General features: G+C 37.9%; 1 protein-coding gene across 1 annotated transcript; it reads right to left on the reverse strand.

Annotated features, from left to right (window-relative positions):
- Positions 1–7,052: 7,052 nt before the first annotated feature.
- On the reverse strand, positions 7,053–51,256 carry RET (ret proto-oncogene). Its single transcript, XM_009809770.2, has 21 exons — positions 51,199–51,256; positions 48,596–48,718; positions 45,194–45,445; positions 43,248–43,541; positions 42,516–42,757; positions 40,571–40,772; positions 39,916–40,115; positions 35,307–35,565; positions 34,046–34,171; positions 33,036–33,146; positions 29,110–29,229; positions 27,276–27,532; positions 25,980–26,127; positions 22,112–22,219; positions 20,330–20,544; positions 20,099–20,221; positions 17,145–17,215; positions 12,935–13,072; positions 10,879–10,978; positions 9,160–9,247; positions 7,053–7,210 (listed from the first exon to the last, which is right to left on the reverse strand). Exons 1-21 carry the CDS (start codon positions 51,254–51,256, stop codon positions 7,053–7,055), a joined length of 3,393 nt encoding a protein of 1,130 aa, XP_009808072.2.
- Positions 51,257–72,089: the final 20,833 nt, after the last annotated feature.

Consider the following 72,089-nt stretch of genomic DNA (forward strand, 5'->3'; position numbering starts at 1 on the left):
ACAATGCTCTTCCAAACTTTTCAATAATCTTAAGATGAACCTGTTACCAGCTTTCTCAAGGAACGAGAGCAGCCCTGTCAAGCAGCCTCCTCGTCTGTCATATCAGCCACCACTTACTTGGGATTCCACCCTTTTGACATTTTTCTTCCCAACAGATGTAAGGTTGTAATGAAGTTATTCCAAATCTCTTCCTTTTTTGTGAAATACTCTTCAATAAATGGATACTATTCTTGTTATTGGTAGGAATTTGGTAAACAAGTAGGATCAGTGTATCCTACTGTTTTATCAATTTGCATCAGGCTGTATCTTACTTCCTCACAAAATCTGAAAGAGGAAGTGGAATTGTTATTTTTTTCCCCAAATAACCTTAAAATTTCCCTAAATATAGGCAAGCAAGATTCTTAGCAAACTGAATGCTTACAATACAGGTTCATTTGATTTAATTTTATTAAAAAATTTAAAATACTTCCATCACATAGTAAATTCAGACAGGAATTTGCATTGGCAGCTAGCTATGAAAATGCCACATTACAAATGAGGATCAGTGCTCGCATCAAACTATTTCAACTATAATCATGTCAGGCGGAAAGGCCTTGAACAGCTGAAAAATTGTATAAGGGCTTTAACAAGTACTTACATGACCTGCGAAATGCAGAAAAATCAGACTGGAAACTACAATGTTTGACTGATATCCAGATCTAGGCTGAGTTTCTACAGGAATTCAAATCTGTGGCTCTATCATGGCCTAAAAAATTCACGTTTGGCAGTCCAAAGTTTCTTGAGTTGTTCTAAATGAGCTGTCTACCAGCATAAGGCAAAAACTTAGGGAAACATATATGTGCTCCAACCAAACTTGCTCCGTTTGTGTCTGAACACAGACTGGATCTCTTTCACATCTCTGAAGCCCCTAAAGATGCAGAAGGTTTATTCTGGCATTTCTAAACCTTCCTTTTGTTGCTGGGAATTTGTCGAAATTAAAAATCCAAACATTTTTGCCTGGTGATAATTGCATGTTTAGAGAAAATCGTATAAACAGATTGGTTAACAGTGAGAACCCAGTGTTAGAAGTGCCAAGGGGTTTTAACAGCTATAGCTTTCTGTGGGAGGAGATGTGTTAGCTCCAATCCCACAGCGTATGCAATCATAACCCATGCTCTCTTTATTAGGTTCCAACCCTTTCAATGTCAGGGGTATGTGTACATTAACTTCTCAGTTCAGATCAGGACTATACTTTTAAAGTGTATAGGACTATACTTTTAAAGAACCTCCGTTCTTTAACAGCAGATTGCTTTTGTTACATTGCAGGGTGTATGAACGTGAGTGCAAGACTAGACCTGCGCTTCCCGGCGAGCCTCCCTGCGAGCCCTCACGTGATACCTTCTGCATGGCCTGTGCCTGGGAGACAGGACATTTGTCTTCTGCCAATTCTGTCCGGTCAGTAGCTTATCCGTTCACAAGCTTCAAGAATAGAAGAAGGGGTCCCCATCTCCTCACCATCTCAAATCCTTCTGTCCCTGCAGACTTCAGCATATGGAAAAGTCTCCCGTAGGCAAATCCTTGTTCCTACCCAGATCAGATCAAATGGGGAGTAAGGGAATAGTGGGGTAATTGCAGAGAAGAAAGAGACCATGCATACCTGCTCTTTGCAGTCATCTGTTGACTCCTTGTCCAACAGATGTAGTGCTAGTGTGGTATGTAGTAACTCCACAACTACTTTTGGCACCAGTGTTGTGAAAGGTTAAAATCATATATCCCTGCAGTATTCAATAATAAATTATTTTGCAAACATAATTCTAAAACTAAGGCCCTAGATGTGCTGGCTTACATTCTCTTCTGTCCTCCACTTAGAGGAGATGATGAAATACATAAAAACCTAGTCCCATTACAATGGACATGCTTTCCAGCAGGGGACCTCTATTTTCCTTTTGGGACATGCCAACACATTTCTGAAGTTAAGAAATAATCATAATTTCTGGTTCTGTTAATGAAAATTTCTTGCAGAGAGGGTGAGAAAATGAAGCTGATGTATCTGGGGTTTTTTTTTTTTTTCTTCCCAAGTCTCTAACTTTATGCTTTATTTGTATGTCAGCTTGTAAATCCAAGAGGAAATTTACACAAAATGCTGGGCTAACCTAACTTCCCATGGGGACTTCTGCGGGTACCAGGCTGATTGGACCTGCCCCTTAACTACAGACTAGGTGGGAACAGTGACTGCTTTTACTTTCATACCCTACTCACATTTTAAAACACTGTATCTATGCAGACTCAGTAATTTAGACCATGCAACTAGTGGTTCTTTCCACTACATCAATATTGTGAAAAAATAAGCATCTTTTTATATTGATATTTTGGGTCAAGATTTGCCCATTGGCTATACTTTCTCTCCATTAAAATCAGCAGAGGTTTGTCAGGGAGGTGACCTACGTCAAAGCTGAGTGCTTTGTGAAAACCCAATCCATTTTTGTATTTGGGAGCCAATAAAAAAACCCAAAACAAACAGAAACACCTACTGTAAACATCACTATTTATTCAAAATATGCACATTACTTGCTATCAGTGTAATAGCTTGAACCTCTACAAACTTCTGTGCTTAGCTGATTAAATGGAAAGCTTTTTCTTGTGGCAAGGTAAAAATGCACTTAAACCAGTTATCTTATATGTTAATACACATTTGCTTATATCAGCAAGAACAGAATCACACTCTTGGTCTGATACCTAAATGACAACAATCATTACATTGTCATTGATTTCAAAAGTTACTTATTTTTTTTAACTACCTTGGAGATGAACACACTTTTCTTTCGTTCTCCTTTCTAATAGAGAAACTTGGAAAGTTATTTCTTGACATGTAAAATACAACTGCAGTGCTCTTAAATTGTTTGTACCATTTCAGATTGGCCTGTAATCCATATGAAACAGCTTCCAGATGAGATGACGTTGGGTTATTATGAAATGTACCTTATTAGCCCAAAGTAAGGAGCTAATTATTTCAGATGAGCTTAATGGGAGGTGTACTTGTCTGTACTCGGGTGGGCAAAACCTTTTTACTTGATTTCAGAACATTATCAACAAAACGAACTTTCATAACAGCCCAAAGAAATACACTTTTAGCAAGAAATCTGTTGTGTTGAGATACCACGCAACCCTTTCTAAAACCAGGTAAAACCAAAAAACACACCACGAAAAGAGAGGAACTATTCTGCTTCTCAAAATGCATTACAAGTATATATATATCTCTATTGTAACTGGAAGATGCAGGTTGCTGTCCCAAAGAATTAGAAATGAGAAACAAGTATGAAACGCGGCTTACATGAACAACTCGTCTTTACTGAAGAACTTGATAAATACTGAAAAATACTTCATTCACTGTCTCTTCTAGATATATGTTATCTTCTAGTGTCTAGTACCTGCTTCTAAATATTGCTTCTAGTTAGACAAATTACAATATTGTGCTAGGGATGGGTAGACCTGGGCTATTGCTACTTTGTCCATATTTTGATAATATCCTTTATACTTTTGCTAGCAGACTATTGGGATATTTGATTTTAGACCAGCAAAAGTTTATGAATAATTTATTCATGAATGATGCCACTAACTTCAGACGGGCTACTTAAATTAAATGAAGTTAGATTCAGTGGACCTGAACAGCTTAGGTTTTCTTACTAAGATTTTACATACTTTTATACATCTTTAGGGAATCATGGGGTTCCTTTTTCAGAAAGATAGGTTAGGCTGAAAAAGTCAAACCATTCATCTCACTATGGACAATCTGCACCTTGTTTATGGGGAACATTGCCTGGTGCTACCTAGGAACTGGTGCTGCTGAAAGTAATTTCTAATATTCTGTTATAAATTTACCATTGTAGCTGCAGTGAGAGACACAGGGCTTTTAGGTCGGCTGGGTTGTGAAACAAAGTGTTTCAAAATTTTAAGTAATTTATTTTTTTACTTTCAAAAGTTACAGTAGGAATATCCTTTTTAGATATATTTTGAGGCTTGTATTATTCATATAAGATTGATTATAAAACATCAAGGAATTGAAACTTGCTTTTAATGTACAATTTTGGGAATTACTTAGAACAGGTCCAGTTGAGTGTACTGTAGAGATTCATGCACATGCTGCATGACAAATTGTAGATAAAACCATGTGATTTAAATATTATTTATCTTATATTCACGGAACAAGGTATTTTTACATTTTTATTATATGAAACAGGCTAATGTCTGCAGATTAAAATCTGCAACCTCACAGTAGATTTTCTGAGTATCATACCTCTGGAAAAGTTTGTAGAAACTAATATTACAATAACTTCCTTGTGCTGCTGTAATGACTAGAAGGACACATGAGATTCACCCTGTCCCTCATCTGTCACAACTCAAAGCACAGACCAGGTAAACCATGTCATCTCTGCGGATATTTAGAAAAGGCTAGCAGAAATTTTTAGACAGTTATTCCCTCCAACCTGTACATTTAGGTGAGTCATTTGTTCCCTTCAAATTCACTTTCCTCAGGGCAGCCAAGTGCGTTAAGTATTTCTGGCACCAAAGGAAATAATAATCTGCAGTATCACTTTTTTCCCACATGGGATGTACATTTACTCTCTAATGGGGAACTCAAACAATAATGTTACCATTTTGACTGGCGACAACACAGAACAAGTAGGAAACATTCAAGGGAAATATTTACAAAAATAGCTTACACAGAGGATATAAGAAGCTTTCATAGTATGAATGAATACTTGAAAGTGATAATCTATCTCTTACCAACAATTCATGAGCAGGAAGGGAGTCAAAATTAGTTGGATTAGGAAACACTTGTTAAGAATTATTCATTAAGCTGCACTTAATGCGGGTAATTGTGTAGGGCGACTATAATTATGAAATGTGTATGCGTTTTATATGCAGAATCTATGTCCGGTAACATAGGTGACAATAACTATCAGTGAGATTTTTCACAGGAATTAATAGTTGAAACAACATTGACTCACACTGGAAATCTAAAATACACAACGCTTTCTGCGTCCACTGGTTATTTCAGCATCACTTACTATCCCACTCACCTACTGTACAGCAATGTTGTCGCAGGGCTTTTCAGGTTAGAAACTGGGCGCTTCACATCTCCCAGTTGAATACCGTTGCTGAAGATAGCTGATAAAAAGAAAATCTTAATTTAAGGAAGAATAAAAAAAAATAAAATCTTGATGCCTTGATTTCTCATGGCAAATAAAGGATTCCCATTTACAGACATAAAATATAGGAAAAGGACTGGACAAAGCAAAAAGTTACCACCAGTGCTATTTTTCCTCTCCTTTTTTCATAGATCTCGCAGTAGGAAAAAAAAAGCCCATATAATGGGCTTAATTTTCAGTGCCATTTATTTTAAAAGTATGCATTCTGACAGTTGTGTCATGTCAGTGAAGCTCACCGTTACATCACAACTGAACCCCTTCTGTATACATAGCTGTATCTGTTTACTGTACACAAGCATTACACAACACAGCAAATGTTTGTACAAAGAAAAAGTCACTCTGCTTTGTGCTTGTCCGAAACCAGGACAGGATCAAGTATGATATCCAACAGCGAAGGTGTTTAAATTCCAACACAGCACTTTATATCCCAGTTTTTGTAAAATGAAAATCTGTGTTCGGGTTTTGGCAGTCCGACTCTCTTGTTTCTGAAATCACAGACTTTAATGGAAACATAAAGCTGATACACAAAACAACATCTGAAAACAGCTAAATTGGATTGTAAGTGACAGGAGCAAGCTTTGGTAGGATTGGATTATTTAGAATAACCGTCACAACGCTAACAACGAGTCACTTGGGATTTACATCCCAACATTTGTAGCAAAAAAAAGTTATCATTAACCATATTAGATTACAAATAAAGGCAAAAGTAGTGCTGATCATTTACTCTTCCACACAGAACAGGTGACCCACAGTCAGATCCTTCTCCCAAATATCAAGTCAGTGTTGTAAGCACAACATTTTTATATTTCACCTTAACAAATTCCGATGACATTTTCCTGGTATAGTTTTATTAACAGTAGAGTTTTAGACAAATTTTGCTGTGCAAGTGTTGTTTACTCATGACTTTCAAGGTAATAGGTTTATTTGGAGCTATGTCATGGCAGTGTCCTGTGCATGGCAGTGTATCCAATTTGGAGCTGAGAGGAGGACTCCAACTCACTGAACATGACTGCAAACAAAATCTCTTTACTTGAATTCATTCTAAAAATCCTGTACAGTGTATTTTGAACTCATAAGAGGAATTATGATCATACAAGATTGTACGTTGTAACATCAGTAAGGTGTAGGCGATGGAAAGTAAATTGTGTCAGGTGAACACTCTTGATTGCCATCAGTCTAAACAGCTTATCTTGTATCAAATTTATCTCCATTGTGCTAAAGGTAAGAGAAGTTAAGACTAATAAAACAAACTCTCTTCTCATTAAGACAAGACAATACATTTTACAAGACTTCAAATGTTGAATCTCAAGTCCTCTATTGAGTTACTTAATGTTTGCTTCCAAACCAAGATACAGGCTTCGTTAGTGCCAACATCATTGTAACACTTCTAACTGATTGCAAGCTCACTAATTTGGGAGCATATTTCTCCCCTCCCTTCCATATATTGTTTGTGCTTCCTGGTTAGATCAAGTGGTCATATGCTAACAGCCACTATAAAAGTAGCAGTTCAAGTACGTTTTCCCATCCAAGAAAGCTGTAATACGGGATGGTTAGTCTAAAAAACAGCGAGAATGAAGTGCAGGGCCATTTGCAGTAAGAAGTTGCCAAATGGAACCATACGCAAAATGGCAATCTAGAAAGAGGTACTGGAACTACAACTCTTATCCGTGTTGATATGTTTTCTGAAAGGGGAAGTCACCAATTATAATCTTCAGCAAGAATAACACACTTTAGAAACTACCAATAAAAGGGTTTGCCAATTTAAAAGTTAGTTGTTGATTGTACAAAGAACGAGCCAATGGACTTTCCATTCTTTGCATCTTTGTTCCCCTCAGGAGTCCATTACCTTTCACAAAGAAAATTTTAGCTATCAAACTTGTCCATAAATTTTGCCGCTGAGTGTGAAACCATCCAGTTAGCATATACACTATCATTTGCATATCTTGAAAACACAGAGTTAGTGCCATCGAATCTTGTGAGTGGAACGGGGCTCTCCTCAGGCCAGTTCGGGTATGACATGCCTAAAAATGAAAACAGATAATTTTTTCTGCACTGAAGAACCATAACTTCATGTGCAGACAGTAAGGCCCTTGGCAAAACTCCCTTCAATATTTTAAGCCAGTCCACTGGATTTTGTCCCAAATCAATTCATATGAATGATGTTTCGAAAGCCCTGAAGCACAAATTCAGATATAGGCAAAAACCCTGAAAAAATAAAGTGCTCACTTGATAAAAAATTGTGTGCGCACATGCACGTGTGCATGATAAAAAGCTAATAATTTTTCTTCTGATGAGCCTCCAACTTTCCATAATTTTCTTTTTTAACAATCATGTAGCAATATATTGCTTTGCAAGAGGAAGTTCTTGCTGTACAGGAAGTGCTCCCAAGAATTAATAAACCTATTTGGGACAGGATCCAAAGTCCATTCTAATGACTGAGAGTATTTTCATTTACTTAAATGGGTGCCTTTCCTTTGGCTTCTGAGGTTTTGGGGACACCCTCACACCCTTGCCAGGGATCCCCTGCTTAATTTTAGGAAATCCTAGGAGCACAACTGAGTAAAGTCCAACAAAGTCCTCAGCACTCTTGTCTTGATTCAGCATTTAAATGTGTATTTCAGGCATGTAATTATTTGCATTGAGTCCAGTAATTGCTTCTCAGTTTAGGCAGAAGTGATCACCAAAATGGAAGCAGAGTGCTTAGCACCATGTTGATCCAGCTGTACAAGCAGAGAACCATAGCAGGGTGAAGATTTTCAAAAACAGAAATCTGATTTTGTTGCTTATTAAGCATTCAGCATCTGCCATCAACCTCGATGGCAACTATTTCTTTTACCGCATTCTTTTAACAATCCGGCCCCAAAGTGAACATGAGTTGGGGGAACCTACTAAAGAAAATTATAGCTAGGGTATAGATCAAAAATAAACCCAAAGCCATGTATTAATAGGAACTTTTAAGCTAAAAGATCCAACTTTTCAAAAGTCGTACTGCTTGAAGAATGAAAAAAAAATATCTGTGATGTTAGTAAATATCTAAAAACATGTAGAATATTTAATCAGGAGACAAAATGTAGGAGTTTTGGCAAGAACCATTTTTACTGTCCATCTCACCATCACAATATGAAAGCATATGTTCTTTTTAAAAACACTTGCTACATCATTCAATCAAGGTTTAGTACTGACATTTTCATAGTAAATCAAAGGACGTGAAAACAGCTGAGTACTTTCAAAATGCCCATTGTTATTTCACAATTTTCAAAGGACTTTACACGTTGATTTAATCTGTATATAATACTTATATACAGTATTTCTACCTTCTGTATATAATACTCTGGTTTCATTCTATGATACATTAAATAGACATTTTAGCTTATGGATCGAGAATGCATTAACAGCAGCTGAAATTTAGAAATTCATCTTGATAAATGAAAAATGTTGCAGATGGGTCCAATCATTGAACTATGGCAAAACCGAGTATTTTAAAAAAAAAAAGTCTATTGCTTAAATTAGAGCTGCAGAATCTAACGTACTTTAAATGTTCCTAGCCCCTCCCAACAGGATAGTTGAATTAGATACTCATTTTATATTTCCCCTGAGAATACTTCCCTGATCTTTTTTTCTCTTACTGTATGATATCTAGTCATTTTACTTATTTTCACATCCTTTTAAAAACGTTTATTTTAAACACAGCTGCAAAATGACTAAAGGATGATCCTGATGCAAACTTTGACATTTACCAAAAGAAAAAACAAACAAACAAAAAAACCCAAAAGAAGCTTCCAAGCAAATTTTGATTGGCTTCATTCAGACAAGAAACACTGTAATGGGGTTACAGAGTCTGAGAACAGTGCAGAAGAAAAATCATTTTTTTTGTGTTGCTAGAATCTAGTAAATGCATGTGAAATTCTACCATAGAGTTTGTTTTCAATCCATGTGGAAGGGAGGGTTCGAGGGAGGGGAGCATTATTACAGTCCACGAGTGGTGTCTCCTCTTCTGAGAGCCCATCATCATAAAGTAAGGAATCAGAAGGTGTGGAAGCTGCAAGATCTAAGTAGTCCTAAGAAGTGAACACAGAAAAAGCTGGGTTAACGTATGTGGCAGTGTTGCTGGTTGGGTATAAAAGCTGAATGTGCACCTGGTTTCTTTAAAACAGGTAACTGCAGACCTCACTGCTTTTGTCTTTTGACAGTACCTCTAGCACCTGAGTAGGCTCTCCCTTTCTGCAACCATAGCATCTTTGGAAGTATCTGATTTGTCAGAACACTAGACATGCTAGAGACATATTAATACTTCCCTTACTTAATTCTGTACATCAGTAAAATAACCAAGAAGTTAAAGGGCTTTGCTGATTTGTTTGACATTCAGTTTCTGTTATGCCTGATATATACGTATGCCTGGAATTTATATATAGATACATGTGTGCACTTAAAGGAGAAGGTACTCAGATCTCATCATTGTACAAAAACTATTACATAATCATGTATAAAATTAGCTGTGTAAATATTGTCAAATAAAGCTTTTGCTGCTCTTGTTCTAAAACTAAATATTTAGGTCAACCATAGAATTCATACATTTTAATCTATGCTGCTGAAGTGCTTTGATGCAAAAACCAAATGTGAAGCATTTTTAACTGATCTAAAAATGTATTTTTTCCTTTCAAAATGGCTTTGCCTTTGGAAATTTACTGAAATTAAAAAGGTAAAGTTACCCAATTTTATAAATTGAAAAATCTTCAGAATTTTTCATTCAGAAAAGCAAGAAGAAAAATGACTAATTTGTCGAGCTCTATTTTGGATTGGCTTTGGTTTTAACGATGATGAAAATTTCAGAAAACTTGCCAGCCTCTGTATTACAAGTCTGTCACTGGACATGCAGATCATTTGCGTACTGGTTCTCAGCAGCTATAAGTTAGTGGTTGACAAGTCAGAGTGATTTAATGTACAGTCCAGAACTTTCACTTTGCCATTTTTAATTTAGAACTTATTTTTACATTCACATTCTGAACAAAATTGTTCCCATTTGTTTATTAGTCCTTTTTGCACCCAATGTAAATGCCATCACATTCTCAAATCTGATAACGGTTGCTGTATTTCCTGATTTTCATTTGTAACTGCCCCCCTTCCCATAACTAGTAGGATTTTTTTTTTTAAAAAAATATGTGTTTATGTGCAAGGAGGTATGTCTACATTTTATAAATATATGCAATTTGGACTTATTTTTAGACCTCAGCATCCATTCATTCAAAGAAAGTCTATACAGGATTACAATAGTTTTGAAGTAACTCAGAATGGTGGAATCATAACAGATTTCTTATCTCTGTTGCTATTATCGTATAACTAGATCAGATTCAAGGAAATACTGCAGTCTTCTAGTTCTGTGCTTCCTAGGGTTATTTATTGAGGACTGCAATTTAGAAGTAACTTTTCACAGTAATTTTTTTATTTAAGGAAGCTAGACAGATTAAGGATAACTCATCTGCATTTAGGGTTGAAGTCACCAAAGCCACTCTATGAAACAGTACTGCTTTCAAAAAAGCTGGATGCACTTGGAAGAAACTAGATATTTAAATGCTTCAAAATTTGATGAGAAGTAAATTACTTTTTTTAAAAAACCAAAATCATTATTTTTGTATATTTAAACTCAGATGATCACAAAAACTTTCAAAAACTCATACATTCCCACACTTACCCTACTCTTCACCATCATTTTCTCTAGTTCCTTGCTGATCTCAGCAAATGTTGGTCTTTTATCGGGTTCTTGCTTCCAACAGCGCAACATCAGGTTGTACCTGTGACCCACCGCAAGGTGAAAAAAAAAAATAAATTGTTAGAAGTGGATCATGCTTCTGCTCAAATCATTTACAGTGCTGAAGTTGAACTGTGGCATGGAGGCCATCCACAAGTACATCGATCTTTTTTTCGTGTGTTCTGTTAAACATTTCCTTGAATCAACAACTGACATTCACAAGAATGGGCTTTTATTTTCTTGAGTCTTTATGGATTTAAATGATGATGCACTTGGCTGTCCTTGAACGACTGTGGTCTTGGGTTTCTTTCAGTATTTTCACTTTCTCAAATGACCACCTCATGTATAGGCAGCATGCCAGATTTCTAATTGATTTTGTGTGCATATGACTTTGAAGAAATTTGTATATCATCACTGATGTGCATCACAACATGGAAAACTCTGCTGTTACATCAGAAAGTAGAATTTTGTTCTTCATTTGTTTAAATTCTGAAAAGTTTCTGTAAACTTTTCTTCAAAGTGAAGCCTAACTTAAGACTATTTGCACAAACTAACATTCTTTTGATTACTTCTGTTGTTGTTATTTTGATTACTCTTATTCTGTCTTTAACTGCCTTCTAGAGCATACAGTATGGAAACAAAAGGGAGCAGAATTGAAGTTTTATAGTTGAGTGACTATCAGACATTGTCCAAGTTCTGGATGTGTAACTCTCCAACTTGTGCCATTCATGCTATTTTTCTAGCTCAAGTGTTTTCAGGACTAAGTGATCTATTCACAGAAGTGCTCTAATTGTGGAAATACTTGGCTACAAGAACTACAGCAAGCTACTGAAAAGCATTGCAATTTTTGCCCTCATCCATGATCTCTCTCTTACTTGACTGGATAAAGCGGAGAATACAATTTAAGCAAAATGGTCCTTAAAGTGAGCTCTCAAAGGCTGTCAGAAAAATTTCTGAGTAAAACAGAAAAAATCTAAACCAGTCAGAAAACCATGATGTGGCTTGAATAAAAAAAGAAACTCAGACATAGTCAGCTTGCCTAACCTAATAATTATCAATGATATAACATATGTTTGAGGAATGAAGTCTTATTCCCTGTTGAGATGAAACAAACAAAAAAATTAAATATTAAGTATTTGCTAGAGGATATTTGCCAGTGACATTTGTAAACTTCTACCCTGCCCTAAATTCAGAAACCCTTAATGTTTTTTCTCTGTATATGGTATTAAAAAAAAAATATATCTATATATTATTTATACTGTATTTTCTCAGCCTGGATCTGGCCAAAGCATCCTTCATACTGAAAATCAGTCAAAAGAGATGTCATAATGATTATAGCCTGGTAACTTTCTAAAAAAACCTATGACCAGATTTGCAGGCTGAACATAGAATCATGCCTCATCTCCAAATGCCGTGGAAGAACCACAGAGAGAAGATATTTCACCTTGAGAGTGTTTTAATAAATCAGCCAATAAAATATGAACTGTATCCAATTAGAAAAGAAATTGCTATGGGCTTATCAAGTCACAGAAAATTTGTGTCTTCTAGGGTATAGATTTCTGGGTCAAGGTATCCTTTCTGCTATGTAATGCCAAGACAACTAATAGACAACGACTGTGGATGGAACATCTCTCTCATTTGCAGAGAAGTACTGGAACATTTTCTTGAATATTTCAGCTAGCACTGTGTTTTATGAAATTCTCTCCTCAGCCCACCCTCAAAAGTTTTGAATATTCAAACTCTTTCAATTGTTTGGCAAGTGTGTTATTTGATATCCTACAAATATTTTGGATGTAGCTGCAAACACTCAGTTGGCAATTCTTTTCTTGCACTTTACTGTTCACTGATTTCATTACATTCTTTTGAGCGCTGCATATTTTGATTATAGCTCTGAGATACACGGAATAGTATTTATGTGGTATTTATTTAAACCTTTTTTTAAAAAATGTATTTACTCAAGAGATGTTTTATGAATCTACTCAGATCAAGAGCTACTTACATTTCTTCACTGCAGTTTTCTGGTCTCTCCATTCTATAGCCTGTTTTTAGGAGGTTAAAGAGTCTTTCAGGAGCAATACCTGGGTAGGGATTGCCTCCCAAAGTTACAATCTCCCATAGCAGAACTCCAAATGACCATCTGAAAAAGAGAAAATGAGCTTTTATTTAGAGTGCTGGGTTTCAAGAACTTAGTGTGGCTTTCACCCAACAAATCTCTTTCTAGTGTTTTGAGAACCCAACCAAATTCAAGACATTGCTGAGCCTAAGGGACCATACAGATGCATATAGGGCCATCCTTATTCCCAAATACTGTTCATTAGAAAGATTAGCAATCAAGACAGTAGAGATAAGGGATACACCTCTTTTGTCCATTGACAAAAGCTAACTGCATCCTGGGAAGGCCCATCTTCTCTAGACAGCAGAAAGAGAAAGTTCTTCCCATGGTGGCCCAGCCCAAAGGCTTGTTCCTCTTCTGTACAGTGCTCCTGGAGGTACCTTTCTTTTTCCTTTGGCTACAGAGGGAGTCTAACCTCCCTAATTAGCCCTTATAGTCCTATTCAGAAATTATTGTCTAAATTTACACAGGCTGGCTCAACCAGTTACCAAGGGACTGGTTTGGTGTCTTGACTATGAGGTTGGGTTTCTTTATATGCACAACATGTTTATTTCAATCATAAGCAACACCTTTGATTTCAGCTGGTCTGCTGCACCGTTTCAGTGATTCAGGGCTCAATTTTCTTCTTAGAGTTGATGAAAGAGGAAAGAATTTATTCTGGAAATACCAAATGCCTAAAATATAGTTTAACATAGAACAGAAGACAGAAGAAACTGTTTTCTGAAATTAACAGAAGAAATGGTGACTTTTTAACCTACTTTATTGACAAGCTCAAACAAAAAGACCTTGCTCAATGGGTTGGAAATATTTAGAGAGACTAAATTAGTCTATTTGTGGAGGGCAGGCCAGGAGAAGAGAAGCAAAAATGTTTTTCTTTCCTTAGTGGAAGGCTTTTTCAAGACACAAAGCGGCTACAAATTACTCTGAATCTGCTCAACTGACAGAACTGCCAAAATTTGGATGTTCAAAATGAAGGAAACCAGCCAACACTGTTTCACTCAAAGGGGATACTCAATGGGATGCACCTGGAAGAAAAATTACATAGAATTTATGACAAATGTTAGCTTTTGTGCTCTCATTATTGGGTAATTTCTGTGAAAACTCCACTTTTAAGATGATTTTAGGAAGTGTTACACACCTAATGCCAAACCAGAGAGCAGTGTCTAATTCCCTTTGAAAATTCCATCTCAAAATGTCAGCCACAAACCTCACCTCCTGTCTGACTACATTCCACCTGTGCTTCTCACATTTTAAAGAACAATGGTAATGCCAAAAGTACAGCAATAAAACTTCTAAAATGGGCAGAGAAGCCAAACTGAGACTCACGCAGTCCTAAGTGGTATGCTGCAGTTTTTCTCCCTGATGCCATTCATTGAATTAATTTTTAATCACTCTGCACATTCTTGAAAGCTAATGAATATTTATAGCATTTTCATATACTTTATTAATATACCTCCTCGTACCCTTTTTGAAGCCAATTATGCTCTGCCATCAGGTTATAATTCTGTCCCTGATTAATTCAAATAAACTTTGTAGTGTGGCAGGTTTTATATTTAAAATCCACCTCTTCTGCTTAAGAGGAATTTTACAGAATATGGAAGGAGGGATCAGACGAATAATTTCTTAATTAAAGTTATTTAGTAAATGGGCATATTAGAACAGAATGCTGCAATGCTTTCAAATCATTATACAAATTAAGTACTATAGGAGGAGAAATGGGAGATGAAAAAATTCCCATTGTGCTGTGTTTATTGCTGAATAAAAATTGGATCAGAAAAAGCCAGGAAAGAAAAATATAATGTTAAGAGGAAGACAGTAGGCTAGCTTTCCACTGATGTCATCGACCTCTGAAACAGAAAAGGATTTTGTAAATGCTGGCAAGTGGTACTGCTCTTAAGCACTGCTAACCACTAACTATATAGAAAGGCTTTAGAAGGAAATGGCTAGAAAATAGAAATACAGAGTATCAGAAAAAAGAGCATATTGGAATAGTTGTGTTGACTGTATTAATATATATGTTCACCTAAAATATAATTGCATCACCACAAATAACAAAGAATATTAATAAAATAGTATTTTCAGTGATCTAAAATAACAATCAGTGCTGGAGAAAAAGTACTTCATTTATGAGTTTCCTGCTGTTGGAATGGTATTCATGGAACATAGCACTGGAGAGGATTTACTTTGCAACTTTATGTGTGTCTCAGTACTGTTCTGTAGGGACTTGGCTAAACTGGGAGCTGCTATATAACACTCCTAGATTACTTCACGTATAGTGACACAAATACTGAAGGTGACCTCACCAGTGAGTCAAAGGCACCATGTGTGCCTTTGTGGCATGTCTGCCTAAGTGTGGCAGATATTTAGACCTTTTATGCCATTGTATTGAAGTGGACCTGCAAAACACAATGCAGTGCTCTGTTGAGACTACCTGATGTATCTGCAAGAAAGCTGGTAAATCAGCATGGCTTTACATGGAGATACTAATCCAGATCTGGGAATCAATAAAGCTACACAGCACCAGCGTGCTGCCCAGGGCTCTGAACTAGCTTGTTTGACACCAGCTGGGCAACCTCTGCGTGGTGTTGTATCACATGTACAAGAGATGTGGTCTTGGGCTTAACAGCAGCCCACTAGGAAAACAAACAGGGATGAATGGTATTGGATCCAGAAGATCAATCAACAATCAAAGAAGAGGCAGTTACATGATAACACAATCTGTTCTGGCCCCAAACCATAGTGACAAATCTGTTTTGCAGAAAACGAAGAAATTAAAAATATGCTAAGAAGTTTTTAAAATAATTTTAACAATTCTCTGGGAAAAGTCATTGTAGAGAAGCAGGTCAGCACAATGGATTCTCTGAGGAAGATAAAAAGAGACCCAAAAAAACCTGTAAGCAGACCTAAGTAAAAGTGACATTCTCACAAGAATGACACCAATCTTTTTTTCTTTTCTTACTCCAAGTGAAACAAAGTAAATGAAAATATTTTGGAAATTCATTTTGTAAGGAATTTCCAAGGCAAGCAAAATCTCTTATTTCACTAAAACTGCTCTGACCTGCAGAGAGAAGAGTAAAAAGTGGATGCAAATAATTTTAGAAGTACAAATCAAAAGGCTCCTATTTGCACGTAATGCTATTATCGAAGTGTTTTCCCCCAAAGTGAAATGTCATTGAGATTGGTATGTTTTACTCCATTTGAGTTTAAGGAAAACATTACTTTAGTCAGATTCTTTTTCAAGGGAAACTTGGAAGGTATCAAAATGCTACCCAAAATGCTACCTAGCAGAAAATCAGGCATAAGTACCACTGCTTTTGCAGTCCCTTAGAGGTTTTTCTCCTAAATAAATAATACTTAGTTTTACAGTGTCTGCCTGGTGACAAGTCACAAGCATCATTCATCCCAGAGAGAAAGAAATGAAAGTATCTGATCTGGAGTGAAATGTATACAAACACTCCTCTGCCTGGCTCCTTGCTTATCAGATATGAAAACAGCTTAGCTGTGGTTGCTTTGCCACCTAATCGTCACAGGTGGAGATAGGAGCATATCCATCTTCAGGATCTCTGTTTCCCTAATCATGCAAATGAACTTGCATCTTGGCACTGGAACTGGACTATTCCCCTAAGATCTGAGCTGGCTGTCATTAAAATTAATTGGAATTTTCTCATTGATTTCAATAGGTGTGAGGCCAGGCATTAAATTCTTCTTCCCTTCTTCTTCCCTCGTCTGCCAGCAAGTGTTACAGACAAGTGATGAACACGAGCTGGGAAGTTTGGGTATGGCCATTATCTTTAGCAAAGACTAATTTGTGTCTATATATTCAAAGGCAACCATGGCACATGAACAGATCCAACCCTTGTTGATCTGTAGCATCAGAAATTGTGTACCTAAATACCTCTGATAATCTTTTCTTCAGATTTAATTCAACAGCAAAAATCTTACGTATCATTGCCAGCTGATGGTGCCATTCAGGCTGTGTTCTTCATGTCTCTTTGTATAAGTAACAGCTTTGGCTACTATGTACCTTCTTGTGCTTCCTCTCTCATCTCCTTAAATAAGTACATAAACCACAAAGAATGCAAGAATTCACACTTACACATCGCTTTGTGTTGTATAGATATGATCAAACAGGGACTCTATGGCCATCCATTTAACAGGTATCCGACCCTAGGAGGAAAAAAGCAACAATGCAATTAACTCATCAGAAAATTAAGTTTCCAAGTGGAAAACCAAGATCTTCAAAACTGTAACAGATACTTTATCCATACTCTAATTAATTTTCCAATGGACTGAATGATTTGGCATTTCATAAGAAAAAAAGTGAGAACAACAATTGTAAGAGTTTTTACAGTCACTCATTCATTCCATTCCACACGCTTCAGTAATCTAATTATGTACAATAAGATACTGTGGGGGTTTTTCCAGATGGTCACCAGTTTAAGTCAGATAAACTCAATTCTCCTCCTAACAAAGAGCTTCATCCAAAGAGTTATATTCTTCAAACATGAATGTCTGTCTTCTAAAAGGATACACATCATTGCTTTTGGGAAATGTGCAAATGCAAAAATGGTGGGGAATGATGGAAGAGCTATCTCATCTATATCAGGGATGATGCATAAATGGAAGCAGCACCTAGATGTTAAGATACCTTAGGTTTCAGAACTGTACCTGGACAGTCATATTTGGTTATTGGTTACTAAATTGAATCTACAAGTTGCTACTTTCCCTGGCAGAAATTCACTGATAAAATCTGAGAAATCTGCCCCAGATATTGATGAAAATCTAGCTTTGCAAGATTTCCAAGATGTTTCATAACCTTCACAATATCACCAGCATTCATATGCCTTATTTCTTCTTCTCATGAAATTCATATGTATATACAACAACTGTTTCAGTAGGATTGGAAACTTCTCCTTCTTCCTTCCTCTCAATTTTTTCTTTTCCCTATTTCACTATGCAAGCAGACAGGTGCTTGTTAGGCTCTGAAGAATACTACAGTGATGAGTGACTCAGAAGTAAAGAGAAAATCCATTCAGTACATCAACACCCTGCCAAATAAAATGAAACTGCCTTTATGTAAATGCATCATTCTTAAAATACAGAACAACTGGTATAGATCAATGTAAAACACATACATCAGAAGATAGCTAAGTGAACGTGGTAAAGCCCTTTTACATATGATCATGCCTTCCAAAAGGTTTTTTTTCTTCAGAACTTATTTTGACTTACAAAACATTCACACAAACTGGCCTGAAAAAACAGGGAAAGCTAAACTAAAAATTCACGGTATTTATGGAAATCTTTTCATAAAATTCTGAAATTTTCACATGCAAAAAAATCTGTTGGCATCTCTTTCATATTAAGTCACAGAAAAAACTGAACCAACATTACTTATCTTAGAATCAATAGAAAGTAGGTGTTAGTGAATGTCACAGTCTGGCCTCGGATTGACTTGTTAAAGTCCTGCTGATGTCAGTGACAGGTGGATGCAAACAGGGAGAAGGTAGGATTTGGCTTGCTGTATGTAACAGTAATTTTTACAAGAATAAGTAAATCACAAGCCTTAACTTATCTTTGTTTCAAAGTTATTATGCTCAACCGTTTATTTTCAGGGAAGCAGCGATGTGACTGAACAACTCATCTTTCTATCAAATTTCCTTTGCACAGTCCTACAGGTGAAATATTACTGTAAGCTGAACCCTGCCATGAGCACTGCGAGCAGAAAGAACTGTATCGAGGCACCTGATAATAATTTACTCTGGCAGGCAAAATAGAATTGCTTTAAATAACTTCTGGCAAGTAGCATTAGCTCCTAATCTACCCTGACCTGTGATGTGCCATTTTGATTAAGATTTCGTATCTTTCATACATTTGGAAGTATTTGTAGGAGGGCTTTGCTTCACATCTTCTACATAGATGTGGTAATTCCTGAAATTAGGATCTTTATAGAAATTGCCTGCATTTTTTTCAACTCCTTGGGATTTTTTTGTTTATATTTTTATTTATTAATAGGAAAAGAGGCAGAGGAAAATTACGGGGTTTTTTGTTTGTGTTTTCAAGCAGTGTGATGAGGAACTGGATAAATGAGAGGACCCACCTCATTTAAAAATGGGTTGCCCTCTACCTGTAATAAGATTAATAATTAAAAGCTCCTGCAATGGAAAAAGGTGTCATTCTTCTGTATTTACATTAACAAAACACATGCTGTTTTTAAGCATCCTGTGTGAACTCTCTAGCCTTAAGAAAAAGAAATAATTTATTACAGACTATTTGGCACATTGCTTTTAAAAAACAGCAGATCTCATCCTACTCTTTACATATTGTCTTGCAACTTTTCACAGGATCACAGAACCGCTGAGGTGGGCAGGGACCTCACCCCTCTGCTCAGAGCAGGGTCAGCCACAGCAGGTTTCTTGAGACCATTTCCAGCCACGTTTTGAATATCTCCAGGGAGAGAGATTCTCAGGGCAGCCTGTTCCAGTGTTCGAGCACTGTTACAGTAAAAATTTTTTTCTTTTCTTGAAATGGAATTTCTCATATTTAAAACAGCACCCATTGCCTCTTGTCTTGTCACTCGGCCATGCTGGGAAGAGTCTGGCTCTGTTGGCATTATTTCCTCCTGTTGGGTATTTATACACATCAATAAGATCCCCCTGAACCCTCTTTTCTCCAGGCTAAACAAACCCAGCTCTATCAGCCTCTCCTTGCATGTCAGATGCTCCAAGGCCTTAATCATCACAGTGACCCTTCTTTTATTAACTTTCATATATTAGAAATAAATTGGTTTTGTTGATGAATCAACAAAAAAAGGTCGAGGAGGTAATGGTGACTTAAATATGACACATTTTTTACACATTTATTTATTACTGTCCCACTGATTAAGCTCATAATTTTGCTTCATCTTCATTTTTATTTCTTTAAAATAGAGAATTATTCTAAGTTAATAAAAAATAGCTATTATCTTTTTCTTTTGTGCTCAAGTCCTGCAGTATAAATTCATTCTTTTGATTAGGTAATAATTCCCACTACTGTGTTTAATATGCACTGTACCTTGCTCCTCTTGACGTATGAATCTTCTTCATAAACATCACGGGAGAGGCCAAAATCAGAAATCTTCATTTTGCGCCCTTCTGCCACCAATACATTTCTGGCTGCTAAATCACGATGGACAAGCTTTAGGAAGAAACCAACAATAGTGTTTATGCTTCTTGTGGAAGAACGAACTGCTGACATGTCCATCTATCACAAGGACATGCTCAGGTCACTATCACACTGCCCTACCTTCATTTCTGCAAGGTACTGCATTCCTCGTGATATCTGCCATGCAAATGAGATCAGATCTCCCATTGTTAAGGCTCTCTCATCAGGATTATCCAAATAACTTGAATTTCTGTTGCCATCACTACCCACATAGCTTGGTCCTACTTTTCGACTTTCTCTCAGAAAACTGCGCAAGGAGCCGTATTTAGCGTATTCCACAATTAAATACAGTGGGCCTGAAATAAACAAACACAGAGAGGTAAACAATTAATAGATAACCTTTTTTTTTTTTTCCAAAAAAGTCTCTTCTAATCAACACATTGTTTTGAACAGTCAGAGGCTCTAGACACCTCCGACCTTTAGCTAAAAGGCACTGAATCAGCCATGGAATCATAGAATATTTTTAGCTTACATCCTCAAGTGAGTGAGTTTCAGCCTAAATCAAAGCAGAATTCAGGCTCTTGCCTATATTCCCTCATCTAGATAATTTGAGACTAAAAAAGAAACAACCTTCTTACAAATCAGACCTGTGAAACAGCCCACCTTAGAGAAACTTTAAAAAAAAAATTAAAATCAAAATACTTTTCTGGCATGCGTGATACTGAGCTCACAAATCATCTGCTCATTCCAATGTTGCATTTAAGGTGCCTTTACAGAGCACTTAGAAACATTCTGACGTTGCAATCCATTAGTTTCTCTCCCCCATTACCCACATGAATAATATCCACTCAGTGCTTTAATGCTAAATACATTTGTCTGCTCTATCAAAGCCCTCCCACCCCATACGCTAATGAATTAACTTGATATTTATTAAAAGCCTGTGATGCAGAAACAATTCACTTCCTTTGGGATGAAAAAATACATTGTACTGAAAAAAAAAAAAAAATATATATATATATCCTGCCCTGCTGGTTCATTACCTTGCTAAGACTCAGAGGTGACTCAGTCCTGAATTATATTCTCTGTCTACAACTATAAGTGCCACTTGCAACAGAACTGGGTGGGCAAAGGCGGCAGGCCTTTGCCCAAGGTTGCAACATGCATACTGTGATTTTAGGCTGCATAATTACAGATGGAAAAGGAAGAGGATGTTGCGATGCAACTTCATTTAACACGAACAGAAAGTATTCAGATCAATTCCTATGCACAACAATGAAAATTTGCTTCATTGGCAGTTTATAACACATATTTTGAAAATTTCCCCCCTTGAAATATACCTTTCAGTGACTGTGGCTTTTAGCAAATATTTCATTTGTTTTGTTGCAGAGGAGGAGAACTGAGTCTCAATCTAAGTAGCCAGCTATATTTTAACAAAAGGATCTGTAGTTGTCTTTTTTTTGTTGTTTGTTTTGGTTTTGGGTTTGTTTGTTTGTTTCAAAGGGAGATCTCACTCCCTGGCTCAGGCCTCAAATCATTGTTTTAGTATGAATAATAACAACAATAATGAAAACTTCATTAAACTTTAAATATAACCCATATTTGAAAACACTTACTGAGCATCAACATAATACAAAAATTTATACTGATTGGAAGAGAATTGGTAGTAGATTGGCTAAATTTAAAACAGCTTCAGAATCAAAATGCGTATTGAAGAACACCACAGGAAGAATGCTTACTTACACTGAATTAGCGTTTCCCCTTCCCTTCAAACATTGCTTTTCTTATATGTCCCTCATTTTTCAGCTAGCAGCAAATTTAAAAGGTGCTTAGCAGTTATTAAGCAGTGGTCCAAACCCATCAACAAACTGCTCTTTATTCCCTTGCTTGACACTTTCATCTTAATAACGAGCTTCTAGTATTTACCATCTTGACTGCAGGCTCCATAAAGTTTGATGACATGAGGATGGTTCACCTGTTTCAAAAGGTTGAACTCCGAAAGTAGATCTCGCAGCTCACTCTGGGAAGCATTTTCTGCAGAAAGTGTCCAAACACACAGTTGTGGTTAGGAAAGCATTACTGAAGAGTTCTCTACATACCGTCTGAAGTATGAGATCAACCCTTTCTCCTGGAATTAGCAAAAGGTTCGAAAACTCCGTACTTCCCCACAGGAGAGAATTTTCCCCATCTCCACTTACCTGCAGTCATTCATATCAGAACCAAGTGAATGGGACTGCTGCTGTTCTGGTTTGGTAACCTGCTGTAATCACTCCGCCCTGATACAAATGACTACAGAAAGAGCAGGTCAGCCAAGAATCAGGACCAGAGTCTATAATGTCTTGCAGATGCCATGAAATTATTACAGACCTTTTCTAGTGTTCTAAGATGACTTTTTAGAGTGAATCAGTGCAATCAAAACTTCAGAAGCATATAAAAGCCAAGATTTTATGTTGATCAAACAAAAAAGGCTCACTCAGTTAACTCCCATGATATAGCCCTCCTCCTCCTAAATACATTTTCTGACAGAATAAAAATCCACTAATCTACTAGCTTACGCTTGTAGCAGACATCCAGATTTAGAGTTCAGAAGCTAAACATACAGTTCAGATTGATTTTACTGGAAGACATGTATGCAGACTTTGCTGATGTCAGTGGGAATCATATGACAATATTATAGCCCCTAGAGGCTTTCTTAGCCTTTCAAGCATTTTGTTTTTGCAGAATTCTTCTAACAAACTTCCTCTTTGAATGCACTGGGGCTTGAAGGAGATCTTTAGTCACAAAGACACCATAGGTCAGAGATAACCCTTTTTCTACCTCATCCTTAATCTTTCTGACACACAGAACCTCCCTGGATAGTTCCTAGCATGTTATTATTGGGCAGTTGACAAGTATGTGATCACCTTAATAAAAAACAAGTTCAGCTTCTGATCTTTGGTCCCGTACTGTGTATTTTTCCATAAAGGCTGTAAGCACCAAAGGATTTATTTACATATCCATTAAAAATACGTGTGCTAATAGTTTGCCCTGGTCATGATAATTTTTTATTCTGTTCTACTATATATTTGTATTGGTACTATATGTTTGTATCTGCCATATATTATCTTATAGTCTGAACCTCCACTCAGACTTCAGAGTCTTCTACCCCAGGGAGTACAAGATCGGATGGTCTCTCACTACTGATAGGGACTACAAAAAATATGCATTTATGTAAAACAAAAATGAACAACATCAACTTAACACCTGTGAGAAAGTCTTATTTTTCTAGCTCTGGAACTGTGTAGCATGTGCAAGAACAGAACAAAGTTCCCCATGTACCATGCCTGTTTGTCTGCTGGAAAAATAACCTTTGATAGTGCACAAATGGAGACAATTAGCTCTGAAGCTTTATGCCCCTTGTTTTTACAAATTGTGAATAATGTCTATTTATGTATTATTTGGGATTTTCCCCTTTAATTTTATTGTAATGAGGGCATTTGTATCATGCAGGAGGTCAGATTTAATTCATATGAGAAAAGTGGTAATAATGGCCTGAAAAAATTATCCCTCTGTTCCTTTAAACCTCCATCCATAGCTCCAAGACTATTTTGGCTCAGCTAATTACTTCCTGCTCCTTGTTCCCTCCCCAGTATGTAACACCAAGTTGACAAAGTAGGGAGAGTCATACCCTGGCCTGTTCTTAACCACAGATTGTGCTCATATGCGCAGCTCAGGCGGGAGATACGTTTTATGCAATAAGCAGGAGGCCATTCCCTTTTAAAGATCAGGCAGTGCAGAGTCCCTAATGCTTAGACAAATTACCCCCTTTGCATCTGCTACAGGGAAAGAATGGGTGATCTTGGCCTGATCCAAAAATAACTGTCCTTTATACTTCCTTACAGCATTATAAAGACCACTGTGGAATAATGCAATGTTTCTTATACTTGAGTTGTCATGTGTTAACAGTAAAGTTAAACTGGTAACAACAGGTAACTATTTGCAGAATGACAAATGTTCTCCACAGTCAAGTTGAAAAGCGGAATTTCAGGTGATTATCTGCAGTGTAATTTACATTACAAAGGGATTCATTAGAGCCTGAAGTTTTACTGTAAATGTCAGATCAATTTATTAAAATAAGGTGTTTAAAATAAAGGGATACTCCTTTGCATTAACAATTCTGTCAATTCTTTCCTTCATAATAGCTAGGGAAAGCTGAATGTTAAATTATCTGCAAGTAAAAGCAACATGTTTACCAGTATGTCTTAGAACCTTAACTCAGTTGCAAGTTGTTGATGAAAATGTGCTAGAAAATCAGTGGCATTAAGTGCACAAATAAATATAAAATAAAATTATTACTAAGGCTATTCTGTTGATAACAATATACAGGTCATTACTTGAGTATTACAAGTAATGGTTAACTAGTCTTCACTTCTGAAAAGACTTAGTTCCTAGCTTTCCTCCATATGACCTATTCTCCACTGAACCTCTTGCAATGCAGGCATGCGCTTCATATTGCATTTACTTCTTTGGTAAAATGATGGGATATGCAGCATCTTTGCTCTCAAGCAGCAGATGATGTGCTGTTTTGTGGGGTTTTTTTTTTAAAAAAAAAACAATCTTGCATGTAATAGAAATAGTAGTTAAGTAGTATAACATTTTCCTATAATTATATGTTTTGCTTATAAGCAGCAGTGTATAGTTCAGGTCATTCAGCTAAAGCTAGCAGCTCAGCTAAAGGAATCTTCTTGCATCCATAAACCTTTCTGAAGGTTGTTTCCCCTCTTTGTCTCATATATTCCTAGGTGCCTGATAGGTAAGGACTACATGTACATAGGAACTAGTACATAAGACATTAGACAAGGACACAATTTTCATATCTATTTCATCTTTCAGACTGCGGTGAATAAATGGCCTTCTGAAGGAACTGGTTTGAGTATTTCCACTGACCTCCTTCACTATTATTGCATGTCCAGCGAAGTTCTTATTAGAAAGCAGGCTCAGACATTAGATATGTAAAACCTATACTCACATATAACTGTAAAGGTGGCAAAAGCCATGCGTTACAACAGCTTCCACCTGAAATGTACAGTAATACTGGAGACTTTCTACTTCAGAGACCAAGCAAAAACATTAATTTTTTCATGGTTTTCTTTCAGTACAATTTCTTTTTCTATATGGGAAAGAAGCAGGTATATTTGGGGATGAAAACTACTGAACAGAGACGGGGACAAGAGCTCAAGGTCTCATGTTACCATCTCAACATTATCTAGGCATACTTTTTTTCCCCAGCTTTAATGTCTTAGGGAAAACTAAAGACACCAGGAGACAGCACTAGGCTATTCAGCCCAGCTTGGCAAAGCGCCTAGTAATTGAAAAGCAGATCAGAAAGTATAAACGTAGATGGAATTCTCAATCAGGAAAGTAACTTAATAGGTCTATTATGTCTCTTGACATGATTATAACACGTTTTATTTAAAAAGCTTTGTCAAAGAAAACTGGGTAGCGGGAAGCTTTTTCAAGCCCTTGCAATATTTCCATCAATGCCAAACAAAATTAAACACATTTGCTATCTTAAGTCAGAGGCTCCTTGCACATCATGAGTTAGAATTTGTGGAAATTACTTATTTGGATCAATGTGATGCTAGCTCCTAAAGAAAGAAATCTGTCAGAATATAACAGCATGCTGGAAAAAATGGAGGCTGTGACAATGGTTGGTTTTAGCTGACCTTCTACTTTCATGCTAGCCCCTCTTAAAAACCATTCAGAGGTTACACAAATAGTTTTCAAATCATTTCAGACCCAGACATGAACATACCTTTTAGCATTTTCACTGCCACAGTGGTATAGCCAGCTCTTCCCTTGAGTCGGAATGCTGTTGCCTTGACAACTTTTCCAAACTCTCCTTCTCCAAGAGTCTTGCCCAGAACCAGGTTCTTCCGAGGGAATTCCCACTTTGGATCTTCCTGCAGGAGAGAAAAGGAACCCTATAAGATGAAGCAAGAAAAGGAGTGGCTAGCTGCACCCAAAGCATTAATGTTCAATAGGAGAACATTCTTCAGGAATAGGTACACTTTGGTGTACAATGTTGGGTTGCTCTTTTTATCAATAGCAGTGTATTCCTATAAAAGCTTCTGAATCCCTAGGTATTTGGAAAGTGTTTTTTCATTACCTTGAAATCACCTACTTCACAACAGGCTGTACATGTAGTCTATGGATAATGGATTATATTTACAGGCCTGGGAAATTGGATACAAATGAAACATGAAGTGATACAGGAAAAATGCTTGCTTTCAGAATAACTATGAATATGTGACCTTGGAATTCACAGAGAAGTAAATCAGTTTTACTCACAGAATAAGGCTTTCCCTTAAGAGTTCATCAGAAACAACAAACCTCCTCTTATGAAGTTAGTGTTATTAAGCCTTACGGTTGCAAAATGATGACAGATGTACAAACCAGACAAGAAAATAAAGCAAACAGAGCACAAGGTCTGTGAAGACCTCAATATCTAACATCCAAATAGATTTGATGTTGCCACATATGTTATATAAAGTGGCAATGTTTCTCCACCCTGTCGGCCCATGAAAATGCACCAGCTGGCAGGCATCCTGAATAGTATGTGATTCAACACAGAAAAAAATAGGTTAAAGGTATGATAGTGTGACTGGGCGAAAATCCTTAAAATGAGGGTAAAACTCACACTCCAGCTGACGCCTACAGTCTGTTTTGTTTTAAACTTACCCTTGTTGTGATACTACAGCTCATCACAGAGACTACAAACCTACTGATTACTTGTATTTAATTGGAAAAGTAAAACCACACTACTGTCAAATGTATAGTTACATTTAGGAAAAAATATTGACTCAAATTAGACCTAAGATGTTACATTATATTAAAACAAAACAAAAACGGAATAATATACGGTTTATCCAATTACTCATTAACTGTCTTCAGTTCCCTGCCTGTACACACAACTTCTGTTTTAGTTATTTGAGTTGGCTATTTCTATGAAGAGGTTGCATTTCTGTAACACTTTCTGCATGCATAAACAACATTCTTTAGGAATCAAAAAGACATAGAAAAAGAGCATGCAAAATAATGTCAGGCTTACTGGTATTTTAAAGGTGTCTACAGACACCTGGTTCTCCATGGAATCTAAAGAAGGTCGGCGGACATTAGTGGAAGAATAACTGATGGGGTAGGACTGGGCTGGGCGCCGGAATGTCATTTCTGCAGAGGCAATTGGTGGCTTTGGAGAGTTCTTGTGGTAACGATGGATGAAATAGGAAGAAAGCAGCACAGAGATGATGAAGGACAGCAGTACTGCCCCTGCTATCACAGTCTTGCACACGTCATCACATAGTTGCTCTGTGGACCAAGAAGAGCTTCTTAGAATTTTGCTTGTTGTCTCCTACTTCTGATTTGGCAGTGCACATGGCACGTACAGGTGTGACAGAAGCAGAACTCAAAATCATTTAAAAACCTAGAGGAAAACCTAATAGCTATTTTCTCAATGAAATTTGAGAATTTGCAAATATTCCCATTGTACCTACCAATTCTTTCTTTATTTTGGACACCAGCAGGTAATTGTTTGCCTAACTGCCTGTGTAAATGTAAGGATAGGTAGCTTGACCCTATATTCCTTACCTTATAGATGTAGGCTACTTCTGACACTCTTCTTTAAGACCCAGCCTACCATATATTGATCTTCTGATACCACTTATCGCTCTGGAGACATATAACTGAATTTTGCTTGTGGACAACAGTTTATGTTAGAGCCATTCAACCCATCAAATAAAATAATATTCAAATGTGGATTTAATTCATTATGTCAACTGTGAGACATTAAAGAATATTTCTCTTGAACTTTTTAGATTATAAGGAGACTTAGAATATCTTTGCTTTGTATTTAACAAAATAATTATTTCTGAAAACATTGCCTAATGCTGCAACTGCTTCTAAAGTAATATGCATTTTTTCCTCCCCATTTACTACTTCCCTTTTTGCAGAAGCACTTTTAGTGTCTTACTTTGGAAACTAAGTTTCTTTAAGCCTATGTGCCCCTAGACAGCATTCCTAGGGAGTCACTTCTGGAAGAAACGGAGAGATCCAAAATACAGTCCTTGCACTGTTGTTCATCAGATAATCCTGACTTCAGATACAGTTAACTTAGCTACATCTGCAACCTGTACCCCAGAAATAAGTGGAAACAGCACAATATCTTTCTAGAATTTAAAAAAAAAATAAATAAAGGTAAAACCAAGAAGCTTTACACTTCCTCTTTTTCTTCTTATGTCTATAGAAAATTTACTCAAAAGAGTAAATTGAGATCTATTCCAAACAATTCAGTTTTAAAGATGCAAAATATTTCATATTTATTATTAGCCATAATAAAAATTATTTAAAAAAAAAAAACAAATAGTATTTAATCCTCATCAATCTTTTTCAAACAACTGTGTAGAGCTTTTCTGTTTAAACAAAGGTCAATGAAAAAACTAATCCACTCCTCCTCCTAACACAATGGGTGCTGGCTATCTCTGACATTGTGAAGCCGAGATTTTCAGAAATGATTAGGAGACTGGAATTACTTGAAAGTAATAGAAGTTGTTATTCTAATTCTCCTAGCTGCCTTTGCAAAGATCAGGTGAGTCTCACTGAAATGCAAATGCTGCTGGAAATCCAAGGACGACCAACCTGTTTGTCATGTAGTAATGGATAAAAAAGAATCTTTAGCCAAGGATAAAAATAACCCTTCTCTGGAGATTTTCAGGCTCCACAGTAGATGTCAAGGTGCCAGTTCTCAATTGATTTTGTATTAGCAGTCTATGACCAAAGATATTGGTTATTAACATGCCCACAAGTTTAGATCATTGTATATTTACAGACGGTAGATACAAACAGAGGAAAAGATTAATATGAGAACAGCAGATAATGTTTAGACTTACCCTTGATATCATCTTTCTCACAATAACAGTTCTGTCTTGGGAAGCAGTAACAAATCCCATGTCCTGACTTAATTCCAAGATTTCCAATGCCTTTCCCGTGACCACCAATAATGTTTCCACCTAATCAAATACAGACACAAGCCAAGATTCTCACATGTAGTTAAATGAAAAACAATAAGGCTCAGTTTTCTGTGGGTTTAACCTAGTATGCATCTGAAATTCAACAGGACAGCACAGTGCAGCGATAAAGATAGGGATTCCTGAGAATTAGGGGAGAGTCTAAATTCTGAAATTTCTGAGGACCTTGGACTGCTTGAACATTAGCCCTGATTAGCAGTTATTCCCATTATGGAAGACTCTGGATTAAAATGTATCTATAATAAAAATATAATAGTTCTCTTTGCATTGCATAGTTGGGATACTTTCCCAGTTTCATGTACCCCTTAAAAACTTATATAGATTCCCATTATTTAATGCCAACCATCTACCTCAAATGATCAACTCAAGGCTGTCCTGACTCAATTCCCTCGTAAAGCATTACGGTTCTGTATCAGTGAGGTCATTTTACATTTTAAAATTCTCCCTAAAATATCTTCTCTAGTCTACTTATTTTAGTTTCTCTCCACCATTGTCTTAGGTATTTTTTTTTACACATGAGATGATGTACAGTCCAGTGGTATAGACCAGCAGTCTACAGACTTGAGTTCTGTTCCTGGTTCTGATGCCAATTTCCTCTTAACTTTGAAAAGTGAACATGCTGTTCTATATATCATTTGTTCCACTGTCAAATGGAGATAACGATACTTAATCACATCTGTAAAATGCCACGGGATAGTCTAGTGAAAGCACTAAGAGTAAGTGCGAAGTGTAAGTGGTAAAAAATGAGTCTTTCATTATCTAAAAAGGTGTTGTTTAATATTGGGAAAAAAGTGCTGCAACTCATACAGGAGTTTATACAGAGTAATTGCAACTGTATTTCCAAAGAAATAACCTTTTTTCTGCATATATTATAAAAATGACCATTAGTTGTGACATTTATCATCTAAAAACTGCCTTTAATCCCAAATGGCATTGTACAGACAGAAACCAATCAAGTTTTGCAAGTTAACTGCCTTTCAGAAAAATCGCCTAAACATAAAGGGATTCAAAAGATGAACAAGTTTTTTTTTCAATGTAGTCTTCTTTTTATTTCAACTCATTTTCCTCCACCCCATCTAAGTCGACAGCAGAGTGAATGACTGTTTCTTTTACATTTCTTTGGATGTGTAACACAAGTTGAGGAAGAGGATATTTTTTTGGCAACATAAAGGCAAACATCCTTTTTTAGAAGTGAAACAGGACTTGAATATTTAAGCAAAGTAGACAGATTTTGACCATCTTTCTAGAGAGGCAACACCTACTAAATTACATGCAGCTCAGATGGTTAATTTTGGAAGAGACTGTGCTGAATCATTGCTCTCCGAGCTGACACTTGTTTTTTGGAAACACCTACGCTTCTTCAAACATTATTGATTAGCCTCCCACCAGCCAACTTTCTCTATTGTGAAGAGGTGATGAAATAAAGTTTCCATAAGCATCAGAAAAATCATGTCTATTTATCTGTATCTGCTTATGTTTGAAGACCTGGTAGAAGGAGGAAGCAGGGAATGAGCAGGTCCTACCTAAACTGTTCTTGAGCAAGGGGTTTGAAGACAAAGGCTTTTTACACAGCAGGGAAAGGAGGAGTACATTTTCACTGCAGGTGTGCACTGGAAACATGGAGCTTCCTATATGCATTCCAGAGACTCAAAAATGTATTTTTCACCAAAGCATTGCTGGTAGGGAAATTCCAAGAATTATCAGCATTGTTTTGAATTGTGTGGTGTTTCACATGCTCCTGTTTTAAATCATCAGCTGTTTCCATTGCCCTGTGGTGGGAAAGAGCTTTCCCTGCTTCAAGATCATTTGGAAAAAGGAAAAACCATGGCCTTATCCCACACACCACGTAGAAACTCCAGAAATTCAGAAACTCCAGAAATTCAGAAAGTAAAACCACTGGTTATTGGACAAAATCAAAGACAACATCCAACTACCGCTGAAAAGAAAGACACGCAAAGCAAGGTAGAAGCCTAACCACTGTATTTTTTTTTTTTCATTATCAGAAAGCCAAAGTTCAGAGGAACCTGCAAAGATCAGTCACTTACTAATGTTGAGCCAGCCAGATTCACACACTACAACCAGCCCTGAAACAGTTACTTACTACAAGAAAGTCTCTTACTTAGAATGCAATTAGGTTGCCTCTATGTGATCTGCACAGCCACAGCACCAGTTGTTTCAGCTGAGCGCCCTTGAATGTAATATTCATAGTGTTAATGTGAGAAAGCAATTTTGGGACTGAAGTACATAGCCATTATAATGATAGATGAATTATAAAAATACGTATTTTAGAAACTGTCTTACTTAAAAAATATCCTTGATCTTAACGCATCTGGGGCCTTCTATTTATTGCTTGCCATTCCCAAAGAAATGTCCTCTGACAGTAAAAGCTGATATAATGGTACTGCTGCACCTCTGAGCTCCCAAAACACACTTATTTCTTTGTCTGTAAATATACTGCTTTTGGGCACCAGCCCAGGTTCTGAATTGCATCAAATCATGTATAAAATTATCCAACTCAGGCACTAAAAAGGCATACATAACATCTTGAAAGCTTGTCTTACTTGCATGCTTCTATTTTCTAATAAGACAGTATTTCTTTCAGATTTCTGTTGAGCAAAACATCTGATGCTGCATATGTTGCACGTTACATGTTTTAGCATTGCAGCCTCTGGCACAAATATTTCCACTTTTAGAATGACAACTGATGGTGGTTATTACCAATAAAGAATTCTTTTCAGATGATTAGAGAAGTTACTTGCATTCACTTCAAGCATTTCTGCCACTTTAAGGATTGTTTTTATGCACTCTAATGAAATAATTATCTCTGTGATATAATTCATTTACAATACACAGTCACATTCTTGCATGTAAGAAATACAAAGATGCCTCTTTATTAATTAATTTATTAATTCATTTTATAGAAGAACATAAGTCCTAGCCTGTAAGAAAATGCTAGTTCCTCTAAGATCCCACTTTAAAATGTAAACTTGGAGTATACAATGTCAGAGCCAGAAGAATTATTCAAGAAACTTCTTTATTCCTGAATTAGATACTGATAGATAAAAAGATCCACTTAAAAATTATCATCTCATAGAAGACTGAAATTGCTCAAGTGCAATACACTGTTTTTCTAATCTTTATATCTTCAGCATGAAGAACTTGCAGGTATGAGCAGGCATATGAGTGGAATGTGGAAAGATGTGTGCAAGAAAAAACACAAACGCATTTCAATTCTTCCTTCATAAATGCTGTTCATATGAATCTCTGCCTGTATTTTCAAATAGATACGGCATTGGATCATTTTGATGGTCGCCTGTCAAATAAGGCCAGGTGCTTTTCCCCAAATGTCTCTCTGTAAGCACGTTTATTTTAAACTGAAATTTGTTTCTTCTTACTTATTTAAATTGGAGTTCAAATAGCCATGGTTTCTATCATATTGTGCTGAAGTTTGGAAATAGGGCATTAACTTGCCTAAAACCTATACCTGTTTCAGCAAATACCTCCTCTGAAAAACACTACCTGTGAAATAACAGGGGGAGCGGAATGAGAATTACTGAGAAAACCTTATCTTTCCATCACTCTCAGCCAGTATTTGTTGGCTGACTGGCTTAAAAGGGAAAAAGATTAGTCTCCATAACCTTAATTCTCTTCTATGATTCATATGCAGGTATGACAATGCAGAGATGCTAAATATGTTGAGCTTGTGAAGGTATCTGGGATCAAGAAAGCGGAACTTGAACAGCAATCGGCAGTGACACAGAAAAGCCCATCCTAAAACATTTCCATACTTGTGCAGTCTTGGGGGCACACAGCTGGATCTTTGCTCTCAATCACATCACAGATGCCATCTGGACAAGTCTTGATACTCGGGGTGCATGTGGAATAGTTCGTGGTGATCCCTGTTGACACAGAAACAGACAGCTGCACAAATACCACGAGGCTTGGAAGGAAACTCATCGCATCTTCTCAGTGCATGTTGACACACCAAAGCACAGGTTATTTTTATTTTTAAAATAAACGTCTATGAATATAAGTACCATCTGCTAAAGTAACAGGCAAGACAACAGTTAAAAGCAACTAGAAGAAATATATTTTTCACTAGGTTTTCTGCTTTTGACAGCCCTTTGGGCATGTCACTTGCAGTTACAGTGAGCATTACTCAAAAAAGAGCTAGTTGACCATTTTGAGACTGAAGGGTGGCTTTCACAACTAAGGATGTCTCTACACAATTTCACACATACTTGAATATGAAGGTTACAAGTAGTCAAAGAGAATTTGTGATACTCATGCAGTTTGAAGGGATAAAGCATCAGCACAGAAACATTGTTCTGGAAGAGTCAAGAGTACTGTCACCTGCCAGATCTGTGCTACAGACAACAACAGAAAACAGAGACAACAAAGACACAGCTTCTGTGCTCACCAACTGTCTGCTGGGGCATACCTGCTCAGAGGCTCATTCGTATGTTCCAAACTCAATTCATGGTCGCAGAGATTACCTTGCAAGCCCTAAGTCACCCATTCCAGTTACACTGCTGCAAACTCAATTCACTACCTGGTGGTTTACATATCATGTTCAACATCACCAGGGACAAGACCAAGAATGACCATTCCAACTTAACCTCATTTTCCTTCCTAGTGCATGTTTCCTTGGGGTATTATGATTAATTTTTTTAGCCCCAGCTTCTGTGTAGTTTACTATACCATGTTGGCCAGCCAGAATAAATCGGTTTATATCTATGGAAGTCAAATGCACAATTATGACTAAACAGAAGCTTGATTTCACACAACGGAAATGTACCTTTTCCACTCCCCTGTCTCCACTGGCATCTTCCTGTTAGCACTCCCAGGCCACCACACTCTTCACATTCAGCATGGTGCTTACTCACAGCACAAGAGTCAGGGCAGTCCTCCTCTTTTTTTAAAACTGTTGGGAAGAGTGTTTGCTGTCAGTGCAGGACGAGGGAGATGAATACACAAGCAAGTCAGCTCAAATTAGAAGGGAAACTCCGTTCTTAGGGGTAGACAGGAAGGAAAGAAACATGAAGAAAGGAGACAAAGACTGAACGCTGACTGACCCAACTATCAGTAAACTTAGATAACAATTAAAGAAAAGTCAAGGTGTTTCTCTTCTGTGAAATAAAAGACAAACATGATGGCATGGTTATCTTTGCTTGATAGCACACTGTCAATGCCTACAACTGTAGAAGTGTGCTAACATACTGATAAGAGAAAAATGGTGACCATAAGTACTTATAGCTTCATACAAAACTTTTAATTAAGGGAAAACACTTAGTACTTAGGCTAATCAGCAGTAGCCCAAAGAGCAACAGCTAGGAATGTGTCATTTCAGACAGCACAAGGCTCTTGCAAAAAGAAAAGTCCACTGCACGCTTTTGTGTCTTCTTCCTCAATCTGTTCGCTCTTGGCATAGGAGTTGGGATATGATACAAGGGAACAGAGGCAACTGTCAGGTAGAATTGTAAGGTTCTGCACAAAGTGCGATATGGTCTGGAGAGAAATTATTACATTTGCAGTGTAATCCTCCTCTGCCATGGCTGTTACAGAATGTTTCTAACATTCTGCCCTCATGAACTTTTCGGTAAAATGAAGTCAATGCAATTGCTACATGAAAGTTAAGCAAAAAAATTTTTTAAAAAAAGAAAAAACTGGAGTGAGAAGTGGGGAGAAAATCTCTTAGGCCAGAGATTTGTGGTTTCATATATATATACACACAGACTTTTTTTTTTTTTCTTCCATAGGAATATGTGAAATACAAAATAAAGGTCACAGACACACAAAAAAAGATTCTTCTAAATCAAATGTCATCATGAACACTAGGAATTGCACATGATACACCACCTTTCTGTGCATTAGTTCTTCAAACAAATATCTGCTACAGGCAGGTCTGATTCAGAACTCAAAATGCAACCTTTGCAATCTGTATCTTGTAACTTAGACTCATTTTCATTGTTAATGCCATCGGTTTATAGATACCCTACTAATGCATCACCTAATACTCATAACTCTTGTAAATAGTTCTAATTGACTCAGGTACTTACGAGTTCCTTCCAATACAATAGTGAGGAGGGTTTTGGTATGTTTCCTGCTCTGCTTGTCTGTAGCTTGAATAGTGTATTGTATTTCCTTGCATTCGGGTCTGTGCAGCACAGAGGAATCATTCACATAAAGGCTTCCCCATTTATCTTCTCGGCCTTGAAGTATGCTGACAGGATAGCAGCTTACATTGGGGGACAGTAACTTGTAGGTGATGTTCACACCACGGAATTTCATACAGTTTTCAATGCAGATTTTTCCTATCTAGGCTCAAACACCAACAAACAAATCACAGACAGCAGAAACAAAACTATACGTCAAAAATATTCTGTGCTTCCCAAAAATATCTTGAAAGAAAATTGAGCATATTACACCTGGCAGAGTTCAGCATTTATCTTGGGTTTACAGATTTGATATTTTACTACCAATGCAGCACATGTATGCTTCAAATGTGATTTGTTCTCCGTAAAAATGAGAGGTAAAGCATTATCATTGTTTTCAGGCTAACAGTGGAAATGCAAAAAGCCTTGACCCAGAGACTCAGTGATGTTTGGTGCCTACTGCTGATGGTCAGCAGTGTTCAGTGAGAACAAGACCCTGTGATTTGGGAAAATCTGAGTTCAGTCCCTGCTCTGTCCCAGGCTGATCAGTGAGAAAAACTTTGGTTTTGCTTGAGAAAGCAAATAGCTCAATGTGAACAAAGCTGAGACTCTTTTCAAATAAGACAGAAATAGAAACTGCTAATACATAATTTTCATAATATTACAGTTGAAAAGTTTCTGGCCAGCAGACTCCTCTGAAAGCCTTAAAAGGAATAACAACCTCATTGTTTCCCATTTGCAATTTTTTAAACATTTTTCTCTAAAAATGAAAATATGTTGGTTTGCCATAGTTGAACTTCTGCCTGCTAGAATATCTAAGGTAGAGCACTCTTCAGTCTGAAACAATTTATCTAAGCAGCACAGGAATGTAAAGCCCCATCTCCTGTCCAGCTCCTATAGGAACTGATCCAAAGCTCACTTTGGTTTTTCCATTTACAAGAGTGGGATTCAGATCAGGTCCAAAGGCATTGGCTTTCCTTGCAGGGAAAACCACAATGTGAAGGGTGGGGTGTTATTTAAGGGAACTTAGTGATGGATTTTTTTTCAAATGCTGCAGTTAAGATGTGTTTTAAGTGACACCACTGCTGGTAAAAGCATATCTGTACACCTTAGTTTTGGCATTCTGATTAAAGAATGTAAAAAAAAAAAAAAAAAAAATTTTTTTGTACTGAGATGTCTTCCTATGAACCTGGACTATTTAAAGCCAGAGAGGAAGCTTTTGCAGTCCTAGAAGCATACTTTGTCATAGGATAGTCCCACTTCATCTAACTTATTCCCATTCACATCACTGACTGGTCACTTGGCACCATTTGCTGGGGTTTTTTTGTATTTTTTTTGGTGGCAGGATAACATACAAACACTATTAAAGCAATCAGAAGCTAGGCCATTTCTTCCACACTGTCTCCGCTCCACAGCATGCTGGGACTGGCAGGAAGAAAAAGAAGAAAAGACTTCAGCTGTTCATAAACTCTGTCTAGACACAAGGTCTAGACAGGTCCCTTCCAGAGCCACGTCATCTTAGCTTTGGTGCTGCGTTGCAACTGGCAGTGTTTTGCAACTGCTTAGACGGTGTTTCTTTGAGGCAGTGGGAGAACATAATGATGTTCTGCGGCATTAACCTTTATACAGACTCGATTAAACTGTTCTTTCTGCCTACTCAGTCATAACTGCTTTTTCCAGGCACCTTTTTGATGAACAGAAATTTCCTGCAAAGGGGGTGGAGAAGACCCCACAAATTCGGGGTCCCTGAAGAACACATTATCCTTAGAGCAGCTCATGGGCCAGTTTTGTTTTCTCTATATAATTTGAGGAGAAGCTAAAAACGCCCCCTCCTCCCCTGAAGTTTCTACAAGAAAGATGGGCTTTCTCTTTTTGCCCGATTCCACTAGGTAAAGCCCAAGCTTGTAACTTTGCCCTGCACCACAGGTTCTGGAGTCAGCACAGCTCTCAGATGCAGCAGAGCACAGCGCCAGGGAAAGGAGGTAGAAGCAGACAGTTTCTCTTTCTCATGAGGAGGGTGAAAAAGAGCCTGGTAATCAGGATTAACATCGACATACAGGGGAGGAATCTACAAAGGTGCATTTTGCAAGACACACAATAGTTAACACAGAAATACCATTATCAGAAATAGGAACGGAAAAATCCATCTTTCGAGCTCCAGAGTTTAATAAAGTCTGGATAATGATAAGGTTCCTCTTCACTGAATTCCAGGGACATTGGGACATATAACCTCTCTAAAAATCTCAGCCGATGTTATTCATCATTTGTCTCAGTAAATGTCAATAGAGCTTTAAGTCCTTTGATAAGTTAAATGCCACTGGGCAAGCCGGTACTGTCCGGCCATGCTTCTGTTATTCAATTCATTTAGCTGCTCAAATAGACAAATGGCATAAGCCCAGCAGTTAATCATTTCTTCACGCTCTTGTGTTTTCCTTAGGGCTAGAGACAGTTCAGCCTTCATATTGATTTGGCCCAGTACTTTTCCTCACTGTTCAGGCACATCACAGCTAATTATGCAGACAACTTTAATAATGTGAAGTGCTGGGGACTAAGCTGCTTCCATTGACTTGTGCTCCAACCCGAGCAGCCTATAAATTCAAACCCAGCCTCAGAAGTAAGTGGATGACAGTAACTGATCGAGACCATCTCCAGAGCCAGGATGAGTTTTGCATTTTGCTGGTCAAGAATCAGAACAAAATCTCTTTGTGAATTTGTGTTTAGGCAGCACAAAGAGAGACCTCTTCCCACAGTCTTGGAGTCCTTCTTGCCAGGAATAGTTTTCCCTGCTACTACTGCCACCAAGTGAAACTGCACAGTTAGTGGGAAGTGCCATTGTTTCCAGAAACCCTAAAATTCCCTTTCGTATGTTTGACTGTCCTGACAACATGCAACACCAGCAGCTTTAGAAATTAACTGTTTTTTTTCTTTTGTTTTGCATTCTGGAACTAGAAAACTATATACTCCCAGACTTCAAACAAATGCGTTCAGGCAACCTAGGGTATGCACAGATAAACATAGTTTAACCAAATTTAATTTGGAATTAATGAGTTCATTCATAATATTATTGTATGCATGCACCTATATGTAAAAGCTGTGTGTATATGTATATGTGTATATATACACACATGTAAAAATTAATTCATAGATATTCACACACCCACAGTTAGGTTTCCACACTTTTTAAAATTACAGTCAAACTATGACATACATATAGTTGGGGCCCATTTCTAGATGCTAAGAGCTAGACTATGAGTATCTTACGCACCTATGCTGTTATTTCTTTTAGAGGGAAACCCACTGACTTCACCCGATCTCCAGGCAAGAGTTTTTTACACTGCTGAGAATAAAGCTTTCACAATCTGGTGCTACAAAACCCCCAAACCTAACATCAAAAATATTGCGATCGGCACAAAAAGCACAGAATATGCTCTGAAGTTTCTAATGGACTGCAAATTTAAAAAGTTGCAGCCACAAGGCATCACAAAATGTCATAAAGTAGTAGCTTTCTGTAGGGAGCCTGCTGTGTGAGCACGCTTGGTATCATCTTCTTATTTAGGATATTCAGTGCAGACTACAGGTAAAATGTCCCTTTACTAAGCAGCAGCATTTTTATTGGTCGTGTAAGGCCTGTTCTGTATTCTGAAGAGCTCTCAGGCCATAGTGCATTCCATCAGATTAAATATAAGAACACGCAATATATCTAACTTTCCTTTCTCTTTCTTTTTACAATTAGCCAGAGGCTTAAAGATCAATAAAACTGAATTCTTCCTTAGAAGTATTCTAATGAATTGGTTTTCTCTGCAGTTGGGATGATCATATTTTAGTCTCAGGCCTCCTCTCTGCTACAAATGCAGTGGCAGTTTTACAGCCTTATTTAGTTATGAGATATACTCTCCAGCAACTCCCCCAAAATGGCTCATCACTGATGTTTTTCATATTCACTTTCATAACATTAATTATATTGAACTAGTTCCTTATTAATGTATATGTTCCACAGGAATTACATTGTAATTTTTACCTGATTAATGTCAACCTGTTAGAAAGTGTTTCTGGAAGGCATTATTAATGGCAATGGTGGTGATTAAGCTAAAATGATGGTTAAATTAGGAAACACATTAATTACTAACTAGCCATTATCTAGAAAAAAGTCATTAACATACTGAAATATGTAGAGCTGGGACTCCAATAGCTGGGACAAATTTCTTTTTTTGCCCTTGATATTTTTCCAGTTATTTATGCCTAAACCACCCATGGTTGCAAGCCCTTCTGTCTCTATTTCTCTCTATTAATACTTCCATCTGTACCCCCTCTTCTGTTATTATGTGATGGGAGAGCTAGTGTCCAGTCTACCTGCTATCCATTGCATCCAGCAACAGTCATATTGATACTACATTTTCCATTGTTTCTACTTAAAACAGCTGCAACAAACACTTTAATGCATCTCGCCGCAGTGATCTATCTACTAAGCTCTGGTTCTAACAGAAAGTGAAAGTATAATTAACACAGTTCTTACTTGTGCAAAACGTTCAGCATTTCTGTTCACTGTGAACTGGTAAGTCATGTTTGGAAACTGAATGCTGACGGGGAGGATGGAGACATTGAAATGAAGCATGACCGATCTTTCTGGGCCATGAAATTCTGTGTCATTCACCAAAACATCCAACTGGAAGGAACGATGCTCTGTGACTGAAATACTTTTATTCAGTACCAGTTCTGCAAAAGAAAAGATTCATCTATTACCAACCCACATTATTTGCAAATGTGTATTTTGATACTGCAATCCCAACAAAATTATATCAAAATTATACATATCAAAGTTAATCAAAACAGAAGGTGAGTTAAATATGAAAATATGCTTCTATGAAGTTATGCTCTGTGCCATTCAAGATGTTTGGAGAGGTCCTCTTCCCTTCTAACAGCCATGCTGAGAATCCTACAATCAGAACCTCTTGCTTATCAATATACACAACAAAATCCTGTACGCTCCCTATCCCAGACATGCACAAAGTCCATGTTTTCAGTATATGTTTAAAACTCAGTGTTTGATTAACTTGAAATTTCTCAGCTTTCTTTGGCTCAATATTTACAAAATGCTTGGAAAAGTTCAAGAGCTTATTGGCCAACTCCTAACAAGCAACATCTCCTTTATTTGAAGAAAGAGACCTTACTGTACTCATGTTGAGTCCCCCTCACTTGGCTGCCATTTGGGCTGAAGTGGATTTCATCGAAGATGTGCTCTACCCGAAATGTTTCACTTATCCAGGGATCATCGGTAATGATGGTTCCTGTGTATTTCTTTCTGCTGCTTTCAAGGGGATAAATAGGTGTGGTGTCTGCATCGTATACAGTTAGAGTTGCAAGGACAGTTCCCTAGAAGGAAATAATAAATGATATTGCTGAATGACCTTGAAGCTTTCTTCCCCCAATACATGTTAGGAGATTGAAATACTGGTCAAATAAAACCTTGCAACTTTCACTCAAGTCCACTTACATTCAAATTCATTTTAAGCTTCACATCACTGCTATTTCACACCTATTTGGATCTGAGTTAGAAGCTCAAAAGGCGGCAGCAGTGAAAAAGAACTTGTCATATAATCATTTGAGTCTATGTCTAAATACAGTGCTAAACTTTCAAGGTAGGAAATGAGTGCACATGCACAGCTCTTGATTTTTTCTTTTTTCTCCCCTTTAAAAAAAAAAATAAAATCACTGTTATTCTACTGTACTACTAAAAAAGCAGATAATATGTGCACTTAGAAGACAAGGAAATATATTCAGACAGGTCAAACTCATTACTTGAAATGACAGAAGTGGCCTGGGGTGGCTGTCTTGTGCTTAGTCCACTAGATTGCTGTTCTCTACCTGGACACTGAAGCCACAAGGCCTTTAAAATTTTTATTAGGAATTCTGTGTTTTAAGTTCATTTCGTTACTAGAAAAGATTGGAAGTTTCCAAATAGAAAGCTTTTTTCCAATGCAAAATGACAGTGAAATTCACTATGTTCTGAATCTTTGGAGGCATGTAATTTCAAAGAGAATATTTTACTTTATAAAACAGTTTTATGACACCTTCACTTTCTATTATCCAGAGCTAAATCAAACTCCCAAATCTCAAAATTTTCAAAAGTAAAAAGGAATTACTTGATGACCAGGCAAATGTGATGTGTTCATAGGTGTCTTGTCAACACTTGTTCTAGTCATGAGGTGGCAGCAAACTCCCAAAATCATTCTTTTCCCGTCCAGACACAAACATGAGCAAAATATACTTTGAAGGAAAATTTGACTGCAAAAAAAAATGCAAAAGAAGTCCTCTCACGAAAAAAATGCTTCATTTAGGCCCCAAAACAAGTGCCTTCTCTATACCATTGACTTATAAAGGGTTGTTGCTCTGGTGGGAAGGGCCAAAGAGCCCACTTGTATACTTCTCTGCTGAAGCAAGGGCTGTATGTGTGCAGGGGGCAGACACGGAGACATCCAGGGGTTTAGACCTCTTGAAAGGTCACCTTGGGGCGGTAAAGGAAAAGTGGGAGAGCACCATTAAAGCAAGATCCTGGAGGTCTCCCATAACAGCCTGACACTGGAAACCTTAACACCTTTGCAGGTGCGGTGTTTTTCTGCAGCAGACAACCGCTCATCCCAACTTTCTGTTAACTGATACAGCATTCTAGTAAGTGTTCTGAATGTAGCTCGGATATCTTATATAGATTTGCATATACGGGAAGGATACACACATACACCTGTTGTAACAAGTCTCAGTTTTAGTCACCTGGGGGAAGCAACCCTGTAACAAATACAGAGCAGAGCTCTGTATGGGGAGATACAGCGATCCTGACCCACAGTCCTAGCTATGGTCCCTCCTGACCTCAAGAACTGCTAATGTGTCTTTACCCTGTTTAAATCCTGACCCGAAGTCTTCTTACTTTGGGGTTGGAATAAAATAACTCAAGGGAGAGAAATTCTACAGACTCAGTGCTTTACAATCACAGCTGTGAAGAGCATGGTGTGGTCACATGCTTGATGCCGAGATCCATTACGCAGAGTATGGAGTTTCCCAGTCATCACACCTCCCACCTCTGCGCTCCTACTTCAGGGACTAGACACAGGAGAGCATTACCTCTTTCCTGTTGAACTCCACGACAGCATCTGCAGTGTCAGTGCCATTGGGAAGGAAGGGAGGAGAGTCATCTTCATCCAAGACATTCACCAGGAAGGGCACCTCAACCTGCATTTCCCTGAAGCCCTCTCTCACGGTACATTTGGCAATCAGCTCATATCTCTCTCTTTCTTCTCGATCTAGGCGCTGCGTCACACTCACGCCGGTGGTGTTCTCATTGTATCGAAAGGGCATACCTTCAGCTGAAAAACATGGCCACAGTATAAATAGAGACAATCGCGTCCCATTATAGGACTCTGATAGTTTTCTTCTTTAACACTCTTTTGCAATCCAGTAAATCCATTTGGACATCATGACTGCATGATAAAAGGCAGACTCAGCAGTGAAACAGAAGGAAGTTGTGGGCTATATTAGGGTAGGCAGAAAACATGGAATAGCTGGGAAAATCCTACAGTCTAGAAGAAGCACAATTTAAAGCTCACGATATTCTCAATCAGCTTTTAGCAGGCACAAACTTCTAAACCCTAAACTTCTTTTTTCCTTAGATCATGACGTAGTCCTCCTTCCCATCCTCTCTGTATATCTCAAAGGCAAAATCTTCAGGCTCAGTTCACATTTGCAATGGAATTTCCTTTATAGAATCAATCTAGAGGATCTACTAAAAAAGTGATCTTAACAGTGCAGCTGTTTACATCTATTGCTGGTACATGATTGGCTCGGTTCCAGTTTTACCTGCCAGCAGTTTGTAGGAAATGCTGAGATTCTGACACAGATGATGAACTGAGGGTAACTGGAGCTGATGAAATGTACCAGGTGGTTTATTCTCTTTGATGTGAAAGGAGAGATCCATTTCTGTGAAGCAAAGCTGCCTTGCTGTCAGGGAACTGCAAGCTGGTGCAGTAGCATTGATCAAGGAGAGGAAAACTGTCGTGCGCGTAGCAGAGTCACATTCCTTCTCTTGGAAAGGGTGGGATGAAAGGAAGACGTACAGCATCACCTTTGATAATGGCATCCAGTTTCCTACAGCTTCATAAAAAAACCCCAGAAGAAATATTTTATAGAAGACAAGCCAACACTTCTTTTACCCATTTTGTGCTCTAATCCATCATTCCACAAACAACCAAATAATTCTATTATGTAATAAAACAATTATTGAAATAAGCCATCTTCTGGTTGGAAGACTATAAATCTTAATCTTAATCACCTCAGTAAGCCAAAAACCTATAGGTGTTACCACCAATTTTACATCATAAAACCTCACAGAACGATATCAGCATTCTGTCTGTAAGACACTGACATAGAACAGGTCACTATCAGTAACCAGCTTTTTGATAGGACTGGTTTTTGGAGGGACTAGAGCAGAGTGGGGTGGCAGCAGGGAAAAAGTGCGCAAAACGGAAATAAATATTCAGGACAGACCTACAAAAACTGCTAACTGTCATTTAAGTCACAGTGTTCTGATAGTTTATACCAGTTGAGGATATGCCCAAATTGTTTATGCTTAGAGGACTAATTGCTTCATCATTGTAAAATATAAAAGATAACATAGAAGTTAAAATCAGCCTGTGGCATCTACTAATAGAGCCTCAAGCCTTCATTATTTTGATTACCTTGCTTTGACTACAGACAGAATGATAGCATCTCTGTAACAGACCTAATTCACTTGAAAAGATGATCTAGGTCACTTTGATCCATATGAACAAAACAAGACTCTCAAGTTCTACACAGTTATTCTTCCTTTGTTCAGTTACAAATGGCTATCTGATATTCATGAACACTGAGTACCAAAAATGCAGCGAAAATGGGTGAGATATCAAGCACTCAGCACTTAAAAAATAAAGCAGTAAGCATCTGAGAAGTTGAACATTTAAACATCAAGGCACCTAAGTCAAAGGGTAGCGTTGATATATGGCTCTTACAAACTCAAGACAGTTACTACAGACTCTCTTCAACAGCAGAATTTCTGCAACTGATCACAGCAGCATGCCATTAACTCCTCACCCATTTCCTCCTCCACCATCTAATGATACCTAATTTCCTCATAGATCAAAATCACCAAAACCAATTTATTGCTAGAGCATAAAAGAGGAGGGAAAACCTGAGATAATTCATTTCTGTAGTTCAAGAGTAAGCTTCTCTAACAAAGTCAAATCTCAAGAAAGGGAGAGAGGTACACTTACTTAGCCATTTCTTCCAAGAGCTCTCTGGTGTTACATGCAAATATACTTTGTGAATCCATGTTACCAGACTTCGAGGACTGTTTATATAAGAGTTTGAACTAATCTAACTGCATTGATCTGGGCACTAGGCACCCAGCATTAACACAGTGGAATTGGCTTAATTTGCATTGGTAGATGAACAAACTGCAAATCTCAATGTAAAGCTGTGACTTATACAGCTGTGAAAGACAGAAAAAATATTTCAAGTAATGCAACATTCCCACCATATTGGAGTCCACAGCGCGAGCAACTGGATCTGTCCCAGGTCAGTGTTTGCTTTGGCATATGGTTCTCTGCATTTGCTATGGGTTTTGTTGGGTCCAGTTCCTCATTTTAAAAGGACAGATGTGTTTTGTCCAAATTTGATGCTCATATGCTGATGGATAAATCTCCTGATCTGAACATACTTGCTTTAACAACAGATACTTCAACAAGAAAAGCTAGTCTTCTCATACTTACACAGCATGTTAAAGTCTTCTCTATCCAGGCTTTTGCTAAGGTAGAGAAGTCCTGTTCTTCCTCTGATTTGAAACCAGTGATTTTCATGGGATCTTGCTCGAGAAATGATGAGATTCTGGCACAGATGAAAGTGGGCCACTTCCCCATGTGAATCTCTCAAGGCATGGATGCGCAGGAGTGGCGTACCTGCCGGCTGATCAATGTAGACATTCTCCGAGTACTCTTTCCTGGGGAAGTAGAGACCAAAGGCAGCTGCAAAAGAAAGCACACAAGCGGGGAGTTGCTCTCAGTTGAATGATTTTTGCACTGGCATTTTCTTAAGAGATGCATTTCCAAAGAACCAAAGGCTTCATTCTCTAAGGATTAAAGAAGCATTAAAAAAGATGTGGAAAAAGGCAGATCCTCATCTGGTGTAAATAAATATAGTTTTACTGCACTCAAGTCAGGGACATAACCACCAAAAATTTGGCCTATAGTTTGTGTTCAAGTTACAAAATCATCTGCTTTTTGAAAGCAAAACTGCTTTGCTGTAAACATGCCCCAGTTTACGCAGAACGCTTAATGAAGCTCTGCTTGCCAGATTTTACCTAAGTTCGTATCTGGAGCTCTCAGCTGTAATTCCATTATCTCTCAGATTATACACAAAGAAGGAAAAACCCTTTGATGAAATCACACACTTTAGAAGCCTAAACACACTCTCTGTTGAGAAAAAACACAGGAATATGTCAATGGCTTGCACACTTTTCCTTGGATTACATAAAACCTCTCTTACATAGGAGTCCTTTTGTGGCTCCCTTCGTTTCTAAACAGGCCAGCATGATACTTTTGGTACAGAAAATGGGAGTTGTTTAAATAAAATTAATAGGAAAGTCTTATAAGTATTTTAAATACGACAGATGGAAAAGCTGAGAACTGATTTGCCTGGAGTGGGGAGGGAAACGTACATTTATTTTTAATACAATGGCTGTGACTGACCTGTTGTTGTTCTCCGATTTTTTTCCCCCTCTGACATTGCAGACATTTACATTTAGTAGGGCTCAATTGCCCCTTGATGCCTGTTTCTTCAGCTGATCTCATCTCACCAGGTCACTTTGCAATGGCTTCTCTACCCCTTCCCAGTGCTTTCCTTCCAATTCTACTGCTTGCCAATATGATCACAGTGGAATGCTTGACAAGCAAGGAAGGTACAAAGTGATGCTCATTCACTCATGTCCACTGAAATACTGGAACTGTCACTCTTGTACTTCACCTGTACCGACAGTCAGTACTTGCTCCTATACAAAAGAATACTTGTGTACTGCAGAATTTTGCATAATTTAATCTGATTTGATAAGGAGTAAGGCATATAAAAGGCTCACACATCCGCTGAACAAATGCAAATAACAACATTTTCCGTATGTTACTAATACAAGACTATCTTAGCTTAAATCAAGCCAGATACAACTGGAAACGATAGTAATACAGCAGTAAAGTTAGGGTTATAATGCCAAAAGTCTTCAAAATAGCATCAGGCTATAGCACGTATTTATTTTTTATTATTATGGGACCATACACTGTTCTACTGAATGGAGAGGACCGCAAACAAACTGTAAACAAGAGACCCCTAATTTCATTTGGAAATACCACAGAAACCACTGTACCTTGCAATGATTCATGACATCATCAGTATCCCTGGATGCAATTACATCCATGAGATTTACAGAGGCCCGTTATTTTTTCTACATATACTTTGCAATATATGAATAAAGCGGTACAGTAATACGGAAGGTGAATTAGCTCTAAAGTAATTAATTCAAAGGGAAGCGAACAATAATCTTTTTGAGAGTTTTAGAAAAGCATTAACTCCTGATGTCCCCTGTCTGGAAGAAAACTATTACTTCTGATTCTGGTGCTATCACCATCTTTTTTGTAAGTTAGATTCCTGAACATTCATAATAAATTTCAAATATTTTTCCAGTCCCTCTGTCTGTCTTTTTTGAAGTGCAGGAAAACCTGGTGAATACGCACTGCTAGAAGTCCTAATAAACTGGTTCGTTAACAAGAGGGATAAGGTGATATCCAAATAGCAAGCCCAGTCCCAGTACAGGCAAATAGATTTCCTTGAGGTACTTTCGATAAAATCTTGATTCTAGAATTATGAAAACTTCCTCACGAGAAATTCAACACTGAAAATTCACTCAAGACGAAAAAATGCCTTTTAACCCACTGATATACAACATTAGCAACAGGACAGGGGAATATTTACTTATTTTCTTATTTCTAAGACTGTGGTGAAGAGTTCTAATGTGAGTGATGCTGTGTGCTCAGCTTCACACACGCATCATGTGGTGCAAGAACCGGCACCGTAGCAGAGATATGAACTCACCTCCAGTAAAAGGAGCGTACAGAAAATACAGTGTATATAAACAGTATGGATGTGTAAAGTGTGAAATTAGAAAAGGGGAAAAAAGGGGTATTTTCAGTTGTAATTATTTATTTCCTTGTCTTAAACAAGTATGTTAATCTTTATATGCTTTGCTCTACAAATCTGGGCCCACACTGTGTGCTAGTATGTACACAGTTGTGTTTAACAAAGCACATGAATAATTATGACAGACATTGCCACTTGAATGTCTGAAACTTTGCATGCAACTACACCTCAGCAGAGGTCAGCATCCTGCTCTGCATTTGAAAGGAAAGAGTTAGAATTTATGCCGCTGTCTCTCTGAAATTGTTTGGCGTGATTTCACAGGAGCAGTCTTCTTCATTCTCAGAAAAAAGGGAAAAAAAATCCTGTAATATAAAAATTTGATTTCTCTGTAGGAAACAGAAATGCAAAACAATGCTTTGTATTCCAAAAAGAGAGGAAGGTTCCTTCATAAAATAATTTAGAATTTGCATCACATATACAAAAGCCACTTTAAGAAATTAGGAAAAGCCACTGTAAGAAATTTAAGTAGAAGCAAGATCTTTTTCTCCCTGATTCAAACGTAAAAGCTGATGAAACTAAATTCTTTCCAACAGAAGTGTTAGTTTTTAGTACAGAGCATACTTCTATATTAAGCACAACACCTAAGGATAGTTTTAACTGACACAATGGATCTGACATACTTTCAACGTTTTACTTAGAAAACAAGTATTTCAAGTGAAGGACTTTACAACACTGTAGAAACTTAGATTGTAAAATAAAAAAAAAATAAAAAAGAATTTGATTTAGCCATGTAACAGGATTCACACAATGCTGCTGATCTTGCAATTACTGGGATTTTGTAAAGTGGTTTGTGTCACTCTCTAACTCCATTTCAAGCACTGAAGGAGATGAGAGGTATGCAACAGACTGCCCAGGTCACAACCACACTCTGCATATAAATCTTTGGAGTCTGATTTTGAAGGAGACCTTTGAAGTAGAAATGTAGCACCCACTTCTCTGAGCTGTGTTCATTCCTTTAAGCCCTAGTAAGTTAAAACCAGATTCAATAAACTTGCCATCTGGCAAATATGCTGCAGGAGGAAGAGGTTCTAATCCTGGCCACAGTTCCTTGTGTCCTAAAAAAAAAAAAAAAGAAATCAATTTTCAAGGACTTGTGCAAGCTTCCTATGGAAGCCAGATGGAGTTTTTATTGAATCTGCCATTTAAATAAAGAGGAATTGAAATGGTTACACTCAAAACTGATGGTTAAAGTGCTTTTGCTTAGGATTTAAAAGCAGAGAAACATTTCATGTTACAACCTTGAAATATACCCTGAGAAGGTTGTGCTCTGTAACATACATGAGTAACACAATATATGTAGAAAGAGAGAGTGTTACTGAAATATTTTGTAATCTCTGAGCTTTTTTTTTTTGTTTTTAGAGTATGCTTCAGCTCTCCTCTATTCTACAATCGGCGCAGAAAACATGGCAATCTCTGATGGATGAGCAATATTACGTGATAATAGCATATCAGTAACATACAGAAGAGAAAAGTGATCATGTTTAAGCGGATGTAATGCTACTGACTAATAGCTCCTACAGGAAATAGCTACAGTTATGAGAGCAGTTTTCCAGTTCAGGGAGAGAAAGCAGATAAAATGAGAGTGGAGAAATGAGATTATATAGATTTTGAAGACTTGATGATTGCCTTTTGAAATAAGACAATTTTTCATGTGGCTTTTTTCAGTCATGAATGATTAGGTAAATAATGCCTTTTTTGATACAAGTTGATTTTTTTGTACAAAATATGTTGTAGAAAACTTAACATGTTTTTAGTGCTTTTTATGCTTGCCACTATAGACTTGAGTAGCATAGGTGGATTACTCTTGATGAAAACTATTAAACTGTAACATTATACTCTTACCATCAACCACAATGAGGAAAAACACAATTTAACTTTTTAGTCACAAAATGAAGTAGCGTGAATTTTTTTATAAGCAAAGAGGAAAACTTCACTGTGAAAGACAGCCTCCCAATGTTTGCAACCACCTTTCAAGGTAAAATTGCAGACTTCAGAAAACATGTTTTGAAGCAAATTATCCCAGTCAAAAGATTTGCTCTAGCAAAGGATGTGCTTAGATAACTGGGAAACCATCTCGGCTTTATGTGGATCACTTGCAGAGTTCTCAAAGCACACTGGAGATGGTAAGAACAGAGGACAACCAGCACACGGCAGGGCCACTGCTCAGGAGCATCCTGCCACCCTGGTCCACAAAGCAAAGGACATCCTCTTCTAAAGAGAAGCTGGTGCAGGTTGCAGCAGCCAGTGAACTGCCGGTCCGTGAAACACAGCAGCTAGCTCGCTCTTGAACCTGGGATTGTGAACCTAAGAGCTAAACCTACAGAAACAGTGAAAGCAGTGCACTGTTCAAATTCAAGGCCTGCCACCTAACCAAACCATTTGCCCCAAGCAAAGCAAACAGGTGTCTTACGTAGCTCATAGTGAAAAGTCAGAGCCTAAATGACTGCTGCTTGGTTTAAGTTACACCTTGTATTTGAACTAAAGGCACAGTCTTGATTTAAAGTCTTCAAATGACTGAAATCTACCATATCTCTTTAAAGTTATTTTGGGTTTCATTACTCATGTCATCCGAAAAATGTCTCTCTAGCCTAAGCGTTTGCTACCATCCAGCTTCTTCTCACCAGATCATGTTTTAAGTTACACTTTTTTCCACTAGATGAAAACCTTCACAAATTTAGTGGTGTCTGCTGGATGAATGTGCATTTCAAAATACAAGCAGTGGGTTGTGTTTTTAAGAATATATTAAAAAAAAAAATCAGCAAAACGGAAATGGAATGAGAGTTGTTTTTCATTCAGCAAGTAATATACACCTATACAACCCATGTCTTGGAAAAGTTACTCAGAGGTCCCCAGGAGGACAACATAACAATTTATTAAGCATAGAACAGACCTCCTGCAATCAAAATCCTTAACCAAGAACTGACGTGCATCTCCATGAAAAGGGGTATGCTTTTAATGCAATGATAGCGCTATCATTATAACATACAGGATTTAATGATATAACAGATGAACATGGGAGTCTGCTGTTAATAATCCCCCATTTGTTGCACAGCATCAGATTTCAACAAGCAATTATCTGGCAAGGTTAGTTTTGTGTTCCTGAAATAATTATCTTTACTTTTGATGAGTAGCCATTATGTTTCATTACTAGTATTAATATACCCAGTGTTTGATTCATCAGAGAACAAGAACAGTGATACGCTTGTATATTTTAAATTAAGGGACTTGCCTGCTTAATGCCCTTCTAGCCCCTACAGAATTAAGAAATAAACTCGCCCTCATAAACCAGAAAGTCCGTAATTTAGAAAAAACACTGTCATTTAATGGAAAGGTAGCATGAAACAGCATAGCTGGAAACAACACTATGCGGATTGAACACGCTGAAAGGTATTCAAGACAATATCCACCATTTAACACAGGCTGACCATCATATAAGAATAAAATGTTTTTGCCAGCATTTAGATGAATGTCTCTTCAGTTAGAGATGTTTTAACAGAGAGAACAATCTCCATATTACGCAGGGAATTGCTCCAACCTTTCCTTCGGTTTAGCAGCAGGATTTTAAATGAAGAACTCCTCACTGCACTATCCATCATTGCACTGGGACTCTTTTAAGAGGTAATCACAGAAGAACAACTATTTCCAATAGACCTGGCTGCACACCACCAGAGATAACCACTCAGAGAACTAATATTCACCAGGGCAAAACATAACCATGGTTTAAACGAAGCACCCTGAAAAGCTATCTGAACATCTCCGAAAGGGACCCGTCAACAAGGAACGGCTCCGGAGCTCAGCTCATACCCGCAGTTCATGGCAGAGCACAAGCTAAGAGTTTCCTTTTTTAAACCAGGGTGAGAGTTTCAGCGTCAGAAACTGCAGGCTGGGGAAGAGCTCGTGCCAGGCAGCACCCCTCACTCATCACCTCTCTCCGAGGTCCTCGGCTGACCGCATGGTCATGGCAGGAGACAGCCTGTGCCAGGCAGGGACACAGCACCAGTGACAGAGGGACCCCAGGTCCACTGTGCTCCCCTCTACGTGCCTGCACAGCCAGGCATCAGGGTAAGCCAGCCTCCCCGACCATGTATAACCACCACTCAGGGGAGGCTGTTCCTTGCACAAATACAATTATTAAACATTTCTCCTGGTTTTATACAGAGAAGTCCAGTCAAATTCGGCCATCAGCTCATCGACTATAGGCAGCAGCATTAGTGTCCTAGGTATAACTCCTAGTGCATTTGAGAGTCACTGGAACAATAACAAATAGAAGAACTGGCATACACTTAATTAACTAGCAAGCCATTAATGCAGCTCAGCAGCATGATGTTATTTATTTTTAGGTGTGTTATTTTTAAGCTGATCACTACAGAAATTGTAACAGATGTGATATGAACCAGAGAACATAAGAAACTGTATGAAAGTGAAAATAAAATTTTCCTTTTTTATAAAGCTGCTCCCCTGGACACTAGGTTAGAGTGAATTGGGAAAAGATCACTGTAGAGCTTCATACCAGAATTTTCTGAAAGCATGCCCAAATTTTATGGAGCTGGATAATTGCTAAGTTTTACCTGTTGCATACATTTAAATGTACACAATTGTTAGAGAATGATAGAACAAATTTCAATAGTTGCAGTGTCAGTGGAATACATGTGTTTTACAGAATATGATACTTCCAGAGGGAACAGGTCCTTACAAACTGATGGTAAGCAGAAACAATACGTAACTAGAATATATTCCAGACCTGTTAAACTGGTTTGCTTTAAGTTAATTCCTTCTCTTGGGATTTTCCTCACCAGATTCCCATGCCCATTTTGAAAACAACCCTGAATTTTAGACTGAAAACATAGAAATTAAGTAGATACAAATATTAGATAAAAAAGTTCAGTCGACCACCTAGTAAGGAAAATGAATTCCACAAGACATTAGTAAGATAGACCTGGTAAAGCCAAAAGATGGATCAGACAAAAAGAAAAAGTTTGCTTTCTGTATGAGGCATTTTGAACATAAATTTTAAAAAAGTCAAGATCAAAGACAGACCCTAAATTTGTCAAAAAGAAAATATTTCAGTTGGATTTGTGAGAACTGTCAGGATTTTTATTTTTGTCTCAATTCAAGAATGGAAAAATCTGTGCAGCATGGTATCTACCAGAGATTGGGACAATGCTTCTACTAAAGCTCTACTACTAGTTCACTAATGTCCAGTTCAGACTGAGGTCAAACCTGTGCCTATGCTTTCCTTTCAGAGCCTGTACTTCTAGTTAAGTTTTAGAAACTTGCTTTTGAACTTCTGTAAGTGCAAAAAAGGCTAGAAGCTTCCTTTCTCTTGCCTTCTTATGGTTTGGCTTTCTTTTTACTTTAGCAAGAAGCCAACTTTCTGATGCTTCATTGTTCTAAATACCAGTGTTACTAAAACTTAAAGCATCCCTCATAGAAATTAATGTGCACGGAAAGCTTCTGTAAGAGATTGCAGGGGTTTCTCCACATTCTTCAGATCCTGATTCTGTGACTCCTCCTTATTTCTGTGATTAAATACTCCTTCATTTTTGAAGTATGCCTTAATTGCTTGAGAATAACTGGATATAATTTTGCTCTGTATGAGTACAGAGCTGATATGTAAGACAAGGAAACTGACTGACTAGTGTATTGCAGCATAAATTACATTAATAAATGTTTAATGGAATTTATTTACATCTGGGTCAAATTTAGGGTGTTTACAAGACAGCATAAAAAAAATGAAGATGACATAATGTTTCATTTTTATACCACTCCAATTTCAGCTCTGTACAGACACAATTTATCTTGTTCCATACTTCTGTGTTTCTAATGACGTCTCTGTATTTTGCTTTGACAACTAATCCTGAGTTTACAAGCATCAGAGAAATGATCTTACAAAGAGAGCCCATGCTAAAAGCTGCAAAGCTTGAGGGTTTTTTTAGGCTTGCTTACAGTAGGTGACAAGTAAAAATCTTCACTTAAAACCTGTGAAGGTAGAGAGTGTGTGTCTATGCGCGCACGTACATACTTATGTATGTATCAAGATTAAAACAAGACCCTAAAAAAATATCAGTTGGATTATGAATTTGTGAAAATATACACGCATACACACACAGAGCTGTATTTTTAGTCCTGTCTTTTCTTTAAATAGTTCAGCTAGAACAACCATCAAGACTACCTGGAGGTGACTCAGCCTGTTTATACCGCAGCAAAGGAAACAGTTACACTACAACATCCATATATAAGAGGCTTCCCATACATCTCAGCTCAACAGTCATCTGAGGGATCATAAAGCCCATGGTTGTAAACATAAAAGAACTATCGATCCACAAATCCATAATGTCAAGACGGTATTTCTTGTATTTCCTGAAGTAGCATCTGTATAAGTGTCTAACAATTATACAAACAATAATGAAACAGGATTAACAATAGGTTCAAATATGGAAGGTTAACTGGAAAAATTTTAAACAATGATTTTTCATTTTTGCGTGAGATAATGCAAATCACATTTTTCTAACTAAAAAGCACCTTATTCAATGTGAATCTGTCTAAATTAAATGAAACACTAAAAATGAAAGAAATTTATTTTAAGAAATAGTGGCTCAATCTTTGGAGATAGACAAAGGTTTCAGCAGTTTCAGCTGAACCAGGAAGCATCTCTAAAGAGATTAAAGAGATTGCTATAAGTACTTCCCTATCACTGGAAACATTTTTATTACTTTTTAAAGGTAAATTGGAGTAATAATGGTTCATAATATGTATTCTCTTGACATATCCCCCCCCCCCCCCCCCAGCAGGAACTGGATAGGGCTAGGGGCTAACCTAGCACTGCTGAAGACGTACAAATAAGAGACTCAAGTAACCAAAGGTTCATTTTTACATTTTAAATGGTCCTCTCTTTTCTGCATTATATAGGTTTGTAGAAAGGGAATAAGATTATCAAGAAGAAAGGCAAAACTGAGAGTAAATGTTGCAATACCATCTTTATATATAGACTCCCAGCTCTGTCGTAGGCAGGCTCTGCAACCACTGGGTCACCCTAATCTACAGTTTCTTTTTAGTCATTTTCTTTTGCTTTCCATAGTTTCAATGAACCCCAACAACCCAATACATCTGAGGTTCGTTCACGTTGCTTGTATTTCTGGCAAGTAGAATTATTTTACATTATATGACAAAAGATGCCAAGACAAGAAGGTGGACTCAGTCTGCTGTTTTATTTCTAATTTTTAAAATAAAGACCTATTTTTCTATTCAACCTCCATGTGCACTCTCTATGTGCCTTCTAGAATGTGTTTGTGCTGCATATATGCAGAGATTGCGATACATGAGAAGCTAGAGAAGCCCAGAGATGTACGTATCGCTATTCTGTGCTAAAACTGACACACTAGCTGTAAATCTCAAACCCATAAAATCCTCAATTAATAATGCAATGACATACAACTGCTCTGAACTCTTGTTATACTTCAATTGGCTTTCACATATATTTACACCAAAAATGCTGAGCTCATATACAGGGTAAACATTATAGCAATGATTTGGAGAACAAGGTACTGACAACTAAATGTCTTTAAATTTCACAAAAAATAAAATGAAAATAAATCACAAGACACACTCATCTGCAGAAATTGTTCAGTGTACTTGATGAGATGAAAGGATCCTCGAAAGTAAAGACAAATACGCTTAAATTCGTTATCTTAGTCAAAAGGATATCAGTATCACAATGCATTTCCTACATTAAGATAAGAATTTAGATCACTGCGCTGCTTCCTTAATAAAGTACTAAATTTTAACAATCCCAAGTCGTGAAAATGAATGGAAAAATTAACTGTTGATTTATGACAAAGATTTGTATATGCACAAAATCCTGCATTCCATTACTACTTTAGCTCAAGTTTCCCCATTTCCTTTCCTCCAGCTGTACTTGATTCTACATCATCAAAATGAACACGAGCCTTCCTGTCAATTATAAGCAGACAGAGTCAGACATCAGGGATCACTTTCTGACAGCTCAGTGCAATTCTGGTGCTAATGACCACAAACACCTCCGTCTACTTCCTATGCCTGCCCCATCTTCACAGGGCCAATACACTCAAGTGAAAGATGTACCAATATTTCTCACAAATAGCTTCTTGTCCCTCTCATCGTCACTGGATTGCAAGAGTTAACAAAATGGTAACCCTTGACCAAATGCTGACAGTATTGGTTTTGGATAATTGCACGATGTCTAATTCTTCTTGATCAACAACAGTGGCTCCTCTACCCGAGATATAGTAAGAGGGGTTTGATTTTCAGAGAAAAGGGGCATGTGGCACCTTCTCATTTTCTGGAGAGTGGATGACTTTACAGCATCTTGATCGATTTTTACTTTGGATTTTCCACCGCTGCACTGGAAAACCTATTTTCTATATTTAGTGCAGATGTGTAAAAATTAGCCTGCTAGACCTTATGTAGTGACATAGGAAATAGCTCAGCCTGAATTGTGTTTTATCCATATCTAATATCTCTAGCTTCCCTCATTTTCTCCAATTCCTGCAGTTCATGAAACAAAGAGACAGCAGTATCATTACCGCCTTACAATAGGAGGCAATCAATGAAAACTTTTGCTGCTGGTGGTTGAAAATTTGCCACAAAAAAGGTAATGACATGAATGTCCACCTCTCACAGGAAAGTGCTCTATTATTAAGAGCTGCTATTCTCTTTCCAAACACTCAAGGGAGCTATGAGCCTGCAATTCAATTTTTCAATCCAGGAAGCGAAATCTCAGTGTAATTGTGAGCTTATTTATTTAAAGTTTGGTCATGAATTAATACAGCATTTTGGTTTAGATTATTGTATTTTAGGTGATCCATGAAATGAAGTGCAGGCTATAAGGTCTTGTCATTTTGTTATTTTTTTCATTTTTAGTTTATATTATTTCCTTCTAAGAAATATACATATATGCGCCAAATGAAAATATATGAGAAGACCTAAAATAAAAAAAGACAATTAACCCCCCCATCCCAGCTGTGAACATCACTGTTTAAAAAAACTGAAGAAGTTTTCCTTTGGGGACTTTTAGTCATTACCACAGAGTAGTTAGTCATTATGCTGTTGTCTTAAAGCATAAGTGTTGTCAACAAAAGGGCAGAAATTGTATTGACAAGGCCTGGAAATGGGCTGACATAACACTAATGATACACTTTTGACACTGACGGCTTTTCTAGACAGCTCTTATCAACTAGCTTTAAGACAGGCATGAATTAAATTGTATTCCTGACAAGTTACAGGAATGAACTAGAGAAGTCTGAAAAAAACAGTAATAAAAGAAGCAATAAAACCTGGACTAGCAGGGGCCTTTACAGGAGTTTACAAAAGCTTTATTTTCCTTTAAGTGAACTTCTGGGTTCTAGCCCAGTCCCTTGCTACGGAGCATGCCAAACAATCACAGACTGCCAAACAGTCACAGATACCAAACAATCCTCTTCTGATCATTAAAGGCTGAATTTGCTTAACATATTTCATAGCTATTTCAATGCCTTTTTTCACTACAGATTTTTACTATAATGTTAAATCTTCGCCCTATGTTTATATCCTCCACTGCTGAAACAAGAGAAGGCAATTCCTTTGTATCTCTCATACAGTCACTGTTGATATTGATACAGCTTTCACTAATCACAAAACAGCAGCATTTCTGTTGGGTAACTTCTGACCACTTGGTGTCTTAAATTATTAGCAATTTCTACTACATTGCGGTCTGAACCGAGCCCTGGGTTGCACTGATGCACACAGGTAGTCCTTATGTTGACATTTATTCTGAACTGTAAGACTACCGGAGTAGTCATTCTGATCACACATTTTTGATGTATCAACAAAGTGTGACAGTCCCAGAGTCAAAGAAAGTACTGTCATCATTCAGCAACTAGCCCCTGGGCAACCCCACCCAGAAAGAATAATGAAGCACAAAAGTTTACACTTTTACATTTTTCTCAGATGGTGAAAATGATGCTTTCTCTCTGATGCTTTCTGCTCTGTTTCTGAGCTGAAAACACCTCCAGTGCCATCTCCAGTCGCAAAGTAGTAATCAGGTTTTGTTCCAGCACAGTATGTCCATGCACATTTTAGCAAAGCATTTTGATTTTTCAGCTCCTTTGCAAAGGTGCTTGCTGCACCATTTCACCAAGAAGTCACATTTAAATTTGTCAGCAAAACGCCTCATTTCCTCTGCTTCCCCTCTTTCCTTATTGAGTCAGTAATATTCACAGGCTAAAAGACTATAATGCATAATGAAAATAGAAGTTCAGATTTCAACTGAATATCACAGAAATGTAAATTCAAAATTGCAGGTTTAGTGCCTCTGCTCAGAAACTCTTACCTGTGCCTTAAAAAATACCCCACCACCACAAACACATTGGCATCAACAAACCAAGAGGGTTTTATGTCATGGCTAAGACTCAAGTGCATGGACTTTTCCATGAATGCTTTACATGAAGTAGAGTTCCCCTAGAGCAGGAATAAATAGCTGCCTAGCGTGATACTTTTTGTTGTAAAAACTTAACAGAGCTTAAACTTAAGGCATACACTTATTTATTCCCATTTTATCATTAACGGTAACTATTACATTTCATGCCAAGAAGAGACCACAACATACAAACCTTTATAACTTTCAGATTTCTTTCTATTCTACAGCTACCAATAAAATATTCGCAGTAGGGGGTACTCTTCCTTTCATAAATCTTCTCCGCTGACAGATTCAAGACTCAAGACTGAAGGTAAACTTCCCTAGGATTTGTGAAGTCACTGCGACAGAAAGAAAAGAAATGGAAAAAACCAACCTGCTGGACTGAACTCCTGGGATTCTTATGCTATATGGGATTAAAAAATACTGGATTGGGAAATTTCACATCAAAGTTCAATTTGCATTTGCAATTTAAAAAAAAAGGAGAAAGGGAAGAAGAAGGAAATACCACATGATCTCTGTAACACAATGAAATGTCCATAACAAAATGTTATCTGTGTATCTTTGTATTCAAAACTTGAGCAGAACTCCAGAGATGACTCTTCTGGAAAAAAAAAGGTGACCTAAAGCATTGTTTGGTAACCTGAGCCTCACTGAAAGAAGAAACTCTGTTTTGGTTTTAACGTGGATCTGCATTGACTCTAAACACTGCCACCATGTGTATGATGCAAAATGCATACAACAAGCGACTAAGCCAGGTACCTAGGAACTTCCTTGAATAATATTCTCCTAGTTTGGGGCTGCAGTATAAAAGGTCCAGTGTATAAATCAATCTTCACGTCTCAGAGGTTCTCTGGTGAGCATTATTTCCCAGAGCATTAACCAACCACAGGTGTCAGTTTTTACATATATTTGGTGTGCATTTCTTTTGCGGATGCACTAATTTTTTTTTGAGTGAAGGACAGCAAAATGCACCGGACAGCTGCTCACTTTTCTAATGAGACTTCAGTGAGAGAAAAGTGATGGCAGAGTTGCTTGAAAGTATTTTGTGGCTTTCCTGTTGCTCTGCTCTGGAATGAGCCAGCATTGACAAGTTCTGCTGGCACTCGCTGGGAGTTCCCACACACCAGCTGGCAAAGATGAAAGCAGTCAGAAGGAAAATAAATAAGTAAGTGTCAGCCCCTTGCATATTTCTCCACTTTTAAAGCAATTACCAATTTAATAAACATTGATTTCAAGGAAGGAGATAAGATTCTGGCTTTAGGTTTGCATGAATCAGTCCAAAGGGACTGCTGTTTCCTGTGACTATTCCCCAGGTTTTGTATGTTATTAGAAAGGGTCTGACCTCCCATATTTTTCTATGCACTGGAGAAGACTTTGCTCAGCTAGCTAATCCAATCGACTTGTGCATGTGGAACACAAGGTTGAATAAAAAAACCCCTTGGTTTCTGAGACAAAGGAACTGCCAGTGAAGCCTGGCACGCTCATGCCACTCTGCCGGTTCCTCTGGAGGTACTCTACTTAGGTCTGTCTCCAAGTGCTTCAGCGTATCAGTTCCGTTTAATGCTGCAAATACAGCAATCCACTGAGAGATGAGACAATTGTGGGAAGCAATTTAGAGGAAGGCTATCTGATCTGCTCCAAACATGTCTTCCTCACTAACATTTTTAGGGATAGCTTCACACATGGAACATCTTTATACTATGTAAGAAATAAGAATCCAGTGTCAAGAGCACTGGAAGCACTCAGCCTGTAGCTCCATTTCCTGTGATGCAAACACAGTATACCTCCCTTATGGATTGCACGGCCTTCCACATGCGCTTATATACTTGCATATAAAACTGAATGCTTCAGAAAGATGGAAAACAACTAACAGGCATCAGATGCTTAGACACATGGATTATAGTCAGCGTTGAATTGAGAATGGAAATTTGGGCAACAATATATAAGGGTAATAATCATAGGAGTAGACCTGCTATTTGCCAACACTTTTGGCTAATTTTCAAGCCCACCATCTCACTGGTCTTGCTGGAAGAGTAGAACCTTGAAAATCACAGACTGATGACTATGTCTCATTAAAGGATGCACAGTGGGCTCAAAGGTTTCCTTAAATGCTTCAGGCTTTAAGGATCAGGTGTTTTTCATCAGCAGTCTTGGCTCTTAGATTGGAAATAGTTTGAGAAGAGCTGGGTGGAAGGTATAGGCTAATTGGCTGGGAGATACCACAGTTGGCATTGCTGTGCCAAGGCTGTCCAAACTTCACAAAGGAGCACTGGACCTAGACAGCACCCTGGACACAGAGCACTTCAGCTCTCCTCCTCTGAGACCACAGATTAAATGCACATGCGAGTTCATGCTTCTGTGCAAATAACGCTGAGCCTGTACCAGCCTATAGACTCAGATCAACTGACAGTGCAGGCACACCTTACGAAGATATCTATTTTTAATACCATCACTCGTCTCACCCAAACTTGCTGAGGTCAAGAACCCTATAGACTTCACCAGGTTTGAGACTACAGGCAACACTTGGCAAATACTTGCAGACAGGATAAGACAAATTTTAGCATATCCACAATGACATAAATGTGCGAGAGCATGGGTTACACCTAACAAGAGAAAGCTGTATGCTTGGGGACTGTTGCAGAAAAATGTTTAGTCAATGACAAAATGAAGAATGAGAAAGTGCCATGTTTTAAGAACTTACGCTAAGGAAAATATATTTAAAAGTCTCAGCTCCTACTCCCTGGGTAATGACAGATGTTGTTCTAAACTTCTTTGTCCAGAATTTAGGTTCAAAATGGCATTTGGACTATTAGCACTCTTCTAAGAGTTTAATGCATTTAATGTGTTTCTCTGTAGCTGTAATTCAGTAATATTTTGTTTTTAAGGTTGGACAATATTCCCTTTTAAACCAAAATTAATGTAGTACATTGATTGTAATTCTTCAATGATCCTCATCCATTTGGATGAATGCTACTTTACCAAAAGGCCCGGTGGAGTCAGTCAGTCTACATATCATTAAACCCACTATTTTTTATTGGATGCCATAAGGACTTTGTGAACCTACTCAACTCAAAGCTCTTTGGCTGACCCAATTTTGCTAAAATACCACTTTTTACAAAGATCACGTTGCTCTGACGCTCAAAATGGGAATGCCTAGCTGCATGTATTTTATTTGGTATTGTACTTTATACATTTGATTGGCGAACCTCAGAAAGGATCTCGCATGTTGCTGCAGTGATGATCAACAACGTAATTTTAAAATTAGATTTATTCATTACGGGTTTAATTCATTTTTCTCTGAATAAAGGCAGAGTAAATCAACTTACAGAGCTGTATGAGCAAAATATAACTCTCTTCTGGAGCAAGAGACAGAGAGTAGAGTTATACAGCAGACCTCCATGATCATAAGGCTGAGGTCCAAAATAGAATGGGCAACCTCCATGGCCATACGGCTCGGATCCAGAGTAAAGTGGCTTGCTCACCTGCAGACTATATCTCTGTTTCCTCAGCATTACCCTCGTCATGGTAGTTTGGTTCATTTTTGAGACACCTTGTCCATCTCTCAAGCATATCCAGTTATCAATATATTTTCCACTTTTAAAGGAAAACTGAGAAGGCACAAACAGATAGCACTTGTTCAGAAACCGTTGTCTTGTGCTATAGATTTTTTAAAAACAGCGCATCACAGAATCACAGAATGCTTGAGGTTGGCAGGGACCTTGGAGATCATCTGGTCCAACGTCCCTACTCAAGCAAGGCCACCTAGAGCCACTTGCCCTATTACTTAAGATAATCTCTTTTACGCTGAGCCCAAAAGAACTCTAGCCAAAAGACATTTTGATCATACAGAGACATTTACAGTTCCAATATTAATTCCTAGATTTTACCTTTGATTCAAGAAAATTAAAAAATTTATACACAAGTGAAAGATGACCTTCCTAGAACTGTTTCATTTTACAAAATGAGAACCATCTGCCAAAGATGTAGCATCATGCTAAAAGATTAAAAGTAGCAACTTTTTAATGCAGCTATGGATTTGATATTTATAAAAGCAAACATATATAAATAAAATCCACACTTAATAACTATATATATGCTAATACAAACAGCACTGCACAGATCTTAATTATAATCAGAAAAAAAATGTTAAATTGCTTCTTTAAACTGTAATCATGTTTCTTCTGGAGCAATCTGGATTAAATCTGTCTCTTCTTAAGTATGCAGAATACCCTGTTTTCTAAAACAATTAATTTACCCTGGAAAGCTCATAAGCTAACATTCAGCGTATCAATCATTAGAGTCCAACGTTTAAAATACTGAAATAAAGCAAGGACAAGATTAATACAGCTCATATTTCTATTCTGATTTAAACAATTTACATCCCAACACTTAAATTTCATATTGGTTACCCACAGACTAGACTATGTACTAGTACATGCTCATTCATAAGCATAAATACACATCTGGGAAAATCAAACAAAAGCAGTAATACAGATACACACAAACAGACTTTGAACCCTAATCTTCTAGCTACAATCAAGAACCGTTTAGCATAACTGCTCATATGCAGTTTTCTAGATAGATTATTAATTTACTGTGTACAGGTTTTGTATCTGTATACATGGCTACTTATAGTGGACTTATAAAATTGTAATTGGTTTTTCCAACATTAATTTTATAGAAGCCTTGTTTTTCTTATAGTTTCACACCCCTCCCAACCTCCTGCGCGGCTTTATTTCCTAAGTTTTCTTTGGATTGTCACAAGATTGGCACCTGCAGCACTCCAGAGCTCAGGCAAACAGAAAGCCTTCTATTTCCATCTGAACTGGGCTTCTAGTTATCGATAGATCAAAGTGAGTGAAACTGGATTTTTTCCTAAAATAATGCACCACAACGAAGTTTCCAGTCCTGGAAACACAGTTCATGTGGCTAAATACAAGCACATGAGTGGTTCCCCTGAAGCGAAGGAAGTTAACTCATACGCTCTGCGTTGAGCTTGTGCCTGGAGGCTCTGGGACCTTAGTGCCACAGACCTTTGCTGCTCTTGGCAATACGAGCAAAAGCAGTTCTCACCCACACTTTGCCTTTTCCCCTCCTGCACCGCAGCCTCAGCTGTGCCAATTCATTGCAGAACTGTGCATGACTAAAGCAGCGAGCTGGGTTTAAATCGACTGCCCAGCAGAAAGGCTGTATGGACAAGCCAGACCTGTGGTGCCTAGCCCCATACAAAGGTGCTGCAGTGCAAGTGAGAAGGGCGGCTACCCACGCTTTCTCTTCTCCCTTTCTCTCTGACAGAGGTTGCCAGCCAAAGCTAGGAAAAAACTGTTCTTTACAAGCTGCTGCTTACAACCCGGTCTATTACAAGTAAGCCAAAATATCCTGAATTGAAGGTGGTCATGGTCCAAGGGGATTTTCTGGCAGTTTTTCACTTGCCCTCAAAGTGCCACATATTCCCTGGGATAGGAAAGGCCAGCAGCTGGGGGAAGCATGCAGAGCGCTACGAGGCACTGCCAACTGCAAGATAAAACTTTATGGCTTCACTAGATCAAGCTCGCTGGGTAGTACTTCACCGAGGCTGCAACCAAGAAACTCCAGTTCATTGGCACAACTGACAGGACTGATGAGGTAGCAGCACTGAGTTATTTGTTTGGGAGATACATGTGACTTGCCCATCTGCATGAAAAACATATGCTAAGGTCTTTTAATGAGGACTACATGCAATGCCTGATAAGAGAACAGATTGCTGTATTACCTCTTCCATGATAATGGACACAGACTGTCGACCGCAGACTGTGTCAATTGCTTGTATTTTTATTTTTTGCAATTCCTCTGAAAACTAACAAAAGAAACACAGCAAAACTGCAATGAAAGAGTTGATGGCTTTTGTATTTTGACAGTTACTTTACTCTGTCTTTGGGATGATGAACTTTCTCACACATTTGATGGATGTAACTAGCTTAACTGATTAATCACTTTGCCTCCTAGCAGTTCCTTCCTGCTTATATCCAAGGAAACAGTCAATTAGGACTATAATTAATTCTTCCTCTCATGATGGGGTAAATTTGGAAGGTTGTGACCACATGAATGCAGGCAGTGCAGCTGGTTAATCTGCAACTCTAAGCCTCATGCTCCTAATGAACGAACTACAGCTCTTGTACTTCAAACAACAGACAAAACACCCAAATCCTCTACAGTCTGTTGGATACCTACAGAGCAGCACGTGGAGGAAATGCAACATTCAATTGGGCAGTTGCACTGAAACACGATGAATGTGCTTTTATGTCAAAGATGTATTGATGGATAACTCAACAGAAACCATCAGAAACTACAAGACAAAACAAAATATTGGAAACTATCAAACCAAGATTAAGCACATCCAAACAACTGGGTGCACACAGCTAGAGAAATAGGATTAAAATTTTTAGCACAAAGATAACAATGGAAAACCTTATCTGGATATAATGCATCATTAAACTACTAGATCTAAACTCCATCATGACTTTTTTAAAATCTAAATTAGTTGTTCTTCTAAAACAAAATCCACCATGACGATAGACCTTGAAAAGCAGCAATTCATTCAGGGAAACTGAAACCACAAGCTGTTCAAAAGTCAGGCTACATAGCTACCACATGCCTTTCTCACCTTCAAGTAGGAGTAAGTGTTCAGCAAACATCTAAGGAGGAATTCAGAGAATATTGTAGTAGTTTGGCTGCACTCTTATAATTTCCAATGATTTATCTGCATTACAGTTTGATAACATTGACTCCAGAAAATAGAGACCTCCTCCCCCAAGGTACTGTGAGTTTGGAGATTGTTAGGTTATTTTTGTCAAAATAGTTTTTGAAAATACATTCTAAGCACCTAAAAGTTATTCTGGTCGGTCAGATCATGTGAAATTTATATTACTTCAAATGATTTAATGTATTGAGCATAATTTGCTACATAAATCTGGTAAAGGCAAGAGACAGAGGCAGATTAGCAAACTAGCAGGAATAAGCTTCTGAAATTACAAGTGAGCTAAAAAAGATGTCTTAAGTAAAATTTTTTTGAATGAGTGAAGAGGTGATACTGAGTTCCATGTATACAAATTTGCTCTCAGAGTTACAGATCTGGATCAGACTTCAGACTGAGAGGTTTGGTTTCCTGCCCTGATCAGCTGCAGAGCAATTTCATAAAATTACCACAATTCAGGAGAGAGACATGAAAAATCTTAACCCCTCTTTTGCTTCAGCCTTAAAAAAAGGCTGAATTTACATACAGTTTAATTTGGGTCTGTACTTCACTCCTCAGAACATTCCAGATGGAAATATCATTATTAACTTAATCCAGTCAGCATTACATCCAGTCACTCAGCTCCACCCCTCTTTATTTTTTTTTTTTTTAAAGTCCCAGTGAAAGGAAAAATTGCTAACAAACATGCTAAGTAACACAGCGGTTCCCTATTGCTCATCATTATTTACATGGAAACAGCAAATGGGTACTTAAAATAATGATAATAGTGGGTTGGTAATTTGATCAAAGATTCCAGATAATATCCAATGTTTAAGGCTTTAACCACAATAAAGTTTGATTTATCATTACATTTTCTCTATTTGTCCTCGCATGAATGGAATAAAGCTGTGTCACAAAGGAGCAGCTAAGACAACAATGACTTTTTATTACCCTGCATGTGTATAAACATGTGCACCCAGAAAAGCACTGGATGTACTTTTAATTAAAATCCAAAATATTTATTTTCAATCAAATAATATTTTAAATAACCACTCGGGGGGGGGGACAAGTTAACTTAATGCCAATTTTTTTTTTTTTTTTCAAATAACCAAACAGATGTCCCAATGAAATTTGCCATTATTCTTTCCAGAAGGAAAGCAGCCATGATTTTTCCAATAACTTTAACAGAATTAATTCCAGTTCTGTTTTCCTGGACAACATACTAGGAAAAAATGGGAAATTGCTTTCCTGAACATTTCTTATGAGGAAAATACCATTAAATCAATCCTCATTGATACTACAACACCAGATTGAGCAAGCAAGTGCCACATTCTGCATGCTATTCTACTCAATGAATTTGTTCTTTACTTTCTGTAAAACTTTTAGGTGAATGCAAAGATTACAGTTCTAGAAGGGTATCATACAACAGATACTGTTGTACAGTTAGGTGGCCACAATATAAATCATCAATTAGTATACCTAATTAGAAAAGTGTCTCTGTGTCTAATCAGTATATACTACTTCAATGTAACTGTTCCCCAATTTTTCTGTCTGTATTTTCCTATACATTCTATGAAAAACATGGGAAGCATACTTCCCCTTTTTTAAGTTTCGATCTCTGAACTAAGTTAGTAATGACTACAAATCTGTCAGCTTTCCATGTAAGGACAACTACTACAGCTGTTCGCAGAACTAGGGGAAAAAAACCCGCCAAAACAAAACAACAAAACCAACCAAGAGTGAAACTGAAGTATCAGGATAATTTGTTGCTATTGGTTAGATATTATTAATGGCAAAGAAGAGGGTCAAAGTAAATGAGTAGTTTATTAGAATTTTTGTCAAGAAGATACGCGAGGTGCACTGGAGACGTTCTAGTATCAGCCTAAACACCTTAGAAAATGAAGGTAATCTGCTGATACATGGCTGACACGGATGTAGGCTGGGAGACTAGCAATTGAGTTCTGATTTTATCAGCACTTGGAAATAAAGGAAGTCTACCTCCTGTCAGGAAACCATGCAAACGAGACGCCGGCTGCACTGATCACTGTTCCAAGTCACCGATCTAACAGAGAAGGCTTCAATAGCTTGGGAAGCACAGCCTGGACTGGGAGCTCTAACAACTGGTTGAAAAAAAAAAAAAACCCACCTTAATCTTAAAGTGGCCTCCTGAATCATCCTGCACTGTCAGCTAGATCATTTCAGTTTCCTTTGGTTGTGTACATTGTCAGGTGGTTGGGAAAAAGGCAAATCTGAGCTTAAATGTCGTTCCTGCTCTGAGAATCCCCGTAAGTATTCAGCATGTTACTTCTGTTCTCAAAGAAGTAACATTCATTGAAAGACAGCTTTAAGGTTACTGAAAAGGTAAGGTTTCTGACAAGTGTCTGATGGGGTACTGCCACTTTGAGGACCAAAATACCCACAAAGAATCTCACTGTCCAAGGTCTCCCAGTCCACATTTCCTCCTGCCTGAACCCCAACAGCATAAAATGATCAAATACTTTTCATGTCAACTGGATGAGTATGCCTATGGTTTAATAACATATGAACAGTAAGAAAAAAAAGTAGTCATGTTTGTTTATGCATTCATATTTGTTTGGTAGTGTAAGCAAAGTTTTTAAATCCCCAGCATACTTCTTTCATCCCTTTTCACAGACCTTATGCTCTTTTCACAACATCTGACTTAAGACAAGAAAAAGCATTTCCAACACTAGGTCGATAAATATTTACTTGCCCAATCAGAAAAGCACAGGATGGTTTGAATGTGCAGTTCTACAACAGCTGTAAGCTATTTTAAGATGCAAAAGGTTTCTTCCTTGCAGAAGGTGTTCATAGAACAATGAACACAAATTATGCGGTGTGGTTTCCGTGTGGATTAGGGTTCCCAAGCCCTTAAAAACATAAACGTGAAATAATACCTCGTTACAGAATCCCACCCCATCACTGTGGTACTAAGTGGTCTTTCCATGTTTCAATGTATTCCCACTTCCTACTTGAGTTGTCAAGAATCTTATCCCCATTTTACACCTGGAGCACCGGGGCACAGAAAGGTTAAGGACCATATCTAAATGGGTTTTGCTGGCAAAACTATGTCCATCAAGTAAAATCTCTAACACAGATGTGTCTTCAGTACAGATCTAATCCATCTACAATCTGTGCCTTTAAGGATATAATTTCCTTTGCAAAGAGGAGCTGGAAGTAGTAAGGGGGATTATGATCCAAATACAAAGTTCTTCTCTAAGAGGGCTTTGCATTGACAGTCCTAATACACTGCATACCAGTGGACCCAAGGGACTTAACCAAAACCACACACCCTGCTTTGTCACAGGCACCTCATTTAACTGAGGTCTAATAAATAAAATGTTAAAGCCCTCGCTGCGATATCATCTCTTCTCTCGCTGTGATTCTTGTAAAATTGTACAAAAGGATTTAAAAAAATTTTTTTTTAAAAAAGTCTCTTTATGAAAGCAGATATGAAGATTTTAAAATAACAACAAAAATTCAAAGCATTAGAGCAGAACTTTGCTCGGATGATATCTGCTAATGACCAAGGCACACTCCGCAGTGAGCACCACAGGCATCTCCTGAGTAGCTGGAGGAGATGTGAGCACCCTGCTCCCATGCAGCACGTGGAAGTAACCAGGGTCTGCAGGGTGCTGCGAGGCCCCTCTGGTCTAAGTGACCTGAGACCAGGGCTGCAGCAGGGGATGCTCAAGGACAAGGACTGCAGGGCGTACTGTACAGCTCCCTATCGCGTAAGGAACATCACCCAATGCTGGCTTAAATTTCATGGATTAAGGCAATGCGACAGTGGTGTTACTGAAATAGTTTTGAATTTGGGTCTTAGGTGTCCTTGAGTTCCAAGATTTTAACTGATTTTTTTGATGCTTATCCACCAAAATAAGAAGGGTCTGATAGGAAATGTTCATCGCAAACATCAGCAGCTGCTATGCATAGATGCTACTGATACAGAGACAGCTGGGTACACATTTCTGCAGTCATTTCCTTGATGAATAGAGAGAGCACTGTTACACATAAAAATGGCATTGTCAGCCTCTTGGAAAATGCTGTAGGTTCAATCCTGAGTTGAATGACTAAGACTCATCTTTAAGAGACAGAAAGACTCCAAAATCTGCCAATCCATGTCCGACTGGTACTCCTTTCCTAGGAAGACAATAGCTTTCACCAACAACTCTCAAACCTATAAGACTTGCATCTGATTCTGCAGAAGGTCCCAACTGACACGTCACTTAAGTGCACAGAGAACAGAGGTTTTAAAAAGGATACCCATTCAGCCAGCTAGGTCCTTGCTCTAGCAAGAGCCGGAAAAACATGTCGCAAGCCCTCTGGGAAAACTGAACTACTAAGTGCTCTGGGCAGGCAATCCGGGACAGTTGGCAAAACAACATATGTGAGAAAGAGGAAACCTTCTCCTCAAAGGCTAACAGGGAAAGGGGCAAAATATGGGCATGCTGAAGCCTGCTCCCAAAATGTCATTATTCAAGAGGAAGCTAATGACTCTTCCCCTCATCCACAGGATGTGTTCTCCCCCCACAAGCTACCATTTAAAAGAATCAACTAGTACTAACTAAGCACGCTATTAGCTGTTGATATTTAATAATCCAGGAACAGAAGCTGCAGTCCTGGCCTTGCCAGGCCTCTTGATTAAGGGCAGCATTGTAACTAACAGTGCCTTTGGCACTTTGACAGTTTCAGGAGGTTAGTGCAAATTTCTGACAGGATTTGCACATCACTGCTTTACTGAATCACTGACCAACCCTTCTGCACAAAAAAAAGATAATAAGAAAAAAATCCTGTTGTTTCAGAAATAAATCAGCAAAATTATGAAATTTCTCACAAGGTATTGCTCCTGACCTTTACATGTGATAAAGAACAGGGCAGCAGCTGTAAATCTGGGACAGTTGAATTTCTCCATTGTACCAGCAAAATGAATATTCAGTAATTGATATACTGGTGCCCCAATCAAAAACCACCCAAGAATGACCAATACCCCAGTACCCCATGGCACAAAGGAGGAAACTGTCAATAATACAGAGAGAGCTAAGGAACAAAAACTTAGAGGTGCTTCTAAATTAAAGCAATTTACGTCAGCAAATCTCAGAGCAAGGACACAGCAATTTCTTTCTGGAGAAACCACACTTACACCCTGTACCACACTCTGAATACTTAAATCAGTTATGGGTGTCTCGACCCTCAGAAAAAAAAAAAATCAAACAAAAAAACAACCTGCACAACCCTACAAAACCATTTCCACAAAAGCAACAATCCAAGCTGCAAAAATCTTGGAAGAAGATACCACCTGCTTAAGCAACTGCAAGCTTTTAAAGGTTGTAAAAACACAAGAGCAAACATACAAGGAAATGTATAAGCAGATGCAAAACCAAGACCAAAACCTAGGAAAATAGTTTTCCAAGCTTCCTTTTAGTGAGATGAATCAGACTGTGGAACAGTCGCCATTGCTTGGGACAGGTTGAAGCAAGTTGGACAGAACACTGGAAATGCATACTGCAGGGAAACTTCGAAACCAGACACTTTCAAAGGTCCTTTCCATCTTTAACATTTATTATTCTACAACTAACAGGTCTAAATTGTTATACAATTATACAGTTTCCACATTTTCACTAAAACAAGGATGAGATATTTGTTGTTGCAACGGTGCTTCTAACAGGCAAGCCACAGTAGCTCAGTGAAACAAGATAAAAGAGTCAGATGTCAGAGCTCTCCCGCGGAGTGCTTTAGTCTGAGGGCTCAGTTTAGCAACACGAAGATGTTTATGCTGGCTGCAAGAGGACTTCAAATGGCTTGTCTACAGAAATTACTTTAGAGGAATATTATACATGACATCATCCAACTACATTAAGTCAGTTCAATTACTGCTAATCAACTTAGAATATATCTGTGTAGTTATTTTTAGAGGTTTTACTGAGGTTTATTAGGAGAACATATTCTAGCACTCCCTTTATTAAGATGCCATGATGTTCAGCTATTTTGAAAAAGGACAATTTGATTTTTATGCCTTTTGTGTAATATTTAGATTTCTCAACAGTTTTATCCTTTCTTACACTCCCCAGGGTTGGTTTCTTCTGAGGACAAATGTCCATTGATTAACAATGAAAACACACAAGTTGCAGATAATTTAATTAGGGGATAGACTACAGATTGCCAGGTCTAACTATCCAGGAATTTGCTTCTCCCTTCTCATTTGAAGCTTGAAGAACACACTCATCCACTGCAGTCATGGTTCTTGTTTTCAGAGTTCAAAATAACATCTATTGTGCAAAGGACAGAAAGTCCCCAGTAAATACACTGGGATAGACAGTTCTACTTTTTGGACACTGGATGCTACTGGGATGCAGAACTGCTGGTTCGTTTTGCTGAAGAGAAGCTTTAAAATTTTCATTTGTGACTTAGGCAGAGCAGTGCCCTGGTCTGGAGCAAGGCACAACGCCCAGTCCTCGGGCGCTGCAATGGCTAAGGACGCGCCAGCTCCTGCCCTGCAGTCAGTGTGCCATACGCCGGCGTCCGGCACTCAGTGGCACAGGGGCTCTGCGCAGCCCTGCCAGTACTGCGGGGAGGGCAATGGCGCACAGAGCCTTGGCAGAACAGACCCAGCATTACTATTTGCTACCGTGCAAAAGATATTTAGCAGCACACCGGTATGGCAGACTCTTCTACTGTACAACCACTACATGGGAAAACTTCTCTTCTAATTCTTTTGGGAGCAGGGAAGGGGAAACCTTTTCCGGCCTCTTCAGTTTTCTCTCTCATTCTCTTCAGAGTAATTACATTTTAAATTCATCTCTGCTTACCTGTTCCGCACAGATCTTGTCTTACCTCTCATGCCATAATAAATCAGGAGTGAATCCATAAAAATAGTATTAAGCTAACAGTAGTGGAGTGAGGATAAGTTAAAGAGAAGGCAAGTTAAAAAAAAAAAGTCACCCTCCCACTCCCTATTTCCACACTCTCTTTAGACTAGCTTTTATTACTTGACCAACATTTTTTAAGGGTCTGTTTTGCTTTCTATACACATGTAACTCCCATTACTGTCAGCCGAAATTATGTATGCACATCAGTAGCAAACCAGACTGCAGGATATTTAGCTCTCTAAGGTATCCATGTCCCTGTTACAGTCATGTTTCAGGAGAAAAGCCAACAATTGTATTTGGAATTCTGCCTTTAAACAAACACCATATTACAACAGGCACCACCTGATTCTTCCGAATGGAAGAAATACACAAGAGAGAATCAATCCTACTTAAAC

This window comes from Gavia stellata, chromosome 9, assembly GCF_030936135.1.
Source record: "Gavia stellata isolate bGavSte3 chromosome 9, bGavSte3.hap2, whole genome shotgun sequence".
In the NCBI taxonomy this organism is placed as follows: Eukaryota; Metazoa; Chordata; class Aves; order Gaviiformes; family Gaviidae; genus Gavia; species Gavia stellata.

Bases quoted from the DNA above. Each gene is read 5' to 3' on its own strand.
- RET (XM_009809770.2), bottom strand. From the start codon at position 51,256: ATGGATAGTGCAGTGAGGAGTTCTTCATTTAAAATCCTGCTGCTAAAC. The intron at 26,128-27,275 runs GTAAGCCTGACA...TCTCTCCTGCAG, and splicing joins TAGACACCTTTAAAATACCA to GAAGATCCAAAGTGGGAATT. The intron at 20,545-22,111 runs GTAAATACTAGA...TGTTTATTTCAG, and splicing joins TGGAGCCTGCAGTCAAGATG to GCCCACTGTATTTAATTGTG.